Source organism: Pristiophorus japonicus, chromosome 1 (genome assembly GCF_044704955.1).
Source record: "Pristiophorus japonicus isolate sPriJap1 chromosome 1, sPriJap1.hap1, whole genome shotgun sequence".
NCBI classification, from domain to species: domain Eukaryota; kingdom Metazoa; phylum Chordata; class Chondrichthyes; family Pristiophoridae; genus Pristiophorus; species Pristiophorus japonicus.
The window spans coordinates 467,219,097-467,291,185 of NC_091977.1; the positions used below are offsets into that span (position 1 = coordinate 467,219,097).

At 47.5% G+C, this 72,089-nt stretch overlaps 1 non-coding gene across 1 annotated transcript; it reads right to left on the reverse strand.

The window, feature by feature from the left end:
- Nucleotides 1-42,331: 42,331 nt before the first annotated feature.
- On the reverse strand, nt 42,332-42,513 carry LOC139278614 (U2 spliceosomal RNA). Its single transcript, XR_011596325.1, has one exon. It is a non-coding gene; the product is annotated as a U2 spliceosomal RNA (small nuclear RNA).
- Nucleotides 42,514-72,089: the final 29,576 nt, after the last annotated feature.

Genomic DNA, 72,089 nt, shown 5'->3' on the forward strand with positions numbered 1-72,089 from the left:
CTATATGCATATTAAAGTCACCCATGATAACTGCTGCACCTTTCTTGCATGCACCCCTAATTTCCTGTTTGATGCCCTCCCCAACATCACTACTACTGTTTGGAGGTCTGTACACAACTCCCACTAGCGTTTTCTGCCCCTTGGCATTCCGCAGCTACACCCATACCGATTCCACATCATCCAAGCTAATGCCTTTCCTTACAATTGCATTAATTTCCTCTTTAACCAACAATGCCACCCCTCCTCCTTTTCCTTTCTGTCTATCCTTCCTAAATGTTGAATACCCTTGGATGTTGAGTTCCCAGCCTTGGTCACCCTGGAGCCATGTTTCCGTGATAGCAACCACATCGTATCCATTAACTGCTATCTGCACAGTTAATTCTTCCACCTTATTCTGAATACTCCTCGCATTGAGGCACAGAGCCTTCAGGCTTGCCTTTTTAACACTTAGACCTTTAGAATTTTGCTGCAAAGTGGCCCTTTTTGTTTTTTGCCTTGGGTTTCTCTGCCCTCCCCTTTTACTCATCTCCTTTCTGTCTTTTGCTTCTGTCTCCATTTTGTTTCCCTCTGTCTCCCTGCATTGGTTCCCATCCCCCTGCCATATTAGTTTAACTCCTCCCCAACAGCATTAGCAAACACTCTTCCTCGGACATTGATTCCGGTCCTGCCTCGGTGCAGACCGTCTGGTTTGTACTGGTCCCACCTCCCCCAGAACCGGTTCCAATGCCCCAGGAATTTGAATCCCTCCCTGCTGCACCACTGCTCAAGCCATGTATTCAACTGAACTATCCTGCGATTCCTACTCTGACTAGCACGTGGCACTGGTAGCAATCCCGAGATTACTACTTTTGAGGTCCCACTTTTTAATTTAGCTCCTAGCTCCTTAAATTCGTCTCGTAGGACTTCATCCCGTTTTTACCTATATCGTTGGTACCAATGTGCAGCACGACAACTGGCTGTTCACCCTCCCTTTTCAGAATGTCCTGCACCCGCTCCGAGACATCCTTGACCCTTGCACCAGGGAGGCAACATACCATCCTGGAGTCTCGGTTGCAGCCGCAGAAACGCCTATCTATTCCCCTTACAATTGAATCCCCTATCACTAAAGCTCTCCCACTCTGTTTCCTGCCCTCGGGTGCAGCAGAGCCAGCCATGGTGCCATGAACTTGGCTGCTGCTGCCCTCCCCTGATGAGTCAACCCCCTCAACAGTACTCAAAGCAGTGTATCTGTTTTGCAGGGGGATGACCGCAGGGGATCCCTGCACTACCTTTCTTGCACTGCTCTTCCTGTTGGTCTTCCATTCCCTATCTGGCTGTGTACCCTTTACCTGCGGTAAGACCAACTCACTAAACGTGCTATTCATGTCATTCTCAGCATCGTAGATGCTCCAGAGTGAATCCACCTTCAGCTCCAATTCCATAACGCGGTCCGTCAGGAGCTTGAGGCGGATACACTTCCCCCACGCGTCCCTGATTTCCCAAATAGTACAGGAGGAGCAAACACATGTCCAAGCTCTCCTGCCATGACTTAACCCTTAGATTAAATTGGCAACAACAGTGCTAAAAGTTACTCACTGATATAGAAGAGAAAAAAGAAAAACTACTTACCAATCACCAGCCAATCACTTACCCCTTGGCTGTGATGTCACCTTTCCATTTCTTTCTACTTCTTTTTTGCCTTCTCCCTGTAGTTGCACAAGCACACCTCTGACCCCGCACTCTCTCCCCCTCGACCACATACTCCTGACTCAGCGACGCACCTCCCGACCTCGCGGCCTTTATAGGCCTCTCGCCGAAGTCACGGACTCCCGACTCAGCGACGCACCTCCCGACCTTTATAGGCCTCTCGCCGAACTCACGGACTCCCGACTCAGCAACGCACCTCCCGACTTCGCGGTGTTTATCGGCCTCTCGCCAAACTCACGGACTCCTGACTCAGCAACGCACCTCCCGACCTCGCAGTGTTTATAGGCCTCTCGCCAAACTCATGGACTCCTGACTCAGCAACACACTTCCCGACCTCGCGGTGTTTATAGGCCTCTCGCCGAACTCACGGACTCCCGACTCAGTGACGCACCTCCCGACCTTGCGGCCTTTATAGGCCTCTCGCCAAACTAATGGACTCCCAACTCCTGTGTTGTGAACAAATCTTCTATATTCGGCAATGTATTGGGGACATTACCCTCTAGAACCTGGTTTACGGTTACTTTATAATCACCACACAATCTTACCTGACCATCAGACTTAGGTACAACAACAATGGGTGCAGCCCAATTACAACGATTTATCTTACAAATAATGTTCTCAGTCTCTAGTCTTTTGAGTTCTTGCTCAACTTTCTCCTTGAGTGCATATGGTACGGAACGTGGCTTGTAGTAAACCGATCTAGCGTCCTTCTGTACCCTGACACCCGCCTTGAAGCCGTGGATCGGATTGCCCATTTTGCAGAACACCTTCGGATACTTCTTGATAACCTCATCCGTTGATGAAAATCTCGCTTCCACACAGAAACTTCACTCCAATCCAGCTTCAGTGAGCTTAACCAATTTCTTCCTAGTAAGGCAGACTTATCTCCTTTCACTACTATTCGAGGCAAGTTCTGAAATTGATCTTTATATTTCACCGGTACGGTGATACGACCTACCACAAGAATTTTCTCTCCCGAATAGCCTCGCAGCTCTATCTTGGATTTCTCCAGTTGGAAATCATGCAATTTGTCGAGGTACAGTGATTCCGGTACTACACTCACAGATGCACCCATGTTGATTTCCATTGGTATCTTGAATACCGCAACATCTATGTGGATTTTGAAACTTTCCAAATTGCTGTCCGTTAACCTCGTGCTCCTGATGACGTGTAATTCTAACATCTCCTCGTCCTGTTGTTGTTCTTCCATGCTATGTACTCTTGGGATTTCTACTCATAGCTTTGAACGCTGGACTCATAGCTTTGAAAGCTGGTTTACCTTTCAGTCGGCATGCCTTCGCAAGATGCCCAGTCTTTCTTCAGAAGAAACACTCTGCCATCACGTCTGGACAACTTTGAGCAATGTGTTGTCCCAGGCACCTATAGCACGACTTCGACGCTCTGTTAGAATTTCCAATTTCTGAGACTTTGGGCCCCCACCATCTTTTATTTGAACCTGCAGGTGTTTACCTCGGTTGACTGACGACCGTAATTATTATTTAATTCTCGGGAATATTGTTCGGCCATGCCCATCGAACTTGCTGTCTGACAAGCAATCTCAAAAGTCAAGTCATCTGTCATCAATAACTTCCTTCTGATCGCATCATTTTTCACCCCACAAACAAAACGATCCCGTAATGCTCAGTTTTGAAAGTTTCCAAAATTACAGTGCATCGATTGCTTTTTTAATGCTACAATGTAATCATTGGTACTTTCATCAGACTTTTGATTCCGAATCCCAAAACTATAGCTTTCAACAATTTCTAACTGTTTGGGGTTATAGTGCTGCTCCAGCTTCGTTAAAATCTCTTTAAGTGTTTTGTCCTTTGGCTCGTCAGGCACAAGCAGATTTATAAGGGTTTCGTACAATGCTGGACGTGCCTCCGATAAGAAGATTGCTTTCTTACGTTCCAACATACCCAGTTCTGGACTGCATTGTCTGGAACTTCGATTATGTTATTTGCAGTGAAATACATTTCTAGCCGATCCACATATGCTTTAAAACGTTCCCGGTCGTGACTATATTCATCCAAATGTTCCAATACACATGCCATTTTAATCTCTAGCTCTTCACACCATGTGCTGTATTTTACCTCAGATTTTGTAGCTTTTTTCCAACGACAGAAACTTCCCAAGTCTATCTGTCGGCTGGCTGAATCCTTCCCCAACAAAATTTAAGGTTTAAATCATCCGAAAAATCCCATCTCATCGCCAAATATGATATATTCACAGAACACAGCACACACAGCTCCTAACATGGCAGGCAGCTCTCTCGGAAGCCTCGGAATCTGTCTGGTTAATTATTAACTCTGCAGTGCAGTACACAATACGTCCACATCCACAGTGTGGAGCTACAAACATTACAAGCTTACAGACATTACACTCACTCATCATGCTATCGAGCATCGCCTTACTGCTCGGTACAATCCTCAAAGCAACGGAGGTGTTGAGTGTTTTAACCGCATCATCAAGGAGAGTTTGAAAGCCAACCTTGCAGCAGGCCAAACATTCGACGAAGCGGTTTAAACCATTCTCCGCACATACCGTTCACAAAGCACTCGCTAACGGGAAGACACCCGCTGAGCTCATGGTTTACGGAATCTTCGCTGGCTACTGGACATTCTCAAACCCCCAGCCAAACCTAGTGTGAAGATAACCACACTCCCATCCCAGATTTTGGAACACCAACAAAAAGCGAAGTCATACACTGAAACAAAACGACACGCTCAAAAGCCCCAACTGAAGAAGGGAGATTGGGTCAGAGTTAAGCGCCCAATCTGTTGTCATAAGCTCGCATCTTCACTTTCGCCGACAAAACAGATCGGGCGAAAGTTCAGCCCTCACACCTACGAGCTCAGTGATGGAACTCGATGGAACGTTCATAGACTGATCCTAACTCACAGTCCAACAGACCAGCAGGATGGAACAAAGGCACCGTTCTGTTTCACTTGATCAAACGCCGGTCTCAGGTATCAGAACACGGCCTGGCTATCTCAAGGACTTTGTCTGTTCATAGACTGTGTTTTCTAAAGGGGGGAAATATGTTGTGTTCACACTATATTTGTTTGTTACACCTCACGAGGCAGGCTTTAGGATCCAGTGGGAGCTATTCACAGTTGCTGTAAATATTCTGGTTCGTGCTGGTTTTGCAACTCCATTTTGGGAGTGGAAGCAAGTCTTCCTCGATTCCGAGGGACTGCCTATGATTATGATGACTTATCCAGTGTTTTGAGGTGCCTGCTATAAATAGTCAATTGTGTCTGAGCCATATAGGAGGGCGGGTATCACTACTGCTCTGGAGACCATGAGCTTGGTGCCGGGTTTGAGGTCCTGGTCTTCAAACACTCTCTTCCTCAGGTGACTGAAGGCTGCACTGGCACACTGAATGCGGTGTTGGACCTCGTCGTCGATGTTTGCCCTTGTTGACAGTAGACTCCCGAGGTATGAAAAATGATCCACTTTGTCCAAGGCCTCGTCGTGGATTTTGATAACTGGGTGGGGAGTGTTGTGTGGCGGGGGCAGGTTGATAGAGGATCTTTATCCTACGGATATTTAGTGTAAGGCCCATGCTCTCGTACGCTTCAGTGAAGGTGTTGATGATGGCAGTGCTGGTCAGCGCACCTTTTATACTCCCAGATTCTCCCACTCTTGGTGCTGGTCGGTGCTCCTTTTGTACTTCCGGATTCTCCCGCTTCGCTCTGTAGTTTCCTTCAGATCATGACGTCAGTCGTTATGCAACGTCCCCGCTAGCAGTCGCTAAATTAGGTAGTAACGCTGCATTTAACATCTGCCCCAAGTCACCACTGAAAAACCCTTTGGTCCCACTCGGCCTATATCAATTTAATAGGATACCATTTGGAGTGTCTTCCGCCCCTGTCATATTCCAAGGGGTGATGAACCAGATTTTGCAAGGTATTGAAGGGGTAGTATGTTATTTGGATGACATACTAATTTCAGCACCAAATAGGCAAATTCATAATAACATATTGAACAAAATCCTCAAATGGCTAGAGAAGCACAGAGTACGAGTAAGTGTGAGTTATGTAAAAACTCAGTGGAGTACTCAGTGGAGTTTTTCCTTGGTCGGATATAAACCATCTTTGTCTACACAGAGTAGACAGAGGGTAGTGAATCTTCAGAATGTTCTACCCTAGTGGGCTATGGATGCTCAGTCATTGATTATATTCAAAATTGATAGATTTTTGGATATTAAGGGAATCAAGGGATATGGGGATAGTGCACGAAAGTGGAGTTGAGGTAGAAGATCAACCATAATCTTATTGAATGGCAGAGCAGACTCAAAGGGTGAATGGCCTACTCCTGTTCCTATTTCTTCGGTTCTTATGAAGTTGACCTGCTTGGTGGGGATGCCAGGAACAGCCCAGAGTCAAAATTGTAGCTATCGTTCAGTCTGTTTGTAAGAAGGCGAAATAATCCTACCATTGAAAAATCCTCAGTGGTCTTGGATGCATGCCAAGCCTGGCATTTCCAGAGAAGAGCTGGGGAGTTCTCCCAGGTGTCCTAGTCAATACCTATCCTTCAACCAACACTACTAAAACAGATTATTTGGTCATTATCTCATTGCTGTTTGCAGGACTTTGATGTGCATAAATTGGTTGCCGTGTTTCCTGATTACACCAGTAACTGCACTTCAAAAGTACTTCATTGTTTGTAAAACGCTTTGGGATGCCCTGAGGCCATGAATGGCGATATATAAGTGAAAGTCTTTCTTTCTTAAATTCCACCTTTCTGCCTCATTCGCACTGGAGTGACAGCAGGAGTGCGCTAGATGGCCATAAATTTTTATCCCAGGGGTCTTCAACATCTATCTGAATGAGCAGATGATGCCTTGGTTTCGCATCTCATCCAAAGGAAAATGAGATCATTTCACAGCCCCAAAATTGTTCTTCTGAAGTCTTTCTCTACTGTAATGATTATTTTTGACCTTGGGCTTAATTGTAATTTCAAATTCAACAGTATAATAAAGTGATGATGACTGGAACCAAGTTTCATATTACCATTGTGAATTAATTGTTTTCGGTCACTGTTTTCGGTCCCCGCCACAAACCCCATTCCCTAGCCACTGACTCCATCCCTTTTCCCAACTTCTGTCTAAGGCTGAACCAGACTGTTTGCAACCTTGGTGTCAATATTTGACCCTGAAATAAGCTTCAACCACATATCCGCAGACTATTTCCACATCCATAACATCGCCTGCCTCTGCCCTTGCCTCAGCTCATCTGCTGCTAAAGCCCTCATCCATGCCTTTGTTACCTCTAGACTTGACTATTCCAATGCACTCCTGGCTGGCCTCCTACATTCTCCCCTCCATAAACTAGAGGTGATACAAAACATGGCTGCCTGTGCCCTAACTCGCACCAAGTCCCGTTCACCCATCACCCCTGTGCTCGCTGACCTACATTGGCTTCCGGTTAAGCAATGCCTCGATTTCAAAATTCTCATCCTTATTTTCAAATTTCTCCATGGCCTCCTCCAGTCCCACAATCCCCCCGGGATGTCTGCGCTTCTCTAATTCTGCACTCTCGAGCATCCCTGATTATAATCGCTCAACCATTGATGGCCATGCCTTCTGTCGTAGGTAAAATGATGGAATCAATTATTAAGGATGTCATATCAGCGCATTTGGAAAGAGGTGACATGATAGGTCCAAGTCAGCATGGATTTGTGAAAGGGAAATCATGCTTGACAAATCTTCTGGAATTTTTTGAGGATGTTTCCAGTAGAGTGGACAAGGGAGAACCAGTTGATGTGGTATATTTGGACTTTCAGAAGGCTTTCGACAAGGTCCCACACAAGAGATTAATGTGCAAAGTTAAAGCACATGGGATTGGGGGTAGTGTGCTAATGTGGATTGAGAACTGGTTGTCAGACAGGAAGCAAAGAGTAGGAGTAAATGGGGACTTTTCAGAATGGCAGACAGTGACTAGTGGGGTTCCGCAAGGTTCTGTGCTGGGTCCCCAGCTGTTTACATTGTACATTAATGATTTAGATGAGGGGATTAAATGTAGTATCTCCAAATTTGCAGATGACACGTAGTTGGGTGGCAGTGTGAGCTGCGAGGAGGATGCTATGAGGCTGCAGAGTGACTTGGATAGGTTAGGTGAGTGGGCAAATGCATGGCAGATGAAGTATAATGTGGATAAATGTGAGGTTATCCACTTTGGTGGTAAAAACAGAGAGACAGACTATTATCTGAATGGTGACAGATTAGGAAAAGGGGAGGTGCAATGAGACCTGGGTGTCATGGTACATCAGTCATTGAAGGTTGGCATGCAGGTACAGCAGGCGGTTAAGAAAGCAAATGGCATGTTGGCCTTCATAGCGAGGGGATTTGTGTACAGGGGCAGGGAGGTGTTACTACAGTTGTACAGGGCCTTGGTGAGGCCACACCTGGAGTATTGTGTACAGTTTTGTTCTCCTAACTTGAGGAAGGACATTCTTGCTATTGAGGGAGTGCAGTGAAGGTTCACCAGACTGATTCCCGCGATGGTGGGACTGATATATCAAGAAAGACTGGATCAACTGGGCTTGTATTCACTGGAGTTCAGAAGAATGAGAGGGGATCTCATAGAAACGTTTAAAATTCTGATGGGTTTAGACAGGTTAGATGCAGGAAGAATGTTCCCAATGTTGGGGAAGTCTAGAACCAGGGGTCACAGTCTAAGGATAAAGGGTAAGCCATTTAGGACCGAGATGAGGAGAAACTTCTTCACCCAGAGAGTGGTGAACCTGTGGAATTCTCTACCACAGAAAGTTGTTGAGGCCAATTCACTAAATATATTCAAAAAGGAGTTAGATATAGTCCTTACTACTAGGGGGATCAAGGGATATGGTGAGAAAGCAGAAATAGGATACTGAAGTTGCATGTTCAGCCATGAACTAATTGAATGGCGGTGCAGGCTCAAAGGGCGGAATGGCCTACTCCTGCACCTATTTTCTATGTTTCTATGTTTCTATGTTGCCTAGGCCCCAAGCTCTGGAAATCCCTGCCAAACTTCTCTGCCTCTTTTCCACGCTTTCTTCCTTCAAGATGCTCCTTAAAACCTACCTCTTTGACCAAGCTTTTGGTCACCAGCGCTAATTTCTACTTATGCGGCTCGGTGTCAAATATTTATCTCATAATACTCCTCTAAACGCCCTGAGACGTTTCACTATGTTAAAGGTGTTACATAAATAATTGTTATTGTTGTTAGAATGTAATATTATGGGATGGATGTTCAGAATAAATGAACATTTGGATATTCTCATCTGGTAAATTGTCTCACAAAAATTGAAGAATAGAGCAATAACATGATTAACGCAATATCATTCGATCAATGATCATTTCGAGCACTGAAAATGTATTGCTTTTATCTTTAATAGTAATGTTCAAGGATTTTAAACTCTGAATCTTCGACTGTCATCCAAGTTGGCAAAGGGTCCAACTTGCATATTTAAGCAACCTCACACCTATTTCTCGCAGGTGGGCCGCTCGCCCATTTACAGGCCTGCCTTAAAATTATATCAGATGGAGCTTGGACATCAATGGAGTGGCTGAGGTGCCCCACCACCCACCACCCACTGCCCCAATTTTCAGGTGAAAAACAGCGGCTGGCAGCTGAAAATAGATCTTCACATCTTTTTCCTCATAATATGCTATCTCTCTCTCAATAGGAGCTCTGCCGAGGATTTTTGAAAGCAGGCTGCTGCAGGCTGATCCAGGATCTAAGTTCTCCTCATGCTTTTTTACAATAACATAGTGAAAACCTCAGAAATACATCCTAGTTTGGAAGAATGGTACTACAACCATATATTATACTTTCTACGCTCAGATTCAGATTGTCCAATAAGTTAATGAATTTTAGGGTCATAATTTGCTATGAATGCATTTACAGTAGGAATGTTGACTCCTGTACCACGGTGCCATGTTTAGTTTGCTCATCCACCCTGCAGACTCTGTCCTGATGCAAACAGGCAGCAAGAATCTCATAACTGTTGTATAAGGGCAATGGTCGAAGTTCCTCCAGCACTGTACCTGGGGTCCCCTTACCAGTCTGAGTTGCAGTCACACCCTCCTGTGACTGCCTCCTGAATCAAAGTGTCCAGGTATCTCTCCCCCTCCCTGACGCCCCGTAAAGTCTGCAGCTCAGACTCCAGCTCAACAACTCTGAGCTGAAGTTCCTTGAGATATAGATACTTACTGCGGATATGCCTATCCAGGATTGTTATGTTGTCCATAAACTTCCAAATGCATACCTATATAACCGTGTTTTATTTATTTAATGTTTATGAATATAATTAACTTAGCTTGGAGTTTAACAAAATCTAATTTAAGCAATAGGTCAATTAAATAAAATATTTACTTGTAACCCAAAGTACTACAAGTATTGGAGGCGAAGAGCATCAAATTCCCACTCTCTTCAAATTCCCAAATTTAACAATGTTTAGAATCACTTCATTCAGGACCACTCTGTGTAGTCCACGTAAAGAGAAATTAAGACTGATGACTAAAAGCTTGGTCAAAGAGGTAGGTTTCAAGGAGGAGCTTAAACGAGGAAAGAGAGGTAGAGAAGTGGAGAGATTTTGGGATGGAATTCCAGAGCTAAGCACCTTGGCAGCTGAAGACATGGTTGAGCGATTAAATTCAAGGAGCCAGAATTAGAGCAGTGCAGAAATCTTGAAGTGTTGTGGGGCAGGTGGAGATTACAGACATAGGGAGGGGCGAGGCCATAGAGAGATTTGAAAACAAGGATAAAAATTTTAAAATCAAGATGTTGATTAACTGGGAGCCAATGTAGGCCAGTGAGCACAGGGACTTGCTCCGAGTTAGGATACGGGCAGCCGAGTTTTGGCTAAACTCAAGTTAACAGATGGTAAAACGTGGGAGGCTAGCCAGGAGTGAGTTGGAATAGTCAAGTCCAGAGGTAACATGGAAGAGGGTTTCAGCAACAAATAAGAAAAAAAGGAAGCTTACAACAAGATGATACCGAGAACTCAACACTGCAGAAACTCGAGAGGAGTATAAGAAGTGCATGGATGCAATTAAAAAAGATATCAGGAAAGCAAAGAGAGAGCATGAAAGAATGTTGGCAACTAAAATCAGGAAATACCCAAATATGTTTTATAAATACAAGAGGATGACTAGAGAAAGAATGGGGCCTATTAGAGACCATAAAGGAAATTTGTGTGTGGAGGCGGAAGATGTGGATAGGATTCTTATTGAATACTTTGCATCCGCTTTAAAAAAAAAGAGAGGGCCGATGCAGACATTGCAATGAGGGAGGAGGAGTGTGAAATATTAGACGAGATAAACATAATGAGAGAGGAAGTATTAGCAGCTTTGAAAGTGGATAAATACCCAGGCCTGGATGAAATGTATCCCAGGCTGTTAAGAGAAGCAAAAGAGGAAATAGCAGAGGCTCTGACCATCATTTTCCAATCTTCTCTGGCTACAGGTGTGGTGCCAAAGGACTGGAGGACTGCAAATGTTGTACCTTTGTTTCAAAAGAGAGAAAGGGATAAACCGAGTAATTATAGGCCAGTCAGCTTAACCGCAGTGGTGGGAAAATTATTGGAAAAAATCCTGAGGGCATAAATCTTCATTTGGAAAGACATGGATTAATCAAGGACAGTCAGTATGGATTTATTAAGGGAAGGTCATGTCTGACTAAATTGATGGAATTTTTCGAGGAGGTAACCAGGAGGGTCGATGAGGGCAGTGCGTATGATGTATTGTATATGGATTTTAGCAAAGCTTTTGATACCAGTGCCACGTGATAGTCAGAGTAGGAATCGCAGGATAGCGCAGATGAATACGTGGCTTGAGCAGTGGTGCAGCAGGGAGGGATTCAAATTCCTGGGGCATTGGAACCGATTCTGGGGGAGGTGGGACCAGTACAAACCGGACGGTCTGCACCTGGGCAGGACCGGAACCAATGTCCTAGGGGGAGTGTTTGCTAGTGCTGTTGGGGAGGATTTAAACTAATATGGCAGGGGGATGGGAACCAATGCAGGGAGACAGAGGGAAACAAAAAGGAGGCAAAAGCAAAAGACAGAAAGGAGATGAGGAAAAGTGGAGGGCAGAGAAACCAAAGGCAAAGAACAAAAAGGGCCACTGTACAGCAAAATTCTAAAAGGACAAAGGGTGTTAAAAAAACAAGCCTGAAGGCTTTGTGTCTTAATGCAAGGAGTATCCGCAATAAGGTGGATGAATTAACTGTGCAAATAGATGTTAACAAATATGATGTGATTGGGATTACGGAGACGTGGCTCCAGGATGATCAGGGCTGGGAACTCAACATCCAGAGGTATTCAACATTCAGGAAAGATAGAATAAAAGGAAAAGGAGGTGGGGTAGCATTGCTGGTTAAGGAGCAAATTAAGGCAATAGTTCGGAAGGACATTAGCTTGGATGATGTGGAATCTATATGGGTAGAGCTGCAGAATACCAAAGGGCAAAAAACGTTAGTGGGAGTTGTGTACAGACCTCCAAACAGTAGTAGTGATGTTGGGGAGGGCATCAAACATGAAATTAGGGGTGCGTGCAATAAAGGTGCAGCAGTTATAATGGGTGACTTTAATATGCACATAGATTGGGTTAACCAAACTGGAAGCAATACGGTGGAGGAGGATTTCCTGGAGTGCATAAGGGATGGTTTTTTAGACCAATATGTCGAGGAACCAACTAGTGGGGAGGCCATCTTAGACTGGGTGTTGTGTAATGAGAGAGGATTAATTAGCAATCTCGTTGTGCGAGGCCCCTTGGGGAAGAGTGACCATAATATGGTGGAATTCTGCATTAGGATGGAGAATGAAACAGTTAATTCAGAGACCATGGTCCAGAACTTAAAGAAGGGTAACTTTGAAGGTATGAGGCGTGAATTGGCTAGGATAGATTGGTGAATGATACTAAAGGGGTTGACTGTGGATGGGCAATGGCAGACATTTAGAGGCCGCATGGATGAACTACAACAATTGTAGATTCCTGTCTGGCGTAAAAATAAAAAAGGGAAGGTGGCTCAACCGTGGCTATCAAGGGAAATCAGGGATAGCATTAAAGCCAAGGAAGTGGCATACAAATTGGCCAGAAATAGCAGCGAACCCGGGGACTGGGAGAAATTTAGAACTCAGCAGAGGAGGACAAAGGGTTTGATTAGGGAAGGGAAAATGGAGTATGAGAAGAAGCTTGCAGGGAACATTAAGACGGATTGCAAAAGTTTCTATAGATATGTGAAGAGAAAAAGGTTAGTAAAGACAAACGTAGGTCCCCTGCAGTCAGAATCAGGGGAAGTCATAACGGGGAACAAAGAAATGGCGGACCAATTGAACAAGTACTTTGGTTCGGTATTCACTGAGGAGGACACAAACAACCTTCCGGATATAAAAGGGGTCGGAGGGTCTAGTAAGGAGGAGGAACTGAGGAATTGATGGACTTGAAGGCCGATAAATCCCCAGGGCCTGATGGACTGCATCCCAGAGTACTTAAGGAGGTGGCCTTGGAAATAGTGGATGCATTGACAGTCATTTTCCAACATTCCATTGACTCTGGATCAGTTCCTATGGAGTGGAGGGTAGCCAATGTAACCCCACTTTTTAAAAAAGGAGGGAGAGAGAAAACAGGGAATTATAGACCGGTCAGCCTGACATCGGTAGTGGGTAAAATGATGGAATCAATTATTAAGGATGTCATAGCAGTGCATTTGGAAAGAGGTAATATGATAGGTCCAAGTCAGCATGGATTTGTGAAAGGGAAATCATGCTTGACAAATCTTCTGGAATTTTTTGAGGATGTTTCCAGTAGAGTGGACAAGGGAGAACCAGTTGATGTGGTATATTTGGACTTTCAGAAGGCTTTCGACAAGGTCCCACACAAGAGATTAATGTGCAAAGTTAAAGCACATGGGATTGGGGGTAGTGTGCTAATGTGGATTGAGAACTGGTTGTCAGACAGGAAGCAAAGAGTAGGAGTAAATGGGGACTTTTCAGAATGGCAGGCAGTGACTAGTGGGGTACCGCAAGGTTCTGTGCTGGGGCTCCAGCTGTTTACACTGTACATTAATGATTTAGACGAGGGGATTAAATGTAGTATCTCCAAATTTGCGGATGACACTAAGTTGGGTGGCAGTGTGAGCTGCGAGGAGGATGCTATGAGGCTGCAGAGCGACTTGGATAGGTTAGGTGAGTGGGCAAATGCATGGCAGATGAAGTATAATGTGGATAAATGTGAGGTTATCCACTTTGGTCGTAAAAACAGAGAGACAGACTATTATCTGAACGGTGACAGATTAGGAAAAGGGGAGCTGCAAAGAGACCTGGGTGTCATGGTACATCAGTCATTGAAGGTTGGCATGCAGGTACAGCAGGCGGTTAAGAAAGCAAATGGCATGTTGGCCTTCATAGCGAGGGGATTTGAGTACAGGGGCAGGGAGGTGTTGCTACAATTGTACAGGGCCTTGGTGAGGCCACACCTGGAGTATTGTGTACAGTTTTGGTCTCCTAACCTGAGGAAGGACATTCTTGCTATTGAGGGAGTGCAGCGAAGGTTCACCAGACTGATTCCCGGGATGGCGGGACTGACCTATCAAGAAAGACTGGATCAACTGGGCTTGTATTCACTGGAGTTCAGAAGAATGAGAGGGGACCTCATAGAAACGTTTAAAATTCTGACGGGGTTAGACAGGTTAGATGCAGGAAGAATGTTCCCAATGTTGGGGAAGTCCAGAACCAGGGGACACAGTCTAAGGATAAGGGGGAAGCCATTTAGGACCGAGATGAGGAGGAATTTCTTCACCCAGAGAGTGGTGAACCTGTGGAATTCTCTACCACAGAAAGTTGTTGAGGCCAATTCACTAAATATATTCAAAAAGGAGTTAGATGAAGTCCTTACTACTAGGGGAATCAAGGGGTATGGTGAGAAAGCAGGAATGGGGTACTGAAGTTGCATGTTCAGCCATGAACTCATTGAATGGCGGTGCAGGCTAGAAGGGCCGAATGGCCTACTCCTGCACCTATTTTCTATGTTTCTATGTTTCTATAAGGTCCCACATGGCAGACTGGTCATGAAAGTAAATGTCCATGGGATCCAGGGCAAGGTAGCAAGTTGGATCCAAAATTGGCTCAGAGGCAGGAAGCAAAGAGTAATGGCTGATGGGCGTTTTTGTGACTGGAAGGCTGTAACCAGTGGAATTCTGCAGGGCTCAGGCTGTGTCCCTTGTTTTTTGTGGTACATATCAACGACTTGGACTTAAATGTTGGGGGTATGATTAAGAAGTTTGCAGATGACACTAAAATAGGCTGTGTGGTTGATAATGAAGATGAAAGCTGCGGATTGCAGGAAGAAATCAATCTACAGGTCTGGTGGGCAGAACAGTGGCAAATGGAATTCAATCCGGATAAGTGTGAGGTAATCCATTTGGGTAATTCTATCAAGACAAGGCAATACACATTAAATGGTATGACACTGAAAAGTGTAGCGGAACAATAGGACCTTGGAGTGCAGGTCCACAGATCGCTGAAGGTAGCAGGCCAGGTAGATAAGGCGATTAAGAAGGCATATGGAATACTTGTCTTTATTATTCAAGGCATAGAATACAAGAGCAAGGACGTTATGCCTAAACTGTGTAAAACACTGGTTAGGCCGCAGCTGGAGTACTGTGTGCAATTCTGGTCACCACATGAACAGAACCCCAATAAAGGATGCAAAAAGCAGGAGGCAACAGAGCAGAATAGCACTGGGGTAAGTGTAAACCAAAAGGTGACAGGAAGGGACAATATGTATGAATATAAAAAGGCTGCAGGAGGGGTCAAAACTAAAAATCATGGTTTAAAAACTAGTATTAAAACACTTTACCTAAACACACGCAGCATTCGAAACAAAGTAAATGAGCTGACGGCACAAATCATTACAAATGGGTATGATTTGGTGGCCATTACAGAAACGTGGTTGCAGTGTGGCCAAGACTGGGAATTAAACATACAGGGGTATCTGACAATTCGGAAAGATAGACAAGAAGGGAAAGGAGGTGGGGTAGCTCTGTTAATAAAGGATGATATCAGGACAGTTGTGAGAGATGATATTGGCTCTAATGAACAAAATGTTGAATCATTGTGGGTGGAGATTAGAGATAGTAAGGGGAAAAAGTCACTGGTGGGCGTAGTTTATAGGCCACCAAATAATAACTTCACGGTGAGGCAGACAATAATCAAGAGAATAATGGAGGCATGTGAAAAAGGAACGGCAGTAATCATGGGGGATTTTAACCTACATATCGATTGGTCAAATCAAATCGCACGGGGTAGCCTTGAGGAGGAATTCATAGAATGCATACGGGATTGTTTCTTAGAACAGTATGTTACAGAACCTACAAGGGAGCAAGCTATCTTAGATCTGGTCCTGTGTAATGAGACAGGAATAATAAACGATCTCCTAGTAAAAGATCCTCTCGGAATGAGTAATCGCAGTATGGTTGAATTTGTAATACAGATTGAGGGTGTGGAAGTAGTGTCTCAAACGAGCGTATTATGCTTAAACAAAGGAGACTACAGTGGGATGAGGACAGAGTTGGCTAAAGTAGACTGGGAACACAGACTAAATGGTGGCACAATTGAGGAACAGTGGAGGACTTTTAAGGAGCTCTTTCATAGTGCTCAACAAAAATATATTCCAGTGAAAAAGAAGGGCGGTAAGAGAAGGGATAACCAGCCGTGGATAACCAAGGAAATAAAGGAGAGTATCAAATTAAAAACCAATGCGTATAAGGTGGCCAAGGTTAGTGGAATTCTAGATCATTGGGAAAATTTTAAACGACAGCAAAGAATGACTAAAAAATCAATAAAGAAAGGAAAGATAGAGTACGAAAGTAAACTTGCGCAAAACATAAAAACAGATAGTAAAAGCTTTTACCGATATATAAAACGGAAAAGTGTGACTAAAGTAAATGTTGGTCCCTTAGAAGATGAGAAGGGGGATTTAATAATGGGAAATGTGGAAATGGCTGAGACCTTAAACAATTATTTTGCTTCGGTCTTCACAGTGGAAGACACAAAAACCATGCCAAAAATTGCTGGTCACGGGAATGTGGGAAGGGAGGACCTTGAGATAATCACTATCACTAGGGGGGTAGTGCTGGACAGGCTAATGGGACTCAAGGTGGACAAGTGCCCTGGTCCTGATGAAATGCATCCCAGGGTACTAAAAGAGATGGCGGAAGTTATAGCAGATGCATTCGTTATAATCTACCAAAATTCACTGGACTCTGGGGAGGTACCAGCGGATTGGAAAGCAGCTAATGTAATGCCTCTGTTTAAAAAAGGGGGCAGACAAAAGGCAGGTAATTATAGGCCGGTTAGTTTAACATCTGTAGTGGGGAAAATGCTTGAAGCTATCATTAAGGAAGAAATAGCGGGACATCTCGATAGGAATAGTGCAATCAAGCAGACGCAACATGGATTCATGAAGGGGAAATCATGTTTAACTTACTGGAATTATTTGAGGATATAACGAACATGGTGGGTAGAGGTGTACCGATGGATGTGGTGCATTTAGATTTCCAAAAGGCATTCGATAAGGTGCCACACAAAAGGTTACTGCAGAAGATAAAGGTACGTGGGGTCAGAGGAAATGTATTAGCATGGATAGAGAATTGGCTGGCGAACAGAAAGCAGAGAGTCGGGATAAATGGGTCCTTTTCAGGTTGGAAATTGGTGGTTAGTGGTTTGCCACAGGTGCTGGGACCACAACTGTTTACAATATACTTAGATGATCTGGAAGAGGAGACAGAGTTTCGTGTAACAAAATTTGCAGATGACACAAAGATTAGTGAGAAAGCAGGTTGTGTAGAGGACACAGAGAGGTTGCAAAGAGATTTAGATAGGTTAAGCGAATGGGCTAAGGTTTGGCAGATGGAATACAATGTCGGAAAATGTGTGATCATCCACCTTGGTAAAAAAAACAGGAAAAGGGAATATTATTTGAATGGGGAGAAATTGCATCATGCTGCGGTGCAGAGGGACCTGGGGGTCCTTGTGCATGAATCTGCAAAAAATTAGTTTGCAGGTGCAGCAGGTAATCAGGAAGGCGAATGGAATGTTGGCCTTCATTGCGAGAGGGATGGAGTACAAAAGCAGGGAGGTCCTGCTGCAACTGTATAGGGTATTGTTGAGGCCGCACCTGGGGTACTGCGTGCAATTTTGGTCACCTTACTTAAGGAAGGATATACTAGCTTTGGAGGGAGTACAGAGACGATTCACTAGGCTGATTCCAGAGATGAGGGGATTACCTTATGATGATAGATTGAGTAAACTGGGTCTTTACTCGTTGGAGTTCAGAAGGATGAGGGGTGATCTTACAGAAACATTTAAAATAATGAAAGGGATAGACAAGATAGAGGCAGAGAGGTTGTTTGCACTGGTCGGGGGGCCTAGAACTAGGGTGCACAGCCTCAAAATACAGGGGAGCCAATTTAAAACCGAGTTGAGAAGGAATTTCTTCTCCCAGAGGGTTGTGAATCTGTGGAATTCTCTGCCCAGGGAAGCAGTTGAGGCTAGCTCATTGAATGTATTCAAATCACAGATAGATAGATTTTTAACCAATAAGGGAATTAAGGGTTATGGGGAGCGGGCGGGTAAGCGGAGCTGAGTCCACGGCCAGATCAGCCATGACCTTGTTGAGTAGCGGAGCAGGCTCGAGGGGCAAGATGGCCTACTCCTGTTCCTAATTCTTATTACAGGAAATATGTGATTGCACTGGAAAGGGTGCAGAGGAGATTTACAAGAATGTTGCCTGGACTGGAGAATTTTGGTTATGAGGAAAGATTGGAGATGCTGGGTCTGTTTTCTTTGGAACAGTGGAGGCGAAGGGGAGACCTGATTGAGGTGATTGATTAACACCCAGGATAGCCGGGTCTGTAGGGAGTCTACCATGGCGTGCGTGGTGCTAGGTTTAGTGATTTGGGTGCTGGCCCAGATGTCTGGCAAACCCAGGATGGCCGCAATGGCCTTGATACCTTCGCTAGTGGCAGGAGGCCTAGTGGTCCCCGTGGATATTGGGCCGTAGTATGGGGGCTCCGGACCACCGACTGCGTGTAGCCACCCTGTTTTGCTTTGCAACGTTGGGATGGGTCTATCGCCTTTTTGGCAGATAGGTTGCCACATCCCGTCGAGCAGTTCACCTTTGGCAGGCGGTAACATGGGATCCTGGCTGGTCCAGGTCCTAAGCTGGGGGGCTGTTACAGTTGACCCCTAGCTCTCTAGCACTTCCATGATTGCGAGTGGGTCTGCAGGTTGCGCCGTTTCCACCCCGGGAGTGGGCAACGGTAGCCAACTGTGAGCCTGAGTGCCGCTTTCTGTGCTTGGCCCGTGGCGGATCATGTTACAGTGCACAGACAATGTTGGACATTCTCGAAACAACGCATCGATAGTGGTGCCTCTGCTCTCCCAAGCTCGTGGGCTGAGCGGCTTGTCTGACTTGAGCACATATTGGGACACTCTTTGGTACGTCTCTTTCGTCACGTGAACACAGGCTGCTGCCCTGTTTAACTTATTTGATACATGTTCAATCGTTTGAGGCTCGCCCGCTACTTTTGCTTGCTGCACAACTCTCCTGACCCCGTGCGGTAACATCTCACTTGCTACGAATGCTTTGTTAGATACATATACAATTGGTTGGGGTTCGCCCGCTACTTTGGCTTGCTGTACAACACACCCGACCCCGTGTGATAACACATCACTTGTTACAAGTACTTTGTCAGATACATTAAAAAATGGTTGGTGTTCGCCCGCTACTTTGGCTTGTTGTAAGGTACACCCAACCCCATACGATGGTACATCATTGGCCGCGAAAGACCACTCACACGGGTTACATGGTGCACACAATTTATTTGAGAGTAGTGGGTTCCTGGCCTTCACCGCGGCTGCCCCTTTACCTTTGCCCCAAACCCAGTCGTCTTCCTTGCTGGGCAACACATTCCTCCGTTCTGTTGCGGCGACTTTACGTGGTCTGGACACTCTCTCGTCCCGTGATCTGGACGCACCTTTGTCCCATGGCCTGGACGCACCTTCGTCCCATGGCCTGGACGCTCTCTCGTCCCGTCGTCTGGATGCTCTCTCATCCCATGGCCTGGATGCTCTCTCGTCCCGTGGCCTGGACGCACCTTCGTCCCATGGCCTGGACGCTCTCTCGTCCCGTCGTCTGGACGCTCTCTCATCCCATGGCCTGGATGCTCTCTCGTCTCGTGGTCTGGACGCACCTTCATCCCGTGGTTGGGATGCTTTCTTGTCCCATGGTCTGGGCGCCCTCTCGCCCTGTCCGTGATGCCGACTGCCGTGATCTTCCTCCCCAGGTATTTTGCCTCTGGTGTTGGGAAGACGCATTCGGATCATTTCGGCCGGAGTCCCACTCCGCATGGTCGACCTGCAGCCTCTTCCATCGTCGGCTTCGGGTGGTGGGTACCGCGCCTGTACCTCTGCTCGGTTGAAGTTTACCTCCTCATGGTTGTGATGAGCGGTCTGTACCTCGGGGATCTGCAAATGGATCTGCACTTCGATGCCTGGTTCAGCTGGAAGAGGGGGTTTGCTCGGCCTTTGGGAAAGGGAGGCCTTGTTTGCCGGAGAGAACACGCAGAGGTCTTCCCAGTTCCATCGTATCTTCCCCATCCACCTCCTGCCAAGCGTTGGCCCATCACCTGAAACAATCCACAGTGGTAATTCGTGCACTGGAATACTCTTATGTCCTCACTACCAATAACTGGTATCAGTTCCTTGGTGTAGGTGCGCAGCTTTGCCTGAATCGGGATCAGCTCGGGTCACTTGGCTTCGTCGCTCCACAGCCTCTCGAGACCCTTCTGGCTCATGACTGATTGACTTGCCCCCGTATCTAGTTCCATGGAGACTGGAGTGCCGTTAAGTTCAACTTTTCACATGATCGGAGGGCTTTTGGTGGTGAAGGTCTGTATCCCATATACTTCCTCTTCATCCTCAGGTTCAATTGCCTCTTCTGCTCGTTCATCGTGATCCTCGCTGGATCGGTCATCCTCTCCTGACTCTGCCACGTGGTGAGTCAGAAATCATTTGCACATTCACTGGAGGTGCCCCATTGTTCCACAGCCCTTGCACACATAGGGCTTGAATCGACATTGATAAACTCTATGGCTGTCCCCGCAGCGCCAACATGGTGCTAAATAATATGCATTCACGCCCCACAGTGGACTCTGAGTCACTCTAGGACTAGGTCTGGCCTCTGCAACCGTGTGGGCCCTGCCCTGTGCCGTTCTGCCTGCTGCAAACATTATTTTGTGCATGGTGCTCACCGGTGAGCTTCGATTCTGTGAAAATATCTGTTTCCTACATTTGGGTAAGGTCTACATGCATACATAATGGAGATATGAGGGGAAATATCTTTAGCCAGAGGATGGTGAGGGTCTGGAACTCATTGCCTGAAAAGGTGGTAGAGGCAGAAACCCTCACCACATTTAAAAGATACTTGAATGTACACTTAAAGTGGTGTAACCTACAGGGCTACAGACCAAGATCTGAAAAATGGGATTAGGCTAGATAGCTCTTGGTTGGCCGGGCCATGATGGGCCGAAATGGCCTCCTTCTGTGCTGTAAATTTCTCTGATTCTCTGATTCTATGAGCTGAGGTGTGACAGAGTTGGTTGATGTTACAGAGGGGAAAATATCGGTCTTAGTTATGGTGCGGATATATGATCGGAAGCTCATGTCAGAGTCAAATATAACACCAAAGTTGCGAACAGTCTGGTTCAGCCTCAGACTGATGCTAGGGAAAGGAATGGAGTTGGTGAGTAGGGAACAGAGTTTGTGGTAGAACTGAAGACATTGGCTTCGGTATTCCCTGTTGTGTACATAAATAAACAGACTGACTGCAACAGGAGTAATATTGTCCTTTATAGTACCTCATGGATGGCCTGTTTATATACTGTGTGCTCCCAAGGAATGCTGGGATCCCTTGGGACTTCAACAGGTGGTCAGGTGTCATGCAGGTTATAAAGGGTTAAATACATTACAAAGGGACTGAGTGTAATGTAGCCAAATATGCTGATGATACAAAGATGGGTGGGAAAGCAAGTTGTGAGGAGGACGCTTGGGGCTAGATTTTTGACAAGTTTGCAACCGATTTTTCGCCTGGGTGAATCGCAAAAACGACTTTTTTTGCCGCTAAACGAATCACACAACATTTTGCACCGGGCGGAAATTTCAGCAGTGCTTTTGCAGCAGTGCTAAAACTTAGCACCCGCCCGATGTTTTCACCGTTTGGATGAAGTCAATCGGCGTGCAACACTGCGCTATCACCCTGGGTGGAAAATTCGGCGATATCGCCCGTTTTACTGTCCGCCCGGAAACCCGCCAGCAAAAACCAGTTGAACTCAGGTCAGACCCAAGGCGCACCCAATGCTGAAAACGGAGCAGAAGTTCAGTGCATAAAAGGATTTGGAGAAGAAGGTTGCGTTTTATATAGTGAAGTTTTATGTGAGTTTTTGTTCATTTTAAAGGATATTTAAGGACATTTTAAAAAATGGGGGCTGTACTATGTCAGCCATAATTCATAGCTGCTGTATTTATACAGCGTCGAGCTGCAAGAAGTCTTATTTTTGAGCCTTTTGAGCATAATCGAAGATATCACAGATGTATAAGTTTACAGCGAACAGCATTCATACCTGCAGCTCTCTGAGGCACAGTGCATTAGAAAGCGGCGCTTCCGAAAAGAGGTGATCATAGAGATATGCCAGCTCATAAAGGCAGATCTACAGCCTACCAGTGGCAACAGGACTGCACTGCCCATTGAGGTGAAGGTGACTGCAGCACTTGCTTTCTATGCCTCCGGCTCCTTTCAGGCATCAGCAGAGGACATATGTTCCATCTCGCAGTACGCTACACATTGCAGCAGGTGACTACTGTATTGTACGCACGCAGGATGGACGTCATAAACTTCCCAATGACCAAGGAGGCACAGAATGAGAGGGCTGTAGGTTTTGGATGAATTGCTGACTTCCCCAAGGTTCAGGCTGCCATTGACTGTACACACATTGCCCTGCGAGCACCTTTACTCAATCCAGAGGTTTACAGAAACCGAAAGGGATTCCACTCCATGAGCGTACAGATCTTCTGTGACCATACTCAGCGCATCATGGCAGTTAATGCACAATATCCAGGGAGCATCCATGATGCTTTCATCTTGCATGAGAGCTGTGTCTAATGCCTGTTTAAGGGTCAACCACAAGGCCAGAGCTGGACGCTGGGGTACAAAGGTTGCGGCCTCGCCACCTGGCTCAAGACTCCCCCTCTGGAACCCTGAGACAGAAGCCGAGCATTGCTAAAATGAGACCCATATAGCCACATGCAACAGCGTCGAACAGACAATTGGATTGCGAAAGCAGCGCTTCCGATGCCTGGACCGCTCTGGAGGCTGACTGCAATACTCCCCTTAGCAGGTCTCTGAGTTCATTGTGGTGTGCTGCATGCTGCACAATTTAGCCATCATGAGGGGACAGGATTTGCAATGGGGATTGCAGAACCACCTCATGAGAGAGAGGAGGAGGAGGAAGAGAAGGACGAGGAGGAGGACACTACACAGGAATGGTTAAAGTGAACAAAATAATTTAATAAACATTGTAAATTTGTTAAACATAATTTTGAAACTTAAATAAAATTTGAACTTGAACAAAATTTGTAAACTTTTCAAACATTTCTAAAATAACAAAAACAAAACAACAATAAAATCACAACAAATCAACAAAACAACAACCCCTGAACTGAACATCCTTTATCTCCGGCTCTTTCCCCCCGTCACCCTAACCCCCCCCTCGCGTCATGATCTTACCCAAGTTGGCCAGAGTCCTGCTGTATTGGGGGGAGAGAGACAATGGAGATGCCATGTGTGGATCCACTGGAGAAGCTCTGGGTATGGAAAGCCCGGCTTCTGAGCGGCAAGCCTCTTGCTCGGCCTCGCCACTCACAGCTGATGTGGGTCTGGGTCTGACACTGGGGACTGCAGTGTCACAGGTGGAGGCCATCAATTGCGTGTGGGCATTGACAGCCTCGCAGGTTTCGCGGCTCGCACGGACAATCTGTGACCTGACCTCCATCACTTTCGCGGATAGTGTCTCGGATAGGGAATCCTACTCAATACCTCTAGGAGCTGTCGGGTGAGCCAGATGCTCTCCCTGGATAGTCACACCATGTCCAGTTGTGCGTCCACCTGTCGGTCAGCAGACTGGCTTTTCTGACTTACCCTCCGGAGAGACAGCATACAGGATTCAACCCCAGGAGTGCGTTGCTGCACGCTACTAGTATTCGGGGCCTTGGATAGCTCAAAGCCCTGGAATTTTCCTTCTTCGGACCAGTGGTATAAGAGTTTTGAGTGCATAGGCTCCCACAACCCCCCTGGAATAATGTTGTTCCATCCACTCTTCTGCTTCAAGTTCCTCATCCTCGTCCTCCTCCTCCCCTCCCCCCCACATAATGGCCTGAGGTGGAGGCTTCCATTGAAGGATTTGGCGCATGGAAATAGAAAACAACAGATGAGTGATTAGCAGCAGAGGAGAGAGCAGGGTGACATGAGTAAGTTCACATAGCACAGGCTCATTTGAATTACCGCTGCTACTCCATTATATGTCGTCCAGAGACACTGCATGATATTGCCCCAACCCTAGTCCACAGACACTACATAACATTGCCCCTACCCAGCCCAGGGAGTGTGCAGGACTTACCCTCACTATCGATCACGGGAGAGGGTTCAGCACCCCCATGGGCAATTGCCCTCCCTGAGACACCGATCAGACAAGCCACTCTCTCCTCGATGTCTGTCAGAGGCATGGTTCTGGGTGGCCCGCCGCTTGTCCGCCGCTGCTCTTGGCGGTTATGGGACATCTTTCCCTGCAAAGATGACAATAGGAATGGTTACTAGAGGGCCCATCTGCTCTTGTGGCACACACTTATACCATACTGTGTGCATTTAATACAGTCCTCTGTTTAATGGCCCTGGAAGTTGCACGTGGTTCATGAGGAAGACATCGAAGTGCAGAAACATCTTTTAAGATATTAGAAAGCAATCTTAATAATGTGTAAAGATAATTCATGGCAAATAAGGTGCAACACTAAGCCTACTACACCAACAGCATGGGAACAAATAGTGTGTCAGATTTATAATTTAAGTCATGAAGGAGTGCAACAATAAAAATATTACTTACTTTAATGATCCTGCAATGGTCATTAAACCTCTTGCGGCATTGTGTGTGGCTCCTTCGGATGGCATCAATATAGGAGACCTCCTCAGCTATGCTGGTCCAAATTCTATGTAAAACCACTGGGAGGGGTCTACTTGCACACTCCTGTTTAATTCAGTCTATCTCCTTTCAACAGCAGTGACAAGGGACTCGATTGACTCACTGCTGAACTTTCTAGCTCTCTACCTGCTCCTATCTCCTTCCATTGTGAATGAAATCTGATTTAGCCCTGGGTGTGCTGCGCATGTGTGGGTGCCCCCTGACAGCTACCCAGAAGTACGGGAAGAAGAAAAAAAATGAAAAAAAAAAAATTGCGCACGTGCAGAAGATCCGATTTCTTCTTTTGGTCGCAAATTTCGGCACTGGCGCACAAATTCTGTTGTGCAATGCCGGATTTATTGCTATCGCTAACGATCTTCACCATTTGCCAAATTTTGCGAGCTCTGGCAGTAACGGTAACCCAGTGGTGAAAATACATTTAGCCAAAAAAATCTGCAAAGGGATATAGATAGGTTAAGTGTGTGGCCAAAAATTTAGCAGATGGAGTATGTTGTGGAAAAATGTGAGGTTATCCACTTTGGTAGGAAAAATAAAAAAGCAAATTATTATTTAAATGGGGAGAAATTACAAATTGCTACAGTACAGAGGGATCTGGGGTTCTTGTATGTGAAACACAAAAGTTAGCATGCAGGTACAGCAAGTAATTAGGAAGGCAAATGGAACGTTGTCCTTTATTGCAAGGGGGATGGAGTATAAAAGTAGGGAATCCTGCTACAACTGTTGGTGAGACCACACGTGGAGTACTGCGTAAAGTTTTGGTCTCCTTATTTAAGGAGGGCTATACTTGCATTGGAGGCAGTTCAGAGAAGGTTCACGAGGTTGATTCCTGAGATGAAGGGGTTGTCTTCTGAAGAAAGGTTGAGCTGGTTGGGCCTACATGCATTGGAATTTAGAAGAATGAGAGGTGATCTTATTGAAACATATGATAGTGAGGGGGCTTGACAGGATAGATGCAGAGAGGATGTCTCCCCTCGTGGGGGAATCTAGAACTAGCGGGCATAGTTTCAGAATGAGGGGTCGCCCATTTAAAACGGAGATGAGGAGGAATTTCTTCTTTCAGAGGGTGGTGAATCTTTAAAATTCTCTACCCCAGAGAGCTGTGGAGGATGGGTCATTGAATATATCTAAGATGGAGAGAGGCAGATTTTTGAACAAGAAGGGAGTCAAGGGTTACGGGGAGCGGGCAAGGAAGTGGAGCTGAGGCCATGATCTTATTAAATGGCGGAGCAGACTTGTGGAAGGGAAATGGCCTACTCCTGCTCTTATTTCTTATGTTCTTATGAGGCAGTAGCATTTTTTGCCACTGCAAAACCAGCACCGAATTTCCCAGCGGGCGGTCAGCATTTCGGCACCCTTTATCGTTCCTCCGGGGCATGAACAAAGGCGCAATACAACCTAAAATCCAACCCCTTTAAGTTATTCTGAGGGGTGGGTTGCTACTTAAGATATGTTAATTTACGATTAGAGCGATATTGACATGTGTTTTACACTTTAATTTTGGGTCTGTGGGTTTCCCGGGCTTCCTGGAACTCGCCAGTGAAAGCAAGGCGAGAACATAGCAGCAATTGAGGGGGCTGGAGCCATGTCGGAATTATGCCAATAAGTACTCAGTGCTCACAGCTGCTTTCTTACCTGCTGGTGGGACAGCGTTTGTTCACAGTACTTGTGCTGAGAGGTTACTTTACACAATTTGGAGGTTTCTTCAATACTTTGTGTTATGTATTTAACCCTTTGCAACCTGTATCACACCACCACTAGAGGGCCTACCTGTTGGAGTCCCAAGGGATCCCAGCATCCCTTGCCACACGGTATATAAGCAGGCCACCCACGAGGTACCTGCACTCTGGAGTCTAATTAAAGGAGCTAAAGTCACACTTACTCATTGTTCACAGTACTCAGTTTCATCCTTTATTATGAGTGTATCAATTGGCGACGAGGTAACGAACAACCGCGCGAAAATGCAAAGAACAATTGGTATCCTGGAAAAGTTCTCAAAACGGGACAATTGGGAGGCCTTTGTGGAGAGACTCGACCAATACTTTGTGGCCAACGAGCTGGAAGGGGACGAGAACACTGCCAAACGAAGGGCGATCCTCCTTACTGCCTGTGGGGTAACAACCTATGGCCTCATGAAGAATGTTCTAGCTCCGGTAAAACCAACAATTAAATCCTATGAAGAATTGTGCACCCTGGTCCGAGAGCACCTAAATCCTAAGGAAAGCGTTTTGATGACACGGTATCGGTTCTACACGTGTCAACGGTAAGAGGGCCAGGAAGTGGCGAGCTATGTCGCCGAACTAAGGCGGCTCGCAGGACATTGCGAATTTGAGGGATTCCGAGAACAAATGCTGAGAGACATTTTTGTACTGGGCATTGGCCATGAGGTAATCCTTCGCAAACTGTCGACTGTTGAAACTCCGAATCTAAGCAAAGCCATAACGATAGCCCAGGCATTTATGTCCACCAGGGACAACACCAAAAAAATTCACAGAACAAAGAGGTTTTGGCCAGTACTGTGCACAAAGTAACGTCATTTTCGAGCAGGAATATACGTGGCAGAATGTACACACCGGCTGCTGCTGCACGACCTCAGATGACCCAGAGACCACCATCAATCGTTAATGCGAGGCAGTTAATACCCTGTTGGCGATGTGGAGGTGATCATCGGGCCCATCAATACTGCTTCAAGCACTATGCGTGCAACGACTGCAGAACAATGGGACATATCCAGCGAATGTGCAGGCGAGCTGCAAATCCTGCAAAACCTGCAAACCACCACGTTGCAGAGCAAAATCGACCCACTGTGGATCAGGCTAAATTGGAGACTCGCATCAAGGAGACAAAAGTATACATGGTACACACCTTCACCACGAAATGTCCACCAATAATGTTGAAAGTTGAACTGAACGGAATTCCAGTATCCATGGAACTGGACACGGGTGCGAGTCAGTCCATAATAAGCAAAAAGGCCTTCGACAGGCTGTGGTGCAACAAGGCACACAGACCCAAGCTCAGCCCCATTCACACCAAACTAAGAAATTACATCAAGGAACTGATCCCTGTAATTGGCAGTGAGGAAGTCAATGTCTCCTGTGATGGAGCAGTGCACGAACTCCCGCCGTGGATCGTGCCAGGGGATGGCCCCATACCGTTGGCAGAAGCTGGTTGGGGAAAATCCTCTGGAACTGCGACGACATCCGACCACTTTCGTCCGTCGACGATGCCTCATGTGCCCAGATTCTGAGCAGATTTCCATCATTGTTCAAGCCAGGCATTGGAAACTTCTCGGGGGCGAAAGTGCAGATCCATTTGGTTCCCGGTAAGCGACCCATCCACCACAAGGCTTGGGCGGTACCACATATGATGCGTGATAAAGTGGAAATTGAGCTAGACAGGCTGCAGCGAGAAGGCATCATCGCCCCGGTGGAATTCAACGAGTGGGCCAGTCGGATTGCCCCGGTACTTAAAGGTGACGGCACGGTCAGAATTTGTGGGGACTGTAAAGTAACGACTAACCGTTTTTCGCTACAGGGCCAGTACCCGCTACCCAAGGCAGACGACCTATTTGCGACCCTGGCTGGAGGGAAGATGTTCACCAAGTTGGACCTGACCTCGGCCTACATGACGCAGGAGCTGGAGGAGTCTTCGAACAGTCTCACCTGCATCAACACGCACAAAGGTCTGTTCATCTATTACAGATGCCCGTTCGGGATTCGGTCGACCACGGCAATCTTCAAACGGAACATGGAGAGCCTGCTAAAATCAGTTCCTCGCATCGTGGTTTTCCAGGACAAAATACTGATTACAGGTCGGGACACCATCGAACAGTTGAAGAATTTGGAAGAGGTTCTTAGTCGGTTCGATCGCATGGGGCTCAGGTTGAAAAGCGCGAAGTGTGTTTTCCTGGCACAGGACGTGGAGTTCTTGGGAAGAAGAATCACAGCAGATGGCATCAGACCCACCGACACCAAGACGGAGGCCATCAAGAACGCGCCGCGACCACAGACCGTGACAGAGCTGCGGTTGTTCCTGGGACTCCTTAACTACTTCGGTAATTTCCAACCCGAGTTAAGCACCCTGCTAGAACCCCTACATGTGCTTCTGCGCAAGGGAGACGACTGGGTATGGGGGAATTCACAAGAGGCAGCCTTTGAGAAAGCCAGAAATCTGTTGTGTTCAAACAAATTGCTTGTCCTGTATAACCCTTGTAAACGATTAGTGCTAGCTTGCGATGCGTCGTCATATGGGATCGGGTGTGTGTTACAACAGGCTAACGAATCGGAGATTTTGCAACCGGTCGCTTATGCATCCAGGAGTCTGTCCAAAGCCAAAAGGGCCTACAGCATGATTAAAAAAGAGGCTCTGGCGTGTGTTTACAGGGTAAAAAAAATGCACCAGTACTTGTTTGGCCTCAAGTTTGAGCTTGAAACTGACCACAAGCCGCTCATATCGTTGTTCGCTGAGAGCAAAGGGATTAACACCAATGCTTCTGCCCACATCCATGCTGTCGGCATACAACTATGTAATCCGCCACAGACCAGGCATAGAGAACTGCGCTGATGCTCTCAATTGGCTACCATTGCCCACCACCGGGGTGCAAATGGCACAGCCTGCGGACTTGCTCATGGTAATGGATGCATTCAAAAACGAAAATCACCCGTTATGGCTCGCCAGATCAGGACCTGGACCAGCCAGGATCCTTTACTGTCCTTGGTAAAAAACTGTGTCCTCCACAGGAGCTGGTCCAGCGTCCCAGCGGAGATGCAGGAGGCGATTAAGTAATTCAACAGGCGCAAAGACGAAATGTCCTTGCAGGCAAACTGTCTGTTGTAGGGTAATCACGTGGTCTTGCCCAAGAAAGGCAGAGAAACATTCATTTGTGAGCTACACAGCACCCATCCAGGCATTGAAATGATGAAAGCCATAGCCAGATCCCATGTGTGGTGGCCCGGCATCGACTCAGATTTAGAGTCATGCGTGCGCCAGTGCAACACTTGCTTTCAGCTGAGCAATGCACCCAGAGAGGCACTGCTAAGTTTGTGGTCGTGGCCCTCCAAACCGTGGTCGAGGATCCACGTGGACTATGCGGGCCCATTTCTAGGTAAAATGTTCTTGGTTGTTGTGGATGCTTATTCAAAATGGATTGAATGTGCAATAATGTCTGTAAGCACGTCCAGGGCCACCATCAAAAGCCTACTAGCCATGTTTGCCACGCACGGCCTTCCTGATGTCCTAGTCAATGACAATGGGCCGTGTTTCACCAGTACTGAATTCAAGGAATTCATGACCCGCAATGGGATCAAGCATGTCACATCTGCCCCGTTCAAGCCCGCATCCAACGGCCAGGCAGAACAAGCAGTTCAGACCATCAAGCAAAGCTTGAAACGTGTGTCGGAAGGCTCCCTGCAGATCCGGCTGTCCCAAGTGCTGCTCAGCTACCGCACCAGACCCCACTCACTCACTGGGGATCCCCCAGCCGAGCTGCTCATGAAAAGGGCGCTCAAAACGAGGCTCTCTCTAGTCCACCCTGATCTCCATGATCACATGGAGGGCAGGCAGCATCAACAAAGCATGTAACATGAGCGTGCAAATTTGTCACGCGATATTGAGGTCAATGACCATGTGTTTTACTCAATTATGGACATGGTCCCAAATGGCTCGCTGGCATGGTCATAGCCAAAGAGGGGAGTAGGATGTTTCAGGTCAAATTGGCCAATGGACTAACTTGCAGAAAACATTTGGACCAAATCAAGTTGCGGTTCACCAACAGCTACAAACAACCCGACAAAGACACTACCAACTTTGACCCTCCCAACACACGCACAAGTGGCAACCTACATCATGGTTGACCACGAAGCCGAACTCACCATCCCGAGCAGCCCAGCAAGGCCAGCTGCCCAGCAGCTCAATGAAGAACTAACCAACTCACCCACACCCGCATTTGTATCAAGATGATCAACAAGGGAGCGAAAAGCCCCAGATCGTCTCACCCTGTAAATAAGTGCACTATTAACTTTACGAGGGAGTGATGTTATGTTTTTAACCCCTTGCAACCTGTATCACACCATCACCAGAGGGCCTACCTGTTGGAGTCCCAAGGGATCCCAGCATCCCTTGGGAGCACGGTATATAAGCAGGCCCCCCACGAGATACCTGCACTATGGGGTCTTATTAAAGGAGTTAAGGTAATACTTACTCAATGTTCACAGTACTCAGTTTCATCCTTTATTATGAGCGTATCACTTTGGAGGTGTCATTTTCAATTTGGACGTGTCATCCACTCTTTGGAAATTTTGAGGTCTGATTTTTACTTTGGAGCTCTGATCTATCAGATCAGCATAGGTGCCACTTATGCTGCCTTATATTGGACCTCAGATGAGGATGAAAATATCAGCACCAGTAGCAGCAGCAGCACCAAGAACAGGATACTGCTCACAGGCCTACTGCTACAGTTCCACAGAAGAGAGGCGATCAGCAGAGAGGTGCAGCTCACAGGAGGTGATTCACTGCACACAGTGTCTACAGTCAGAGGATAAGCTTCCTCACATGTCTGAACACCAGTGTCGCAGGAGCCTCAGAATGTCATGTTAGGTGGTTGCAGACATTTGCAGGCTGCTGGAACAAGACCTGATGCCAACTGGACCTGGTGGCCACACTTTACCAGTGGGTGTCAAAGTCACCACCGTCCTCAAATCTTTTGCCTTTGGATCCTTCCAGGGCTCTGCCGGAGATATTTGTTGGATCTCACAGTCAGCAGCACCAAAATGCATAAGTCAGGTGACTGATGGCTTGTTTGCCAGGGCTGCCAATTATGTCAATTTTTCCTGCGATTACGCAAGTCAGAATGAATGGCCACTCAGGTTTGCGACTCTTGTTGGCTTCCCACAGGTGCAGGGCATCATCGACTGAACATATATGGCAATTATGGCACACAGGAGTGTTCGTCAACTGCAAGGGCTTTAACTCCATCAGTGTGCAGCTGGTGTGAAACCACAAAAAGATATTTATGTGGGAGTGCGCAAGATTCCCAGGCAACTGCCATGGTGCTTTCATCCTGCAGCAGCCCACTCTCCCAAACGTCTTTGCACCTGAAGCAGAGTTACCAGCTGGCTGCTCAGAGACAAAGGATACCCACTTAAAATGTGGCTAATGACACATCTCAGAAATCTGAGGAGTGAGGCCCAGGAGCATGCCAGATGAACATGCTTCAGGTGCCTGGACAGATCTGGAGGTGCCATTCATTATGCATCAGCAAGGGTCTCCAGAATGGTCGTGGTGTGCTGCGCTCTGCATAACATTGCCCAGCAGCAAGATTTAGACCAGCAGAACGAACAAGGTGCAAAGTGCAGAGTTTCTTTGTAGGATTTTGAGGAGGAGGACAACGAAGACAAGGAGGCAGAAGGTGACGCAGGCAATGCACCACCAGCAGCGCACATTGCTCATTCATTCATTGCACATTCTCTGCTGCTGCACAAGAAGTATCCAATTCAATGTCAGCCCCCCCGCCCGGGGTCACAGCATCTGCATCCAGCTCAACAGAGCTTGGACAGTCCTGCGCCCTCTGGCGCAAACTCTCCACTGCTGTCCCTGACTCCGCCATCTGGTCTTGCTCACTTGTGAAGTGCAAGTCACCATGTGAGAACCCAATTATCTCTGTAACCACTGCCATTACTGCAAGTATCTGATCCAGTGTAGGGTCTGCATAAGTCCTGTGATGGTGCAGCCTCAGAGGGAGTGAGCTCCTCTGAGGATTTGTCTTCGTGGGCGACCACGACCACCTCCTGATGGATGTGTGAAGGCACTGTGGAAAATAAAAGGCATTAATGAGTACTGACAAGGTAAGAATGCTTTAAGTTATCATTATGTACATGATCATATTTCAGTCGTTGTTGACATCAAGTCAACATGACTGACTGTTGTATGCCATCTGATTACCTGATACTTAATTCTGCCACATGGTAGCTGGCAGACCCCCATCTCGGCATCTCCGACGGCTAGGCATGCTGAGACTCTGCTGCTCTCCAGTGCCTCCTCCTCTCCAGGTATTAATTGAGAGATCTGTGGAGGGCCACCTCCGGTTCTCTGCCTCTCCCTGGTATTCTGTGCTCTCTTCTGCAAAGAGCGAAAGAAAAGACCTCTGAGTGAAAGTAATGGCATGTGTTCACCCGATGAATAGAGATATTTGTTGAGGGTGATTTTGAGGAATAAGAATGACATTGCATAATGATGATGGATCATAACATCTTTGAAATTTACAGCACGGAAGAAGATCATTTTGGCCCATTGTGTCCGTGCCGGCCAACAAAGAACTATCCAGTTTAATCACACTTTCCGGCTCTTGGTCCATAGTCCTGTAGGTTACAGCACTTCAAGTGCACATTCAAGTACTTTTTAACATAAGAACATAAGAAATAGGAGCAGGACTAGGCCATTTTGCCCCTCAAGCCTGCTCCACCATTCAAAGAGATCATGGCTGATCTGATCTTGGCGTCAACTCCACTTTCCTGCCCACTCCCCATAACTCTTTACTTCCCTCTCATTCAAAAATCTGTCTATCTCCACCTTAAATATATTCAATGTCCCAGTCTCCACAGCTTTCTGGGGTAGAGAATTCCAAAGATTCACAACCCTCTGAGAGAAGGAATTCCTCCTCATCTCCGTTTTAAATGGGCGACCCCTTATTCTGAAACTATGCCCCACAAGAGAAAACATGCTTCCTGTATTTACCCTTTCCAGCACCCTCAGTATCTTATATGTTTCAATAAGATCACCTCTCATTCTTCTCAACTCCAATGAGTATAGACCCAACCTACTCAACCTTTCTTCATAAGACAAACCCTTCATCTCAAGAATCAACCTTCTCTGAACTGCCTCCACAGCAAGTATATCCCTCCTTAAATACGGAGACCAAAACTGTATGCATTACTCCAGGTGTGGTCTCACCAATACCCTGTACAGTTGTAACAGGACTTTCTTACTTTTATATTCCATTCCTCTTGCAATAAAGGCCAACATTTAATTTGCCTTCCTAATTACTTGCTGTACCTGCATACTAATATTTTGTGTTTCATGTGCAAGGACCACCAGATCCCCCTGTACCACAGCATTTTGTAGTCTCTCTCCATTTAAATAATAATTTGCTCTTTTATTAGTCCTAATAAAGTGGATTACCTCACATTTTCCCACATTACTCCATTTGCCCAATTTTTGGCCACTTACTTAACGTGTCTATATCCCTTTGCAGATTCTTTGTGTCCTCTTCACAACATGCTTTCCCACTTATCTTTGTATCATCAGCAAATTTGGCTACATTACACTCAGTCCCTTCATCCAAGTCATTAATATAGATTGTAAATAGCTGAAGTCCCAGCACTGATCCTCTGACACCCCGTTAGTTACAGTTTGCCAACCTGAAAATGACCCATTTATCCGGGCTCTCTGTTTTCTGCTAGTTAGTCAATCTTTTATCCATGCTAATATATTACCCACAACCCCCTGAGCTCTTATCTTGTGCAGTAACCTTTTATGTATTCTGGAAATCCAAATACACGACATCTATTGATTCCCCCTTATCCACCCTGCTCGTAACATCCTCAAAAAACTCCAGCAAATTTGTCAAAAATGATTTCCCTTTCATAACCATGCTGACTCTGCTTGATTGTATTATGATTTTCTAAATTTCCTGCTACTACTTCCTTAATAATGGACTCCAATATTTTCCCAATGACAGATGTTAAGCTAACTGGTCTATAGTTTCCTGCTTTCTGCCTCCCTCCTTTCTTGAATAGGGGCGTTACATTTGCAGCTTTCCAATCTGTTGGGACCTCCCCAGAATCTAGGGAATTTTGGTAGATTACAACCAATGCATCCACTATCTCTGCAGCCACTTCTTTTAAAACCCGAGGATGCAAGCCATCAGGTCCAGGGGACTTGTCCACCTTTAGTCTCATTAGTTTGCCGAGTACTTTTTCTCCAATGATAGTGATTGTTTTAAGTTTCCCCCTCCCTATAGCCCCTTGATTATCTATTATTATTGGGGTGCTTTTAGTGTCCTCCAATGTGAAGACTGGTACAGTATATTTGTTCAAAGTCTCTGACATTTCCCTGTTTCCCATTATTAATTTCCCAGTTTCTTCCTCTAAGGGACCTAAATACGGTGAGGGATTCTGCCTCTACCACTCTTTCAGGCAGTGAGTTCCAGACCCCCATCACCCTCTGGGTGAAGAAATTTCCCCTCAAATCGCCTCTAAACCTTCTAGCAATTACTTTAAATCTGTGCCCCCTGGTTGTTGACCTCTCTGCTAAGGGAAATAGGTACGTCTTATCCACTCTATCTAGTACCTCAATAGGGTCTCCCCTCAGCCTCCTCTGTTCTAAAGAAAACAAATACAGTCTATCCAATCTTTCCTCATAGCTAATATTTTCCTGTTCAGGCAACATCCTCGTAAATCTCCTCTGTATCCTCTCTGGTGCAATCACATCTTTCCTGTAATGTGGTGACCAGAACTGCACGCAGTACTCTAGCTGTGGCCTAACTAGTGTTTTTATAGTTGAAGCATGGCCTCCCAGCTCTAGTATTCTATGCCTCGGCGAATAAAGGCAAGTATTCCGTATGCCTTCTCAACCACCTTATCTACCTGGTCTGCTACCTTCAAGGATCTGTGGACATGCACTCTAAGGGCCCTCTGTTCCTCTACACTTCTCAGTGTCCTACCATTTAATGTGTATTCCCTTGCCTTGTTAGACCTCCTCAAATTCATTACCTCACACTTTTCCAAATTGAATTCCATTTGCCACTGTTTTGCCCACCTGACCAGTTCATTGATATCTTCCTGCAGTCTACAGCTTTCTTCTTCATTATCAACCACACAGCCGATATTAGTATCATCTGCAAACTTCTCAATCATAGCTCATAACATTCAAGTCTAATTAATTGATATAGACCACAAAAAGCAAGGGACCTTGTGTCAATGGTGAATGGATAGATGGGGTTGTGAGGAAATGGATACACAGAGAGGGATGGGTGCACCTGCAAGATAAATTGGTGTGAGGAGTGATGTGCTGAAGTAGGTTTGGGAACACAAAGTGAGGGGGTTAAGGTGATACACACATTAGGATGAAGGGCAATGTGCCATTGCTCTCACCTTTCCTGCCCTGCTAAGGTAATTGAATCACTTCCTGCATTAGATCCGCCACAATCTCCATTCCCTAGCCACTAACTCCATTCCTCCCCCTAACATTTGCCTAAGGCTGAAACACACTGTTCACAATCTTGGTGTCATATTTGACCCTGAAATGAGCTTCCGACCACGGCATAACTAAGACCGCCTACTTCCACCTCTGTAACATCGCCCGTCTCCACCCTTGCCTCAGCTCATCCACTGCTGAAGCCCTCATCCATGCCTTTGATATCTCTAGACTTGACTATTCCAATGTACTCTTGGCTGGCCTCCCACATTCAACCCTACATAAACTTGAGGTCATCCAAAACTCAGATGCCCGTGTCCTAACACACCAAGTCCTGTTCACCAATCACCCCTGTGCTCCCTGACCTACATTAGCTCCCATTTAAGCAATGTCTCAATTTCAAAATTCTCATCCTTGTTTTCAAATCCCTCCATGGCCTCACCCCTCCCTATCTCTGTAATCTCCTCCAACCCCACAACCCCCCGAGATATCTGCACTCCTCTAATTCTGCCTTCTTGAACATTCCTGATTATAATCACTCAACCATTGGTAGATATTGCCTAGTTCCTTAGCTCTGGAATTCCCTGCCTAAACCTCTCTACCTCTCTTTCCTCCTTTAAGACACTCATTACAACCTATCTCTTTCAACAAGCTAAAGGCGCTATATAAATACAAGTTGATGTTGTTGTTGTATGACCTAGGGTTAAAATCGCATTGGGATCTGAATGATGTCATTAGACCCCGACTTTCAATGAGGCCCCGTCTGGTTGTAACATGCTGTGCCCCTATGCTGCTGTAAACCCAGCAGTTAAAATGGTGGCAGATGCAAACGTGTTGGGAACGCAGCAGGGGTTGCTCATCTGCTATTTAACCCTCCGCTCATACCTCTACAATTAAAATTTGGCCTTACATCTTTCCGCTTAAGTCTTCTTTTGCTTCACCCCAGCCAGCTCTGCATTCATTCTTGAACCAGAATTAAACTCTTTATATTAACCAAAGCATCAGTACAGAACCATGCCTTCCAATGCACTGTGCCATGCAACAGCAGCACATGAATATGTACTCAGGATTTCCACTCTTAGGTGGGCTCTCTCTGTCCCTGGCTTATAGCCTCATCCACCTCACCCCAAATATCGTGATATGTTTAAAATGCTATCCAGCTTAGTACCACTACTTTTGGTTACAAGTCACTGTGCTGAAAATAATAGTTCTAATTTTGATTCTAAATATTAACTAAAATAATTTAATTCCCAGTATCCTGCTCTCCCACTCTCTGATTGTATTGTGTGCAGGGGCAGCAGTGCATGGCAGCAGACAATGCACATTAAAATCAGATTTCCCGCTCTCTAGAAGTCATCCCATAAATCACCATGGCTCCCCAGAGAGCAGAAAATTTGATTTTAATGCACACTGAATGTTCCATGCTCTATCAGCACTGTGCAGTAACGCAATCGGGGAGCAGGAGGCCAGGGCCAGGATTAAATTATTTTAATTAATCTGTAGAATGGAGAAGAGAGCAGCAGACCATGAGCTTGTGAGATAGAGAGTAGCGCAGCAGGAGTTGGAAAAGTAGGGCCTATGGTACTATTGTCATGTTGACCATTTTATAACCTGGTCATAGATTTTCTTTGTTGGGCCAATTTGCCTTATATATGGGTCACCTTATGTAAATAAAAAAAGCATTCAGTTATACTATCATGACAGATATGTTGGGACGAGTGTTTTTCTTTGTCCCACTATTATTGAAAATTAATGGGTTGGATTTTCGGCTCAGTTGCACCAACAGAGGGGCGGTGAATGGTGTTTCTAGAGGTAACGCCGGGTGTCCAGCTTTTACCGCCTTGCCTGGCTGGCAAATTCGGTTCATAGTTTGGGGCGGTGCAAAAACCTACCGCCCCGCCCTCTAGTTTTGCTGCGTTCATGATGTCAATGGTCGTGCAATGCTCCGCTATCACCCCGAATGCAAAATTCGGCCCTAACGCCTCATTTAATGCATGCCCCAGGAAACGCCTGAAAAACCAGGCATTCCCAGGGTGTAGCAGGTGGCATTGGCAGCGTATTTAAATGGAGGGATGAGGCTCCTACATCACAAGTCACATTCACTGCAACGGTTGCACACATCACGCTGCGTGAGGCTCCGACTTGCAAACGGCTCTTCTATCTGCCATTACAGTGCCCTTACAACTTCAGTGAGAGAATTTAATGGGGGCATTACTAGTTCGACAGCATATCATGCTCTATGCTATTGCCAGGTGGCATCCAGCTAGAAGAAGGGCTCTTGGCCATATCGGCCCACAGATGAAACATAGAAACATAGACATAGAAAATAGGTGCAGGAGTAGATTATTTGGCCCTTCAAGCCTGCACCGCCATTCAATGAGTTCATGGCTGAACATGCAACTTCTGTACCCCATTCCTGCTTTCTCGCGATATTCATTAATCCTCCTATTAGTAAGGACTACATCTAACTTCTTTTTGAATATATTTAGTGAATTGGCCTCAACAACTTTCTGTGGCAGAGAATTCCACAGGTTCACCACTCTCTGGGTGAAGAAGTTTCTCCTCATCTCGGTCCTAAATGGCTTACCCCTTATCCTTAGACTCTGACCCCTGGTTCTGGATTTCTCCAACATTGGGAACATTCTTCCTGCATCTAACCTGTCTAAACCCATCAGAATTTTAAACGTTTCTATGAGATCCCCTCTCATTCTTCTGAACTCCAGTGAATACAAGCCCAGTTGATCCAGTCTTTCTTGATATGTCAGTCCCACCATCGCGGGAATCAGTGTGGTGAACCTTCGCTGCACTTCCTCAATGGCAAGAATGTCCTTCCTCAAGTTAGGAGACCAAAACTGTACACAATACTCCAGGTGTGGCCTCACCAAGGCCCTGTACAACTGTAGTAACACCTCCCTGCCCCGTACTCAAATCCCCTCGCTATGAAGGCCAACATGCCATTTGATTTCTTAACCGCCTGCTGTACCTGCATGCCAACCTTCAATGACTGATGTACCATGACACCCAGGTCTCGTTGCACCTCCCCTTTTCCTAATCTGTCACCATTCAGATAATAGTCTGTTTCTCTATTTTTACCAACAAAGTGGATAACCTCACATTTATCCACATTATACTTCATCTGCCATGCATTTGCCCAGTCACCTAACCTATCCAAGTCACTCTGCAGCCTCATAGCATCCTCCTCGCAGCTCACACTGCCACCCAACTACGTGTCATCTGCAAATTTGGAGATACTACATTTAATCCCCTCGTCTAAATCATTAATGTACAATGTAACCAGCTGGGGCCCCAGCACAGAACCTTGCGGTACCCCACTAGTCACTGCCTGCCATTCTGAAAAGTACCCATTTACTCCTACTCTTTGCTTCCTGTCTGCCAACCAGTTCTCAATCCACGTCAGCACATTACCCCCAATCCCATGTGCTTTAACTTTGCACATTAATCTCTTGTGTGGGAACTTGTCGAAAGCCTTCTGAAAATCCAAATACACCACATCAACTGGTTCTCTTTTGTCTACACTCCTGGAAACATCCTCAAAAAATTCCAGAAGATTTGTCAAGCATGATTTCCCTTTCACAAATCCATGCTGACTTGGACCTATCATGTCACCTCTTTCCAAATGCGCTGCTATGACATCCTTAATAATTGATTCCATCATTTTACCCACTACCGATGTCAGGCTGACCGGTCTATAATTTCCTGTTTTCACTCTCCCTCCTTTTTTAAAAAGTGGGGTGACATTGGCTACCCTCCACTCCATAGGAACTGATCCAGAGTCTGTGGAATGTTGGAAAATGACTGACAATGCATCTGCAATTTCCAAGGCCACCTCCTTAAGTACTCTGGGATGCAGTCCACCAGGCCCTGGGGATTTATCAGCCTTCAATCCCATCAATTACCCCAACACAATTTCCCAACTAATAAGGATTTCCCTCAGTTCCTCCTTCTTACTAGACCCTCTGACCCCTTTTATATCCGGAAGATTGTTTGTGTCCTCCTTAGTGAATATCGAACCAAAGTACTTGTTCAATTGGTCTGCCATTTCTTTGTTCCCTGTTATGACTTCCCCTGATTCTGACTGCAGGGGATCTATGTTTGTCTTTACTGACCTTTTTCTCTTTACATATCTATCGAAGCTTTTGCAGTCCGTCTTAATGTTCCCTGCAAGCTTCCTCTTGTACTCTATTTTCCCTGCCCTAATCAAACCCTTTGTCCTCCTCTGCTGAGTTCTAAATTTCTCCCAATCCCTGGGTTCGCTGCTATTTCTGGCCAATTTGTATGCCACTTCCTTGGCTTTAATACTATCCCTGATTTCCCTTGATAGCCACGGTTGAGCTTTTTTTATTTTTACGCCAGACAGGTATGTACAATTGTTGTAGTTCATCCATGCGGTCTCTAAATGTCTGCCATTGCTCATCCACTGTCAACCCCTCAAGTATCATTCGCCAATCTATCCTAGCCAATTCACGCCTCATACCTTCAAAGTTACCCTTCTTTAAGTTCTGGACCATGGTCTCTGAATTAACTGTTTCATTCTCCATCCTAATGTAGAATTCCACCATATTATGATCACTCTTCCCCAATGGGCCTCGCACAACGAGATTGCTAATTAATCCTCTCTCATTACAGAACACCCAGTCTAAGATGGCCTCCATTCTAGTTGGTTCCTCGACATATTGGTCTAGAAAACCATCCCTTATGCACTCCAGGAAATCCTCCTCCACCGTAGTGCTTCCAGTTTGTTTAGCCCAATCTATATGCATATTAAAGTCACCCATGATAACAGCTGCACCTTTATTGCATGCACCCCTAATTTCCTATTTGGTGCCCTCCCCAACATCACTACTACTGTTTGGAGGACTACACACAACTCCCACTAACGTTTTTTGCCCTTTGGTGTTCTGCAGCTCTACCCATATAGATTCCACATCATCCTTCCTAACTATTGCATTAATCTCCTCTTTAACCAGGAGAGGCCGAAGTTGTCTGGGGAGGAGGGCCTACACCCCCGCCCCCCCACGGGTTTACAGGCACCAACGCTTATACCTCCAGCTCTCTGAGGACAGTGTGTGTGAGAAGGCTGCGCTTCCGAAAGGAAGTGCTGACAGAGAAATGCCATCTCCTACAGGCAGACCTATGCCTGGACCGCTCTGGAGGCAGCCTTCAATACTCCCTTCAACAGGTATCCGAATTCATTGCAGTGTACTGCTATCATGGCCATCATGAGAGGCCAGGCATTGCCAGTGGGGATTGCATTCCCACCTCAGGAGGAGGAGGACGATGAAGAAGAGCCTGGCGAGGTCCCCATTGGATAGCCATACCATCCACGGGGGAGGCAGAGGAGATGCTGCTGGACCAAGAGTCGCACGTCGCCAGCTCATAATGGATCGGTTCTCTTAAATGGAGGAAACTGAGGGATGGAGCTAATACTGGACAAGCTATGTGCCCCCATAAAGGCATATCTTCGGTGAACGTTGGACTTATACACAAGACAATGGCAAAGGATGAATCATAAATTTTATTACAACAAAGTAACAGAAACTCCCCCCACCAAAATAAAACCATACAATATACAATGTTATCTTGCAGGGCACTGAACAACAATGAAGTGCCTTAAATCAAAACTTTTATTAATGCTTTGATTTTTGGCTGGAGCGCAAAATCTTCCTTGTGCAATGCCTGATTTTGCGCCCCCGATCATGGAACCACATTTTTGCTGAATTTTGCAGATAGGGGCACAAATATTTTCCAGGCAGTATCAGGACCGTCCCACCGACATTACCGCCCCGAAATCACAAAAGCCGAAAATCGAGCCCAAAAGGTTTACCAGTTTCTCCAGAATAGTTGAATCTTATTTGTGCCTTCCTGTCATCCTCCAATTTAATTAATGCAACAAAATCTTATGTTGACAGTCCCTATCACTAAACATCATGGGGTTGAATTGTCACGCAGTGAGTTGCACCAATGAAAAGGTTTGCACCCACTGGTGTCTTGAGAAGCTGTTTCTTTTAATTTGTTCATGAGATGTGGGCGTTGTTGGCAATGCCAGCATTTTTTTTTGTTCATTCTTGTCAGATCAACTCCAGCGCCAAAGATCACTTTGCGCTAATACACTTGATCTTAGCCAAAAGGCCGAGAGGGGAAGCTGCACCGTTCCTGGAAACACTGCAATACCAGGTCGATGCATGGAGTGGATGGAGCAAGCCCCTGTTCCATCTCCCTGTTCCAAAAAACAATTTAATATTTGGTCCCCAGATCGGGGATATTAAACTGATAAGAACAGATACTACACTTGATCGTAGCCAAAAGGCCGAGAAGCAATGCCAGCATTTTTTTTTAAATTTCAAAATATACTTTATTCATAAAAAAAATCTGTACAGTACATTCAATGGCATTTGAGTACATTTAGCTGCGGTCAGCAATCCCATACAATACATCTGGGTGCTGACGGCAGTTCCGTTCGTTACATTTCTTGTTTTTCAGTTCAAGTGCAATTCGGTACAATAAACGGGATACATTGTGGTACATTCACACAAATTACGTATCATGTGTTACAATACAGTGCACAGAATGGGTGACGGTACATTTACATTTTTCTTTTCAAACATGCATTTCGCAACACACCTTGCATTGTACATGGCACGACATTGGTGTTTACAGATTTGGTGCTCTATGTACACAAAAAGTAAATTACAAATACAGCCCGAGGGGGCTTTTGTACTGATTCCTGCCCCCGGGTTTTCCGTGGCGGAAGGGCTTTAAACTGTGGCCCTTCCCCACCGTGCCTTTGCGGCGACTGCACCAATTTTCAGTGCGTCCCTCAGCACGTATTCCTGGATCTTGGATTGCGCCAGTCTGCAACATGCAGACGTGGTCATCTCCTTGTTCTGGAAAACTAGCAAGTTTCGGCAAGACCAAAGAGTGTCTTTGACCGAGTTGATGGCCCTCCAGCAGCAGGTGATGTCTGTCTCGGTGTGTGTCCCTGGGAACAGCCCGTAGAGCACAGAGTCCTGTGTTACGGAGCTGCTCGGGATGAACCTCGACAGCAACCACTGCATCTCTTTCCAAACCTGCGTTGCAAAGGCGCAATCCTGAAGGAGATGGGTGACAGTCTCGTCCGCCCCGCAGCCGGCCCGGGGGCACCGTGCCATGCTGCTGAGGCATCGGCTGTGCATGAACACTCTGACAGGTAGGGCCCCCCTCACCGCCAACCAAGCTACGTCTTGGTGCTTGTGTGAAAGCTCTGGCGATGAGACGTTCTTCCAAATAAGTTCGACAGCCCACTCAGGGAGCCACCCGACAGGGTCCACCATCCCCTTCTTTCGTAGGGCGTCCAGGACCTTACGTGCTGACCACTGTTTGATGGCCTTGTGGTCAAAGGGGTTTCTTTTGAGAAACTTTTCCATGAAGGACAGGTGGACAGGCATGGTCCAACTGGTGGGGGCGTTTCGCGGCAGCGTGGCCAGACCCATCCTTCTCAACAATGGGGACAGGTAGAACCTCAGCACGTAGTGACACTTGGTGTTTGCGTACTGGGGGGCTGTGCATAGCTTGATGCAGCCACACACAAAAGTGGCCATCAGGATGAGGGCCACGTTCGGAACGTCCTTTCCTCCACTGTCCAGAGATTTGTACATCGTGTCTCTGCGGACACGGTCCATTTTGGACCTCCAGACAAAGTGGGTGACTGCCGCGGTGCAGGAGCGTGAGATGGGCCAGACCTGCGCCATGTACAACAACACCAAGAGCACCTCACTCCTGATGACCAGGTTCTTGCCTGTGATGGAAAGGGAGCGCTGCTCCCACAATGCCAGTTTCTGTTTGACCTTGGCGATACGCTCGTCCCAGTTTTTGGCGCACGCCCCGTCCGCTCCGAACCATATTCCCAACACCTTCAGGAAATCTGGCTTGACGGTGAAGGGAATGGAGGCTCGGTCGGTCCAGTGGCCAAAGAGCATGGCCTTGCTCTTGGTGCAATTGACCTTTGCTCCTGAGGCCAGTTCAAACTGGTCGCAGATTGCGAGCAATCTGCGGACCGACTGCGGATCTGAGCAAAAGACGGCGACGTCGTCCATGTACAGGGAGGTCTTGACCTGAGCGCTTTCGCTGCCTGGGATCGTCACCCCTCTAATGCCTGCATCTTTCCTGATGGACTCGGCAAAGGGCTCGATACAACACACAATGCCAGTATTTTTTTAAAATATTTTATTCGTTGCCGATCTTTCCAATTCTTTGTCAGATCAACTTGTCAGATCATAAACGCCAAAGGTCACCTTGGGCCCATTCAAGGATCACTCTGCGCCGATGTTTTTGCTCTTAGCCAAAAGGCCTAGAGCCAAAGCACCGTTCCTGGAAGTACTGCAATACCAGGTTCATGCCATAGACACCTCCCACCTCCCACCTCCCACCTCCCACCTCCCACCTCCCACCTCCCACCTCCCACCTCCCACCTCCCACCTCCCACCTCCCACCTCCCACCTCCCACCTCCCACCTCATCCCTAATTGCCCTTGAGAAGGTAGTGGTGAGTCACTTTCTTGAATCGCTGTAGTCAGTGATGTGAAGGTACTCCCACAGTACTGTTAGGGAGGGAGTTCCAGGATTTTGACCCAGTGACGATGAAGGAACGGCGATGTATTTCCAAGTCAGTGTGGTATGTGCCTTGGAGTAGAACTTGGAGGTGGAGGTTACACAAGAATTTTCTGGGTAAGTTTATTTGCATACTCATGGAATAGTCATTGGTGTTCAATCTAAGTGCAGCCTATGAAAAGGCAGTTCTGCCTGCACAATTCAACAGCAGACTACTGGAAAATAACAAGTTGCATTTATACAAGGTAAGGAAGGAACTGTGCTTGGCTCACTCACTTGATAACTTCACTGAAAATTTCCGCAATGTGTTTTTATCATACTTTTCAAGAATATGTATACAGTATGTTGAGATGAACTTATTTCTGGTCTTTCAAATAATCAGGATTGAGGCAAACCAATATAGTGTGTACATTGTGTTTAATTGGAGTTTAAGACAGAATATAACACACCAGTTATACAGCAAAATCATACGACTGTGACAAGTAACGAGTACCAGCCCTGATCGGACAGATGGCTGGCCAGTGCAAATAGCTTTCTTTTTTGTCTCACGTGTCGCTCTCTCTTTTCGTGAATTACCCAAGTGTGTTAGACCAGAATCAGCATGGTATCCACCCTCGGGAGTGCTTCCCTCCACTGCTTGTGATAGGGGCTTTTCAGGTCTTTCTTTTATACCCTTTTTAGGGGTGGACCTGGGGTAGAATATTGGCAAGACCATTTAATCTATAGAGGTGCACCTTAAAACAAGGTGCCCAATGATATGTGGAGTTCTTTGCTTAAGCCATGGGAAAAGGCCAACCCTCCTGTTATCTCCCACCTTTCAGAGGCTTTCTGTACATAACCAATCACGGCCTTACAGCAGGCTGGGGACTGTCTTCCCCTTATCTCATCTGGCCCTGGCCTTCCAAATCTAGGGTCTCTTATCTCATACTAATTTTCCAGGAAAATTAAACTTAAGCAGTTGCAGCAAAACATAACTTATACATTAACCCCTTTCTTGCCTCAAGCTCTAATACAATCATCTAAGGATATTCACGTCACAGTTTCGTTCGCATAACCATATACATTTTAGGTACTATCATTTCTAACAAGTAGGACCATGTGCACCAAACGGCTAGTCAATACACAGGGCATGGCACAAAACCAGGGAAGAAGTATTTTTTTGACTTTGACCTCAAAGCCCTTCTGGAGGAAATTAAAATAAGAAGGCACAGATACCTGGGTGTCCATGCTAGCAAGTCATGGAATGACACTCATGCCACCTGCAGGAGGGTAGCACTAGCACTGAGTACCAATTACCTCACCCCCTGGACTGCAGGACAGTGTCATAAAAGGTACAACCACCTCACCAGGACAGGCAAGGTATCATACTCTTCATTTTATTCTTTGACCATCCTGGACACCAGCATACTCTTCACCCTCTTAAAGCAACACTTGTACAACTAATCCTTCACAAAGCACTCTGGTTAAGGGGGCTCCAAATTGGCATCTATCACTATGACTAACCAACAACATTAAATGCAATTACTTACAACCGCAACCCTAAAACCTCTTCCTCCACTTCCAGACTGCTATTCCAACATTGTTTATGTTCTCCCATGTTCCTTGGCACACTCCTAAATGCTAATATAAGAACATAAGAACATAAGAAATAGGAACAGGAGTAGGCCATATGGCCCCTCGAGCCTGCTCCGCCATTCAATAAGATCATGGCTGATCTGATCATGGACTTCCCCGCCCACTCCCCATAACCCCTTATCCCCTTATCATTTAAGAAACTGTCTATTTCTGTCTTAAATTTATTCAATGTCCCAGCTTCCACAGTTCTCTGAGGCAGTGAATTCCACAGATTTATAACTCATCTTTTTCCTCATCTCTGTTTTAAATGGGTGGCCCCTTATTCTAAGATCATGCCCTCTAGTTCTAGTCTCCCCCATTAGTGGAAACATCCTCTCTGTATCCACCTTGTCAAGCCCCCTCATAATCTTATACAATTCGAGAAGCTCACCTCTCATTCTGCTGAATTCCAATGAGTAGAGGCCCAAAGTACTCAACCTTTCCTCACAAGTCAACCCCCTCATCCCCAGAATCAACCTAGTGAACCTTCTCTGAACTGCCTCCAAAGCAATTATATCCTTTCATAAATATGGAAACCAAAACTGCACGCAGTAGTCCAGCTGTGGCCTCACCAATACCTTATATAGCTGTAGCAAGACTTTCCTGCTTTTATATTCTATCCCCTTTGCAATAAAGGCCAAGATAGCATTGGCCTTCCTGATTACTTGCAGTACCTGCATAATATCCTTTTGTGTTTCATGCACAAGTACCCCCAGGTCCCGCTGTACTGCAGCACTTTGCAATCTTTCTCCATTCAAATAATAACTTGCTCTTTGATTTTTTTTCTTCCAAAGTGCATGACCTCACACTTTCCAACATTATACTCCAACTGCCATGTTTTTGCCCACTCACTTAGCCTGTCTATGTCCTTTTGCAGATTGTCTGTGTCCTCCTCACACATTGCTTTTCCTCCCATCTTTGTATTGTCAGCAAACTCGGCTATGATACACTAAGTCCCTTCTTCCAAGTCATTAACATAGATTGTAAATAGTTGGGGTCCCAGCACTGATTCCTGCGGCACCCTACTAGTTACTGGTTGCTAACCAGAGAATGAACCATTTATCCCGACTCTCTGTTCTTTGTTAGTTAGCCAATCCTTTATCCATGCTAATCTTCCCCTCATACTGAATCTTCTGACTTGAGAAAATCATGTGCAATGCTTACCAAAGCAGGGGGCACTTGTTTATTGTCTTCAACAAAATAGTTGTAGAACTGTTGAGCTCGTCATAAACCAGCTGGTGGCCGCTATGCTGTGGTACCGGTTGGCCACTTTGACCCCTACCCCTGAGTTTGTTGCCAAGATACATGTAAAGTCCTGTCCCCTCAGTACAGATTCACATGAGGCATATAGTGAAGTCAAGGTCACTCTGCACCTGCACCTTTATTTCACAGCTCTGGAATGCCGCACTTGCCTGAGACCTGTCCTTATATATCTGTCTCTTGCAAGTGCACCCCTGGTGGTAAGGTATGCTGGTGGTTACATGTCATATCTTATTACAGTCATGTATAGCATGTTAGGATACAGTTATATATAATAATGTAAGATACATGACATCACCCTCCCCCAAGGTCTTATTGTCTTTATAGGTTCAGTCTCTCAGGTGGTCTACGCTCTCATGTGGAACGTCTGAGTTGTGGTTCAGTTGTTTGCCTTGGTGTCTGTTTTTCTTTGGGTGTGGCTGCTGGTATCTCGCCTGGGCTATCTGTTTCGATTGGTGTGATTGTTGTTGACTCGTCTGGGCTGTCTGTTGGGATTGCCCTTTCCTCAGGTTGTTCCCTCTGTCTGTCCACCAGGTGTGGTGCGAGTTCCACATTGTAGTCTGCCTCTGGTTCTGCAGTGTTGTTGGTGTATCTGCTTTTGACTTGGTCTACATGCCTCCGGCAGGTTTGGCCATTGTCCATTTGTACTACCAGTAGCCTGTTTCTTCCTTGCCCGTTACTGTCCCTGCAAGCCATTTGGGACCTCTGCCATAGTTTAATACAAACACTTTGTCCCCTATCTCATTCCATCACCCCCTCGAATTTCTGTCATGGTACTCAGTCAGTTTACGGTGCTTTGCCTCAACGATTTCGTGCATGTCTGGGAGGATTAATGAGAGCCTTGTTTTTAAAGTCCTTTTCATCAACAGTTTCGCGGGGGGAATCCCAGTCAATGAGTGTGGATGAGATCTGTATGCCAGCAGCAGTCGCGACAGGCGACCCTGCAGCGTGGGGCCTTGGATTTTAAGCATGCCTTGTTTAATGATTTGCACTGCTCTCTCCACTTGGCCGTTGGAGGCCGGCTTGAACGGTGCCGTCTTGACATGATTTATGCCATGGTCAATTATAAAATCTTGGAATTCTGCGCTGGAGAAGCACGGACCATTGTCACTGACCAATATGTCAGGGATTCCGTGCATTGCAAATCTTGGTTGCGAGGCTCTCCACAGTGGTGGAGGTTGTGCTCGAGTTTAAAATGGTGCATTCGATCCACTTTGAAAATGCATCTACAACTACGAGGAACATTTTGCACATGAATGGGCCCGCATAGTCTACGTGCACCTGCGACCACGGTTTGGTAGGCCAGGACCAGGGGCTCAGGGGAGCCTCCCTGGGGGCATTGCTGAGTTGGGCACAAATGATGCACCGTCGGACGCAGAGCTCCAAGTCCGCGTCAATACCAGGCCACCAGACGTGGGATCTGGCTATGGCCTTCATGAGAATGATCCCCGGGTGCTCGCGGTGGAGCTCCCGGACAAATGCCTCTCTGCCTCGCAGAGGCATGACTACTCGGCTGCCCCACATCAGGCAGTCGCCTTGTAGTGATAGGTCATGCATGTGCCTGTGAAAAGGTTTGAATTTCTCGGGGCAGACATCGCGAGCCTCTGCCCAGTCACCGGTTAGGACATATCTTTTTACTAAGGATAACATGGGGTCGCTGGCCATCCAGGCTCTGATTTGGCGAGCCGTCATGGGCGAACCTGTGGACTCAAAGGCATTGATTGCCATGACTATCTCACAGTCCTGTTCATCAGACCCTTCCATGGTTGCCAGGGGTAGCCTGCTGAGCACGTCGGCACAGTTGTCTGTGCCTGGTCTGTGCCTCATGGTATAGTCGTAGGACGCCAGCATGAGTGCCCACCGTTGAATTCATGCCGAGGCGTTGCCGTTTATTGTCTTGCTCTCGGATAGGAGGGACATGAGGGGCTTGTGGTCGGTTTCTAACGCGAACTTGGCCCCGAAAATGTATTGGTGCATCTTTTTGACACCGTACACGCACGCGAGCGCCTCCTTCTCTACCATTCCGTACCCGCGCTCCGCCTGCGAAAGTGACCTGGATGCATAAGCTATGGGTTGTAATTTGCCCGCACTATTGACATGTTGTAAAACGCACCCGACCCCATACGCTGACGCATCGCATGTGAGAACTAGCTTTTTACCTGGATCAAAGAAAGTCAAAACACTGTTGGAACACAGAAGGTTGCGTGCCTTATAGAAGGCGCGTTCCTGGGCGTCCCCCCAAAACCAATCGCACCCCTTCCAGCAGCGTGCTTAAGTTCTGCATAAAGTTCCCAAAGTAATTAAGTAGCCCGAGAAAGGCGCGCAGTTCTGAGACATTCCGGGGCCTGGGTGCCAGGCTAATTGCTTCTGTTTTGGACTCTGTTGGGCGGATTCCATCAGCGGCAATCCTTCTGCCCAAAAATTCAACCTCGGGTGTGAGAAACAGGCACTTGGATTTCTTAACTCGTAGGCCTACCCGATCCAACCCCTTTAGTACTTCCTCCAAATTACAGAGATGGGAGTCGGTGTCCCTGCCCGTGACAAGTATGTCGTCTTGAAATACAACCATCCCCGGGATGGACTTGAGCAGACTCTCCATGTTGCGCTGGAATATGGCAGCTGCCGACCTGATGCCAAATGGGCATCGATTGTACATGAAAAGGCCTCGATGTGTGTTGATGGTGGTGAGTGGCTTGGATTCCTCAGTCAATTCTTGCGTCATATACGGAGATGTGAGGTCTAGTTTTGAGAAAAGTTTACCTCCAGCCAATGTGGCAAATAAGTCCTCCGCTCTGGGCAGCGGGTACTGGTCCTGTCGGGAGACTCTGTTTATGGTAGATTTGTAGTCCCCACAGATTCGTACGGATCCATCATGCTTCATGACTGGGACGATGGGACTTGCCCAGTCGCTAAATTCTACAGGTGATATAATGCCTTCCCGCAGAAGCCTGTCTAGTTCGTGTTCAATTTTTTCCCTCATCACATAGGGTACAGCTCTGGCCTTGTGATGGATCGGTCTAGCATCCTGTGTGATGTAGATTTTGACTTTGGCCTCTTTGAAAGTGCCCACACCTGGCTGAAAGAGATGTTCAAATCGCTTTATAACTGTTGAGCAGGAGATCCGTTCTTCTAACGACATGGCATGGACATCATCCCATTTCCAGTTTAGTTTTGCCAGCCAGCTTCTCCCCATCAGTGCTGGGGCATCTCCGGGGACAATCCACAGGGGAAGTCGGTTCACTGTCCCTTTGTGTGTGACGGAGAGCATGGCGCTGCCGAGGACTGGTACGATTTCTTTGGTATAGGTCCTTAGTTTGGTGTCGACCCTTGTGAGTTTTGGTCTGTCTCTTTTATGCGGCCACAGTTGTTCAAATTGTTGAGCGCCCATGAGAGATTGACTCGCTCCCGTTTCTAGTTCCATGTTGACTGGTATCCCGTTGAGTAGGACCCTCATCATTATAGGAGGCGTCCTGTTGTAGGAGCAGCGGCCATCGATCGTGTTGACCCGCTGTACATCGGTGTCCCGGGTACTGTCCCCACCGTCTTCTGGTCCATTTTCCGACCCATCCGATTCGTATACCAGCCGAGCTGCCGTTTATTTGCACATGCGGGCCAAATGCCCTGTATATTCACAGTTCCTGCAAACAGCCTGCTGAAATCGACGTCCCCTTGACGAGTGCCCACCCCCACACCTCCAGCACAGACCACTTCCATTGTTTCCAAAGAATGAACTATGTCTGGCTGATCTCTCTTGAGCTTCTCTCAGTTTGTATTTGATTGCTCGCATTGTGGGTTGATGAGGTGTGAACGGCCGTTCCTGTGGCCCTTGATGGCTTCTGGCGCCACTGCCTGATGTTGAGGGTCTGCTCTCTCGCTTTTGTCTGTGTGTGGGGGTAGCAGCTTGTTTCATGCTGTGAACTCCTTGTTCCGATATTTCATTAGTTGTCGTACCTGCATTGTAAATCAACCTTGTTTCTTCTTCCCCTGCCAAGAATGTCTGTGCAACCAGTGCTGCTACCTCTAAGGTCAGGTTCTTGGTCTCTATGAGCTTTTGGAATATGCCTGCGTGGCCTATTCCTTCAATGAAAAAGTCTCTCAGCATTTCTCTCCTCAGTTCATTGGAGAACTCACATAAACTAGCCAACCTCCGAAGTTCCGCCACGAAGTCGGGTATACTCTGGCCCACACAGCGTCTGTAGTTGTAGAACCTGTATCTGGCCATGTGTAGGCTGCTCGCTGGCTTCAGGTGGTCTCTTACCAGTGTGCTCAATTCTTCAAACGACTTGCTTGCTGGTTTCTCGGGTGCCAGCAGATCCTTCATTAAAGCGTATGTTTTCGAGACACAGCTGGTCAAGAGATGGGCTCTTCTCTTGTCTGCTTTGTCATCTCCTAACCAGTCTTTGGTCACAAAGCTTTGCTGGAGCCTTTCTATAAAGTCCTCCCAATTGTCTCTCGCATTGTACTTTTCATCTGATCCGTTGTTCGCCATTCTGTGGATTCTGTAATCCCGTAACTCGTCGCCACTGTAAAGCCCTGTCCCCTCAGTACAGATTCACACGAGGCATGTAGTGAAGTCAAGGTCACTCTGGACCTACACCTTTATTTCACAGCTCTGGAATGCCGCACTTGCCTGAGACCTGTCCTTATATACCTGTCTCTTGCGAATGCACCCCTGGTGGTAAGGTATGCTGGTGGTTATAGGTCATATCTTATTACAGTCATGTATAGCATGATAGGATACAGTTATATATAATAATGTAAGATACATGACAATACAGAAGAAACTGGTCAACTTCTTCTGGAACAACAGGAAGCACTGGGTCTCTGCTGCGGTTCTGAGTCTCCCGCTTGGGTGGGCGGTCAGTCGTTGGTGTGCGTTAGCACCCAGGCTGCGACTTTCCGTCTTCACACCCTGCAGAGATACCTGTACATTGAGCCCCCTCCTAGATGATGTGCGCTGGTGACATATTTCTTCCGCCAGCAGTACTGCCTCAATTATGACATGCATCTCCTGTTTGTGAGCCTGGGGGGCGTCAGGACCGCCATGCGGGGGCTGCCTGTCTTTTACCAGGAACTCATCAGGGTCTAGAACAGAGTCGCCACCAAGCGCAGTTCTCCCATATCTGGAGTGGCGGCTGTCCTTCGGGAGCCGCTGCTCAGGAATCCGTACCTCCACAACCACAGTCTTAGGTGGCAGGCGGACGAGAGGGCTGTGTCTAGCAAGGTGACCAGGGTCAGGGACCTGCTCGATGGCGGAGGAGCGGTCTGGATGGCGTCAGACGAGCTGGCACGATGCATATCCTGGGCCGACATCCGGCGCGCGGCCGATGCCATCGAGTTGCTAAAAGCAGCACTGGGCCCTGACTCCGTTAGGTGTGTCAAGGAGGCTCAAGCACGTGGGGCAATCCCATTCGAACTGACCCCCTTCCGGATGGAATTCCTCATCGGTGCCAAGCCCCGAAACCTCCCTTGAGAGCCGGCGCCTCACAACTTGAGCCTCCTCTGGGAAATCCCCTCCGTGCCTTTCAGTTCTGCGTGGAGGGGATTCCTGTATGGGCTGCTTTTGCACACTCTTCGTGTTGCCATCCTCATCTGCCATCCAGACACACCATCTTGTCATCTGGAGGAGGCGGGGGTCCCCAATGGAGTGCACTCTATGCGGGAGTCCTCCCTTTATTTATTGGGGACTTGGCCTGGAGTGTGTTGCAGGGAGCAGTCCCGTGCAATAGTTTTTAAGTCGGTTCACGGGCTCCAATGCTGCCTGTAAATTCTGCGGCCTAGAGGAGTCCGTGTTCCATGTGTATGTTGAGTGTGCGAAGTTGCAGCCCCTTTTCCAATATCTGAAGGGGTTTCTCCTCAAATTCTGGTTGCACTTCAGTCCCACACTCCTGATCTTTGGGCAACCTGTGTGGAGGGGCGCGGGCCGGTCGGAAGGCCTCCTTGTAGGACTGCTCCTGGGCATGGCCAAGGGGGCCATCAGCTGGTTCAGGCAGCGGGCGGTCGAGGGGGTCGTTCAGCGCGACTGCCTGCCTCTCTTTCATGGTTACATCCGAACCAGGGTGTCCCTGGAGATGGAGCACGCGGTGTCCACCGATACGCTCGCGGCCTTCTGCAAGAGATGGGCACCGGAGGGACTGGAATGCATCATTACCCCCGGCAACCAAATTTTAATTTGATTTTATTGTCTAAAGTTTAATTTGTTTAATTTGCCAGTTTTAGTGCCCCCCCCCCGCCCCCACTTTTAGCCAGGGGGCACTTGTATAATTTGTGTGTTGGTGCCCTCAAAAAAAAGCAAACAATTAAAGTGGCACTGGAAAAGATATTTATTTTGGAGTGTGAGCCCCCTTGTAGTGGACATTTTTTAAAGTGCAGAACTAAAATAGTTGAAATGTTTTCGACCCCCCCCCACTTGCAGGGGTCATTTGTTTAAAGTGCACAACTGAAATAGTTGAACTGGTGGTGTGCGGTGTGATGGTTGAACCTTTGCTGGTGCTGCTGCAGCTGCATTGGGGGTTGGACTGGGCTCGGGACCCTGTGGGAGGAGGAGGAGGCCTGCTGCCTGGAGAGGGGAGAGGAGGGAGAGCTGACAATACTCCTGTTACTGCTGCAGAGTTTGAGAGAGGGGGAAGGAGCATTCGACTGCTCACCAGCTGTGTGGAGGGAGGGTGAGCCGTCGTCGGCATCAACAGGTGGGTGTGTTTTGGTGCGCTCCCCAAGAGAAGACTTTGCTTAATCGGTGGGGGGAGGAAACAAGATTAATAGGAACATCGTGGGGGTGTGTGTGCGTGCAAGTGTGTGGGGTTCTTGCGAACAACTAGGCCGCACACACCACTGGAACCACCCCTCCCCAATTGCCTGGCCCGGGTTGGCTGGAGCTACCTGGGTGCTTTTTTTTCCTTTTCCAATTAACTATTTAACATCGTTTGGAGGACTGTGCCTGGGTGGTTCCAGCAATCCCAGGTGAAGACATCTTCTCCCCCCGCCAGAAGAATATAAAGTCTTTGATCCGGGGAGTGCACCCCCTGCAAGCACCCACCTAACGCTGTGAGGAGTGCCTGATACCACAGCCTCCCTCACCCCAACACGACCATCGAGGAGTGTGTGAGGGCAATGGCTGGGGTAGTCGGCCCCTCAGCCATTGTCGCCGCCTCCAAGATGTCCGGCAAGGCTGTGTTCTTCCTAGGGTTGGAGCGGGCAGTGTCCCCGGCCCTCAGTGAGGGGCTCACAGTGGGTGGGACCTTCCTGCCGGTGGACCCTCAAGGCCACCGCGCAGAGGGTTGTTATCTCGAACGTCCCGCCCTTCGTTCCCAGCAGGCTCCTCCTCCCCCACCTACGTCAACTGGGGGTGGTAACGTCGGAGATAAACCCCATACCGCTCGGCCTCAGGGGGGCCAGCCTCTGTCATGTGTTCTCCTTCCGCCACCAGCTCTTCCTTCAGCTGGCGCGGGAGGAGGTAAGGAGGGAACATTTAGTGTGGTCCACAAGGGGACAGCCTACTGTGTCTTCTGGGTGTCAGACGGCGTGCGATGCGACACTTGTAGGGAGGTAGGGCACGTTCGCAAGACCCGCCCTGCCTACAAGGCCAATAAAACAGCCAAAGCGGCTAAGGCTGGCACCACCGCCACTCCTCCCTCTAGTACCATCCGTGTGCCGGGAGCCGTAGGTACGTGGGCATTGTCAGAGGCCTTTGTCTTTGCGGCCTCCAGTGGGGGGGAGAGAGTGCGTCTGATCGGAATGAAGTCATGGTGCAAAACCAAACACCTTCAGGCGAGTCCCCTCAGTGGGCCAGACAGCCCCATCACTGCGCTCAGCCAACCACTGTCACCGGCGAGCGCGGGGTATCCCGAGTCCGTGCTCGAGCCCTTGACCGCTATTGCGGAGAGTTTACCACCCGCGGTTGGGCTCGGGAGTGGGAAAGACAAATCAAAGGGGTGAGCAGAGCTGGAGGCCTCGGCAGACATGGAGGTCTCCTTGCCTCCGCGCCCCCCCACCCCCCCAGACAAAAAAGGAGGCACCACTCCAAGGAAGCAGAGGATGAACAAAATATCTCCATGGAGGAGTTGGTGCCTGTCGCGTGTCCCGCGTCCCCCACCAGCGCTCCAAAATCGTGCCGAAGGCGAGTGGGGTCTGTCCCTGGGGATGATGAGACAGCCGAGCTGCCCAGCCTCTGCCTCTCGGGGATGGGGAAAAAGACCTGCCTGTTGCAGGGAGCGCGGGGCCACCACAAGAATGTGTCGCTGCCAGGTCGAGTGGCCTGGGGACTGAGGTGGGCGAGGCCGAAAAGGCCGAATCTAAGCCTGCCCAGCCAAATATTGACATCCCCAGGATCTGCTCGACCTGGCAGGAAAAGAAAAAGAAAAATGGCATGAATATCCTAAACATCCACCCGCTAGGCCAGGGGGTGATGGCAGGGAGGGTGAGGAACCCCAATCTTCATCCCTCACATTGGAGCTGCGGGATTTGGAGGAACTGGAGCTGTTTTTCGGCCCGGTTTCTCCGTGTTCCCCAGTGCCTGGGGCGGAGGGGGACCCCCGTCTGCTGCCGCTTTCCGAACCGGCATGCAAGGGGGAGCCCAGGGAGGACTCCTCTGCCGACGATCCTGGGGGTGAGATCGGGACAGAGGTAGAGCCGGATGGTGTGGCCAGGCTGCTCACCGTACCCCTTGTGGTCAACGGACCGGCTGCTGGTGGTGACTTCCCGAAGGGGAACGGGGACTCGGTGGAGGGCGCGGGAGAAGATCTGGAGTCCATCACCAGTGAGGTAGTGGATCTCCTCATGCCCGCCGCTGAGACCCCCTCATTCTTGCAAAGGAACTCTGGGACTTTCTGGCCCAATGCCAGGGTCGCCGCAATCGAGCCCATCTGGTCCTGGACAAATGGTCTGAGCTGGCGCTGCTCATCAGGTCTGTCCGTGCCGCCATCAAAACCATGGCTGCAGTTCGGGGCCTTATCAAAACCAGAAAGCCTTGAACTGCGCCAGCTCAGAACGTTCCTTGCTGGGTGGCTTAAGGAGCAGAGGTCATCAAACGACTTTGCTCCCCTCCCAACAGAAGATTAAGTTAGAGGTTGCACTATGCTTTTGCCATGAAGGTAATCATAGCCTGCCTCAACGGCGGCAGAGAGGCACGCCGTAGATTTAACAATTTTTCGTTCCTATGGGAGGGAAATATGCGGTATGCTTCCTGCAAGAAACCCACACCGTTCAGGGAGACGAGGCCACGTGGCTCCTGGAATGGCAAGGAGAGGTCCGCATGAGCCATCTCACTGTCACTTCTTGTGGGGTGACCATAAGAACATAAGAACATAAGAATTAGGAACAGGAGTAGGCCATCTAGCCCCTCGAGCCTGCTCCGCCATTCAACAAGATCATGGCTGATCTGGCCGTGGACTCAGCTCCACTTACCCGCCCGCTCCCCGTAACCCTTAATTCTCTTATTGGTTAAAAATCTATCTATCTGTGATTTGAATACATTCAATGAGCTAGCCTCAACAGCTTCCTTGGGCAGAGAATTCCACAGATTCACAACCCTCTGGGGGAAGAAATTCCTTCTCAACTCGGTTTTAAATTGGCTCCCCCGTATTTTGAGGTTGTGCCTCCTAGTTCGAGTCTCCCCGACCAGTGGAAACAACCTCTCTGCCTTTATCTTGTCTATCCCTTTCATTATTTTAAATGTTTCTATAAGATTCCCCCTCATCCTTCTGAACTCCAACGTGTAAAGACCCAGTCCACTCAATCTAGCATCATAAGGTAACCCCCTCATCTCCGGAATCAGCCTCGTGAATCGTCTCTGTACCCCCTCCAAAGCTAGTATATCCTTCCTTAAGTAAGGTGACAAATACTGCATACAGTACTCCAGGTGAGGCCTCACCAATAACCTATACAGTTGCAGAAGGACCTCCCTGCTTTTGTACTCCATCCCTCTCGCAATGAAGGCCAACATTCCATTTGCCTTCCTGATTACCTGCTGCACCTGCAAACTAACTTTTTGGGATTCATGCACAAGGACCCCCAGGTCCCTCTGCACCGCAGCATGTTGTAATTTCTCCCCATTCAAATAATATTCCCTTTTACTGTTTTTTTTCCCAAGGTGGATGACCTCACACTTTCCGACATTGTATTCCATCTGCCAAACATTAGCCCATTCCCTTAACCTATCTAAATCTCTTTGCAGCCTTTCTGTGTCCTCTACACAACCTGCTTTCCCACTAATCTTTGTGTCATTTGCCAATTTTGTTACACTACATTCTGTCCCCTCTTCCAGGTCATCTATGTATATTGTAAACATTTGTGGTCCCAGCACCGATCCCTGTGGCACACCACTAACCACTAATTTCCAACCCGAAAAGGACCCATTTATCCCGACTCTCTGCTTTCTGTTCGCCAGCCAATTCTCTATCCATGCTAATACATTTCCTCTGACTCCGCGTACCCTTATCTTCTGCAGTAACCTTTTGTATGGCACCTTATCGAATGCCTTTTGAAAATCTAAATACACCACACCCATCGGTACACCTCTATCCACCATGCTCGTTATATCCTCAAAGAATTCCAGTAAATTAGTTAAACATGATTTCCCCTTCATGAATCCATGCTGCGTCTGTTTGGTTGCACTATTCCTATCGAGATGTCCCGCTATTTCTTCCTTAATGACAGTTTCAAGCATTTTCCCCACTACAGATGTTAAACTAACCAGCCTATAGTTACCTGCCTTTTGTCTGCCCCTTTTTTTAAACAGAGGCGTTAAATTAGCTGTTTTCCAATCCACTGGTACCTCCCCAGAATCCAGAGACTTTTGGTTGATTATAACGAATGCATCTGCTATAACTTCCGCCATCTCTTTTAATATCCTGGGATGCATTTCATCAGGACCAGGGGACTTGTCTACCTTGAGTCCCATTAGCCTGTCCAGCACTACCCCCTTAGTCATAGTGATTGTCTCAAGGTCCTCCCCTCCCACATTCCTGTGACCAGCAATTTTTGGCATGGTTTTTGTGTCTTCCACTGTGAAGACCGAAGCAAAATAATTGTTTACGGTCTCAGCCATTTCCACATTTCCCATTTTTAAATCCCCCTTCTCATCTTCTAAGGGACAAACATTTACTTTAGTCACTCTTTTCCGTTTTATATATCTGTAAAAGCTTTTACTATCCGTTTTTATGTTTTGCGCAAGTTTACCTTCATAATCTATCTTTCCTTTCTTTATTGCTTTCTGAGTCATTCTTTGCTGTCGTTTAAAATTTTTCCAATCTTCTATTTTCCCACTAACCTTGGCCACCTTATATGCATTGGTTTTTAACTTGATACTCTCCTTTATTTCCTTGGTTATCCACGACTGGTTATCCCTTCTCTTACCACCCTTCTTTTTCACTGGAATATATTTTTGTTGAGCACTATGAAAGAGCTCCTTAAAAGTCCTCCACTGTTCCTCAATTGTGCCACCGTTTAGTCTGTGTTTCCAGTCTACCTTAGCCAACTCTGCCCTCATCCCACTGTAGTCCCCTTTGTTTAAACATAGTACACTCGTTTGAGACACTACTTCCTCATCCTCAATCTGTATTACAAATTCAACCATACTGTGATCACTCATTCCGAGAGGATCTTTTACTAGGAGATCGTTTATTATTCCTGTTTCATTACACAGGAACAGATCTAAAATAGCTTGCTCCCTTGTAGGTTCTGTAACATACTGTTCTAAGAAACAATCCCGTATGCATTCTATGAATTCCTCCTCCAGGCTACCCCGTGCGATTTGATTTGACCAATCGATATGTAGGTTAAAATCCCCCATGATTACTGCCGTTCCTTTTTCACATGCCTCCATTATTCCCTTGATTATTGCCCTCCCCACCGTGAAGTTATTATTTGGGGGCCTATAAACTACACCCACCAGTGACTTTTTCCCCTTACTATCTCTAATCTCCACCCACAATGATTCAACATTTTGTTCAAGGGGTGGCTACCTTGCTGACCCCACATTTCATCCAGAGATCTTGGGGGTCAAGGAGCCTGTGCCAGGCCGCATGCTTCATGTCACAGTTCGCCTGGGGGAATGTGCCGCTCCATCTCGTGAACGTGTACGCCCTCCAGCCCGGCCCGCAGCAAGTGCGCTTCTTCGAAGAAGTGTCCACTCTTCTTGACTCCGTCGACATCAGCGACTGCATTGTCCTCGGGGGGGATTTTAACTGCACCCTCGAGGTGAGGGACCATCCCGGTGCCCCGCAGAACATGACGGTGATGGAGAAGTTGAGGGACCTGGTCGGGTCCTTTGACTTGGTGGACGTCTGGCGAAATCTCCATCCCGACTCCAGCGCCTTTACTTGGCTGAGGCATGGAGTGGGATGGTCCAGAATCGACTTCCTTTACGTGTCTCGGCGTACATCTCCTGCGTTCTGGCGGCTTCCATGCGGCCGGTGCCGTGCTCGGACCACCACCTGGTGTGGGCGGAGCTCGCTTCACTCTGCGCGCAGGCAGGGTTCACGTACCTGCACTTTAACAACCTGCTGCTGGAGGACGAGTGGTTCCAGGATTCGTTCCGTCGCTTCTGGGCCGACTGGAGAAGGAAGCAGAGGGGCTTCCTCTCCTTGAGGTTATGGTGGGACGAGGGCAAGGCTCACGTCCGCGTCTTCTGTCAAGATTATGTGAGGGGGTCGACCAAGAGTTCCCTCTCTTGCTGCAGGGCAGTCATCGACCTACTGCCTAAGAAGGGCAATCTCCGCCTACTTAAGAACTGGCGCCTGGTCTTCCTCCTCAGCACAAATGACAAAATCTTTGCCAGGGTGATGTCTGCTCGCCTTGGCGCCGTGCTGGACCACATGATCCACCCCAACCAGTCCGACATGGTCCCAAGCCGGACAATCCATGACAACATCCATCTCGTCCGGGACCTGGTCCACCATTCCCAGGAGGCTGGTTTGTCGGTCGCCTTCCTTTCCCTAGACCAGGAGAAGGCGTTCGACAGGGTGGATCACGAGTATCTGTTCGGAACTCTGCGCGCTTTCGGGTTCGGGATGCATTTCGTCACCTGGATCCTACTTTTGTACGCCGCCGCAGAGTGTCTGATTAAGGTTAACGGGTCTTCGACGGCGCCCTTTCACTTTGGGAGAGGGGTGCGCCAGGGATGCCCCATGTCCGGCCAGTTATATGCCACCTGCGTGGAGCCTTTCCTGCGCCTCTTGCAGAAGAGGTTGACAGGACTGGCTCTGCAAGGGAGAGCTTACGCCGATGATGTGCTCCTCATGGTCGAGGATCCCATTGCCCTGCGGGGCATGTGTGAGTGTCAGGAGATTTACTCGGCTGCATCCTCCGCCAGGATCAACTGGGAGAAATGTTCCGGACTCCTGGTGGGTCAGTGGCGGGTGGACTCACCTGCCAGAGGAGCTCATGCCTTTTGCCTGGAGCACAACCCATCTCCTCTATCTGGGGCTCTATCTTAGCCCTGATGAGGAAGCCTGACCGGCAAACTGGCAGAAGCTGGAGGCAAAGGTCGCCGCTCGCCAAGGGCGCTCGACAGGACTGCTCCGAGTGTTGTCCTACAGGGGTTGAGAGCGAGTCATAAACCAGCTGGTGGCCGCTATGCTGTGATACCGGCTGGCTGGTTACTTTGATCCCTCCCACTGCGTTTGTCGCCAAGATACAGAAGAAGCTGGTGGACTTCTTCTGGAACAACAGGAAGCACTGGGTCTCTGCTGCAGTTTTGAGTCTCCCACTTAGGGAAGGCGATCAGGCATTGGTGTGCGCCAGCACCCAGCTTGCGACTTTCCGTCTTCAGACCCTGCAGAGATACCTCTATATTGAGCCCCCTCCTAGGTGGCGTGCGCTGGCGACGTATTTCTTCCGCCAGCAGTACAGCCTCAATTATGAGTCGCAGCTCCTGTTTGTGAGCCTGGGAGGCGTCAGGACCGTCATGCGGGGGCTGCCTGTCTTTTACCAGGAACTCATCAGGGTCTGGAACGGAGTCGCCACCAAGTGCAGCTCTCCCCCGTCTGGAGTGGCGGCTGACCTGCAGGAGCCGCTGCTCAGGAATCCGCACCTCCACAACCATGGTTTTAGGTGGCAGGCGGACAAGAGGGCTGTGGCTGGCAAGGTGACCAGGGTCAGAGATCTGCTCGATGGCGGAGAAGCGGGCTGGATGGTGCCAGACGTGCTGGCATGGTGCCTAAACTGGGCCGACGTCCGGCGCGCGGCCAATGCCATCGAGTCACTAAAAATAGCGCTAGGCCCTGACTCCGTTAGGTGTGTCGAGGAGGCTCAAGCACCTGGGGAGATCCCGTCCGAACTGATCCCCGTCCGGACGAAATGCCTCATCGGCGCCAAGCCCAAGAAACCTCCCTCGGGAGCCGGCGCCTCACAACTTGAGCCTCCTTGGGGAAATCCCCTCCTTCCCCTTCAGTTCTGCACGGAGGGGTTTCCTGTACGGGCTGCACTTGCAAACCTCCACCTTGCCATCCTTGTCTGCCATGCAGACATGCCATGGCGCACCATCTTGCCATCCAGAGGAGGCGGGGGTCCCCAATGGAGTGCACTCTATGCGGGAGTCCTCCCTCTATTTATTGGGGACTTGGCCTGGAGAGTGTTGCACGGAGCAGTCCCGTGCAATACGTTTTTAAGTTGGTTCATGGGCTCCCAGGCCGCCTGCAATTTCTGCGGTCTGGAAGAGTCCATGTTCCATGTTTTTATGGAATGTGCGAGGTTGCAGCCCCTATTCCATTATTTGAAGGGGCTGCTCCTCAAATTCTGGTTGTACTTCAGTCCCACACTCCTGATCTTTGGGCACCCTTTGCGGAGAGGAGCGGGCAGGTCGGAAGGCCTCCTCGTAGGACTGCTCCTGGGCATGGCCAAGGGGGCCATCAGCCGGTCCAGGCAGCGGGCGGTCAAGGGGGTCGTTCAGACTGACCGCCTGCCTCTCTTCCACGGTTACATCCGAGCCAGAGTGTCCCAGGAGATAAAGCATGCGGGTCCACCGGTACGCTCGCGGCCTTCCGCGAGAGGTGGGCACCAGAGGGACTGGAATGCATCATCACTCCCGGCAACCAAATTTTTATTTGATTTTAAATGTCCAAAGTTTAATTTGTTTAATTTGCCGGTTTTAGTGTGCACCCCCCGCGCCCCCCCCCCCCCCCACAACCACCACTTTCAGACAGGGGGCACTTGTATAATTTGTGTTTTTGTGCCCTCATAAAAAAAAACAAAATAAACCCAAAAAACAAGGGGGCACTGGAAAAAATGTATTTTGGAGTGTGACCCCCCCCTTGCAGGGGAGCATTTGTTTAAAGTGCATAACTAAAATAGTTGAACTGGTAATGTGTAGTGTGATTGTTAAACCTTTACTAATCAACCAAAAAGTTCTTAATAGCAATGAGTTGCTATGAATTCTTAAGCAAAGAACCCGTGAAGCAAATACATTACACAGGCCAAATATAATTAGTTAAGAGGGGAAGTGAAGAGGAAAATAAGACTTGGAATGAGAGAATATGAAAATAGAATGGCAGTTAACATAAAAGGGAACCCAAAAATCTTCTACCGGCATGTAAATAGTAATAAGAGGTGGGGTGCGGCATATTAGGGACAAAGAAGGTGATATATGCTTAGAGGCACAGGGCAAGGCTACAATACTTAATGAGCACGTTTACTAACCACGTTTTACTAAGGAAGAGGATGCTGACAAAATATCAATAGAAGCAGAGATGGTAGAGATAATGGATGGGATGAAAATTGATAGGCAGGATGTACTGGAAAGGCTGGATATGCTTCGATCAAATAAGTTGCTTGGCTTGCATCCCAGGTTGCTAAGGGATGTGGGGGTGGAGATAGCAGAATGGCTTGCCATAATCTTCCAATCTTCTCTAGATGCGGGGGGTGGTGGGGGGGAGGCCGTGCCAGAGGATTGGAAAGTGGCAAATGTGACACCATTGTTCAATAAAGGGTGTAAGGACAATCCTAGTAACTACAGGACGGTCAGTTTAATATCAGTGGTGGGTAAGGTTTTAGAAACAATAATCCGGGAAAAATTAACAGGCACTTGGAGAGGTTTAAGTTAATTAAGGAGAACCAGCACGGATTTGTAAAAGGCAGATCATGTTTGACTAATCTAATTGAATTTTTTGATGAAGTAACAGGGAAGTTTGATGAAGGGAATGCAGTGGATGTTGTCTATATTGATTTTAAGAAAGCATTTGTCAAAGTATCACATAAAAGGCCGGTTAACAAAATTGAGGCTCATGGACTGGGAGGGTCAGTGTCAGCTTGGATAAGAAATTGGCTTCAGAACAGAAAACAGTGAGTCATGGTAAATGGTTGTTTTTCAGACTGGAGGATGGTAGACAGTGGTGTTTCCCAACGGTCAGTGCGAGGATCACTGCTTTTTTTGATGTATGTAATTTAAGGACTTGGATATTGGAGTACAGAGTAAAATTTCAAAATTTGGCAATGATACCAAACTTGGAGCTGTGGCAAACAGTGAGGATGATACCAATCGACTGAAACAGGACATAGATAGGCTAGCAGAATGGGCAGACATTTGGCAGATGGAATTTAAAACAGAGAAATGTGAGATAATGCATTTTGGCAGAAGGGATAGGTGGAATAAACAGCTCCACCTAGTGGACTACTGGTCCACCTATGGACTACTGTGGTAATGCAGCCATTGCTGTTTACAAGAATAAAAAGGAATGGAGCCATCTTGTAGTCTGACTGCACTTGTGATGTCGGAGAGAATATACCACATTTGGCGATGAAGGATAGGATAATTGGATTCCCTAGCTAAAATTTTTGTTGGTGGATGATTCCAGCCAAAGAACAGAGAGACTAGAGAGTTCCTTTATGTTGCAGAACAGCTAAAAATCGAAGGTAAATTACAAGCACACATGGCTGAACTACCAGAGTCCAGATGGCCATGCCTATGGGAATAATAGCATGCCTGAGTGAATTCCAACGTGACCGAGAGACATTCGGAATGTATGTGGAGCGGCTAGACATATTTTTCACCGCGAATAGTAGCATCGAAGAGCCCGATGATGAAGATAGTAATCAGGTGGTTTTAGAAAGCAAATGGGCTATTTTCCTGGCTAGTGCAGGCCCTGAGGTATATGAAATCCTGAAAAATGTGCTTGTTCCCATCAAGCCAAAGGACACATCACTTACGGAGATTCTAAGCAAGTTAGAACAGCACTACAGTCCTGAGCCCCTGGAAATTGCTGAAAGTTTTCATTTTGGAATACAAAATCAATTACCTGACAAGAGTATCAGTGAGTACATTGTAGCATTAAAAAAGCTATCCATTCACTGTCATTTCGGAAACTTTCAGGACCGAGCAATGCGTGACCACTTTGTTTGTGGGATGAAGAACGAAGCGATCAGAAAAAAGTTGTTGACAACCCCTAACTTGACTTTTGATTTAGCGTATCAGACAGCTATGTCAACGGATATGGCCGATGAGTATTACCATGAATTTTGAGCCATTTCCAGTCATCAGATAACCGAGGTGAATTGCCTGCAGGTTAAAAGAAAAGGGCAGTTGGGTTCCAAGGCCTCAGTAACTGGCTAAGTAACAATACATTGAAGTCATGCTATCAGTGTCTGGGACAACACATTGCTCAAAGTTGTCCATATGTGAAGACAGAGTGTTTCTTCTGCAGGAAAACTGGGCATCTTGCAAAGGCATGCTGGCTGAAGAGTAAACCAACTTTCAAGGCTATAAGTAGAAATCCCCAGAGACTACATAGCATGGAACAAAAGCAATTGGATGACAAGATACACGTCATCAGGAGCTCGAGGGTATCTAACCATGATTCAAAAAGTGTCATCATCTAAGTAGATGTCGCAGGAACCAGGATACCCATGGAAATTGGCACTGGCGAATCCGTGAGCGTAGTACCAGAATCGCTATGTCTCGACAAATTGCGTGATTTCTCATTGGAGAAATCCAAGGTAGAGCTGCAAGGCTACTCAGGAGAGCAAATTCCTGTGGTAGGTCATATCACCGTACCAGTGAACTCCAAGGATTAAGTTCACTCTCTTAGTGGTGGAAGGAGACAAGCCTGCCTTTCTCGGTAGAAATTGGTTGGGATCACTAAAGCTGGATTGGAGATTTTTTGTGTTAAAATAAGATTTGCTTTGAAGGATGATGTCATCAAGAAGTAGCCAAAAGTGTTCTGCGAAACGGGCAGTCCGATCCAAGGCTTCAAGGTGAGTGTCAGGGTACAGAAGGTCGCTAGACCAGTTTACTGCAAGCCACGTCCCGTACCATATGCACTCAAGGAGAGAGTTGAGCAAGAACTCAAAAGACTAGAGACTGAGAACATTATCTCTAAGATAGATCTATTGTTGTTGTACCTAAGTCAAATGGTGCAGCAGAGCGCACAGTACAAATTGTAAAACGTGCCTTCATCAAACAAATGTTGGATCCAAATCCAAAGAAACGACAGTTGTCATTGGACCACAAATTGGCTAATTTTCTAATTACTTATCGTAATACTTCTCATACAACTACTGGTAAAACCAGCAGAGTTGTTTCTCAAACGACAGCCATGAACCAGGTTCTCGTTGTTAAAGCCAGTCCGTAGAAGAGAAACAATTAAGACAAAGAGAATCACGATGAAGGTAGAGTAAGAGAGAGAAGTATGAAATTAAACCAGAAGGTGAGACTGAAGAACCATCACCGTAAATGGTTAAAGTGGTTAAGATATATGGTCCTCGCACATATTTGGTCAAGATGTTTGATCATGGACAGGTTAGGTTTGTTCACCTTGATCATATTTTACCTACAGATGTGGCAGGAGTTGAAAGTTGCAATGATTCGATTATTTTTGACTCATCAAATAGTCTTATTACAAGTACAGTACCAGTAGCATATCCTACATCAAATGTACTAGAAACAAGTCCAAGTCAGAATTTAAGTCTGAGTCCGAGTCAGGCAGACAAACAGTCTGAAGTTGTAGAGAGCTAAAATGTAGATCAAGGGCATCCCTTGAAGGAAAATTTTCCTCAGGCTCAGCTTAGAATGAGTCTAAGTTCGATACCATGTTTGGAAAGTTCTGTTCGAGAGCAAAGGTATCCTCGTCGAAACAGAAAACCAGAGGTTAAGTTTGATTTGTAAATATGGCAAAATAAGTCCATATCTTGTGTTATGTATAACCATGCAAGTTATGTATGATGATTATTTTGTTATAATTACTTCTTCATTAAGGAGAGGAGAAGAATAATATACAGCTCCACCTAGTGGACTACTGCTCCACCTAATGGACTACTGTGGTAATGCAGCCATTGCTGTTTATAATAATAAAAAGGAATGGTGTCATCTTGTAGTCTGAGTGTGTTTGTGATGTTGTTGAGAATATACCACAATAAGGAGAGACAATATAGAGTTAATTGCACACTTCTAAAGAGTGTGCAGGGACAGAGGGACCTGGAGGGTTCATGTGCATAGATCTTTGAAGGTAGCAGGACATATTGAAAGAGTAGTTAGCAAAGCATATGGAATCTTGGGCTTCATAAGTAGCGGTATTGAGTAAAAGCAGGGAAGTTATGCTGGTGCTTTATAAAACTTTGGTTAGGCCATAACTAGAGTATTGCATCCAGTTCTGGTCACCACACTTTAGGAAGGATGTGAAGATCCTTGTGAGGGTGCAGAGGAAATTTGCCAGAATGGTTCTAGGGATAAGGGACTTTAGCTACAAGATTAGGTTGGAGAAGCTGGGGTTGTTCTCCTCGAAGCAAAGGAGGTTGAGAGGATATTTGATAGAGGTGCACAAGATTATGACGGGTTTGGATAAGGTAGACAGAGAAAGGCTGTTCCCATTAGCTGCTGGTACAAAGACTAGGGGACAGATTTAAGGTTTTGGGTAAGAGATACAGGGAGGGATGTGAGGAAGAACTTTTTTTATGCAGCAAATGATAATGACCTGGAACTCGCTGCTGACGAGGATGGTAGAAGCGGAGACGATCAATGATTTCAAAAGGCATTTGGATAGGCACTTGAGGTAAATAAACTTGCAAGGCTACGGGGATCGAGCAGGGGAATAGGACTGACTGGATTGCTCTACAGAGAGCTGGCATGGACTCGATGGGCCAAATAGCTTCCTTCTGTGCCATAATGACTCGGCTAGATGTTCCACTGATGATCGCTGGGCTATCGCCCATCTATCGCCCAAATAGGCAGGCTATCGGCCATTTCACCTTAAAAGTGGAAAGTTGGACCGGAACATCGCCCAAAGATTGCCGGCCCAACTTTCGGTACACAAGATTTTGACATCGCAGAGGTGATCGGCCACCGCAACTTTCGCCACATCACCCACACATCGCGGACTGACGCTCGCCGAGAAGATCGCTGGAGAAAAGCTGCTCCCACCTGGCACTACTCAGCACTACAGACCCCATTTTGAATGTCGGAGGAACTGAGAGGCTGCTTCAAGAAGGGGCTTATGAGGAGAATTAATTTGTGAGTTATTTTATTGACTCTTTGGCAATCATCTGATCACATTTTTATTTGTTGAGGACATATTTAGGGCATTTATAGCGATAGTGATGGGGTCTGTAGCTTCTCTACCAGTATTGGTCACTAATCACATGCTGCAGACTGAAGATGGGAGAAAGTATATTGAAGAAGGCAGAAAGCTGCAGAGGAGGAGACCTTACACCCGACGCAGTTACAGGGAAAAGCGATCATACCTGAACTTGTCCGATAAAACGTGCCTTAGTGCTGAGATATGCCAGCTCATCAAGGGAGATCTGCAGCCTACCAGCACCATCAGGACTGCACTGCCCGTTGAGCTTAAGGTTACTGCGCCATTTTCCTTCTACACATCGGGCTCCTTTCAGGCCTCAGCTGGTGACATTTGCGCTATCTCTCAGCATGCCACACATTGCTCCATTCGACAGATGACTAAAGCCCTTTACGCTGCAGGATGGACTTTATAAGCTTCCCTATGACCAGGGAGGCACAGACCGAGAAGGCTCTGGGTTTCTCGAGAATAGCAAACTTTCCCAAGGTGCAGGGAGCAATAGACTGTGTGCACATCGCCCTGAGAGCACCTTCAAAGAATGCGGAGGTGCTTTGGAACTGAAAGGGATTTCACTCCCTGAATGTGCAGCTCGTTGTTGACCACAACCAAATAATCATGGTAGTAGATGCTAATTTTCCAGGCAGCATCCATGACGCGCACATCTTGTGTGACAGCACTTTCTCTGACCTGTTTAAGCGTCAGCCACAAGGTCATGGCTGGGTGCTCGGGGATAAAGAATATGGCCTTGCCAGTTGGCTCATGACCCCCCTGCATAATCCCCTGACGGAAGCTGAGAAGCGTTACAATGAAAGCCATATACTACACGCAATATCGTCGAAAAGACAATTGGAGTGCTGAAGCAGCGCTTCAGATGCCTGGACCACTCTGGAGGCAGCCTACAATACCACCCTGACCAGGTCGCTGGGTTTACTGTGGTGTACTCCATGTTGCATAACCTAGCTATAAGCTTGGGCCCAAGTTTCCCCAGGGGTTGCTCCGATTTTTTTGGAGCAACTAGATTTTTTTGGAGTAACTTAAAAATCACAATTCTCCCCATTTAAGTTGCTTCAGTGTAAGTGAGTTAGTTATGTTTTTTTTTAGTTCAGTTTTTTTTTCAAAAGGAGGCGTTACCAGCCACTTACACCTGTTTTGTCCATTTAAGCAGGTTTAGCCAGCTAAAACTTACTCCAAACTAACTTAGGCCAGCGTAAGTGGGCACTTTTGTACGTTCAGAAAAACTTTGCGATGATTAAGAAATCAGCGCAGGCAGCCAGAGATGGGAGGGGGGGGGAGGGAAGTTAGATATCGTCCACAACATTAAACGCTTCACTTTTAACCATAAAAATGCATAGAAACCATCATAATTTTTAAATAACAATAAATGAATATTAAATCAAGTAATAATAAATTAGAAGTCCGACCTTGCCGACTGGAGCACGCACTGGCAAAGCCCTTCGACCAGAGCTAGGGGTGGGAGGCTGGGAGAGACCTCTGTATGTAAGGCAATTGGTCGCTGGCTTCCTCGGCCCATGGACACCCATCACACTGCCACATCACATTAATTTCTGCCTCACCATTGCACATTGCAGCACTTGGTGTTAAAGCTTCGAGCCCGGGCAGAGAGAGTCTAGGCACGCTCCCTGTGGATGCGCAGGTCGGTCTTGAAGTCCTGAGCGATCTCCCGCACCATGTGCTGGAAGGGTAGCTTGCGGATCAGCCGCTTGGTGGATTTCTGGTAGCGACGGATCTCTCTCAGAGCCACGGTGCCGGGTCTGTAACGATGAGGCTACTTCACTCTGCCCGTGGCTGGAGCGCTCTTCCGAGGAGCTTTCCCTCTGGTCGATTTGCGCGCTGTCTGCTTGGTCCTGGCCACCTTGTGAACAGAGCACAGCATAATCTGCAACCCCACTCTCCTCGCTGCATTTAAGCCCTGTTCCTTGACAGGTCACGGCGGGGAGCCCATTCGGCCAGGGCTAGGGGTGGCGTGCTTTGGGCCCCTCCCACACAGCCTGCAGAGTGTCGCAGAGATTCGACTGCGAGGAGCTACTGCACATGCGTGCACACTCTAGCGTGCATGTGCAGAGGTCCCGGCACTGTTTTCAGCGCCGGGACCCGGCTCCGCCCCCCCACTGGATGTGCTGCGCTATGCCGAGGCCGAAGTCGTCCTGAAGAGCGGGAACAATTAGAAGGTAACTTTTTAGCACCCTTTTTATTCTAGAAAGTCGGTGCAACTCACAGAGGTGAGCCGTTTTTACAGGAGGGAGAAACTTGAGCCAAAGAAGAGGACAACAATTGCCAAATGGGACTGCCGGTCCACCTTAGGAGAGAGTGGAGGCGGAAGAGGAAGACGAGGAGAAGGAGGATGACGAGGACCTTGGGGAGGGCAATCAGCCTGGTGATGAACCCATGCCCATGTCCACCCCAGGGTTTGTCAGGAAAACTGGAGGGTATTGTCCTCTCGCTCCTGGTGTTGGCCCTCATGGCCAGGGGGTGTAGGGCTGGTCTGAGGCAGGTTGCCAATGATGGTGGCTGTGCTGCCCATTGACCACTGTCCCTGTAGTGGGTCTGCTCCCACTGGGTGTGTGTGTGTCCTTCCTGGGGTATCACACTAGTTCCAAAGGTCCAGGCTACATGGTTTGGTAGCCAGCTGCACCCACGGGAGGAATCCTCTTGCATTTGCATGGTCCCTGTAGAACTCAGTTTCCTTTAACAGTGTTCTACCTGACATCATGGCTCTGGTCATACATAGTCGAGTCTATATTATTGACTGCCTTTACATTGTTAATAACAGCATTTGCATCACTTCTTGATATCATGGTCTCACCAGACATGGTTACATTAGGCATTTCAAACTCTCTGTCATATTCATCACACATAACAAGCTTGTTCTTAACCTTACTTACACAAGCATTCATTTCATTTTTCACATTAGTTACACCAGCATCATAATTCATGGTTACATTATCACACTTGCACCCTTTTACTGCATTTTTAGCTTTAAAGTCCCTGTAATTTTTAAGTTGAAACTGTCCCTTTAAATTTTTTTGTTTACCGGTCTCCTTTAAGGGAGCCTTCAAATCCGATTGGCCACTCGGTGTCATGTGTCGCTCCTCCAATGCTGCCCCTCGTGGTCTGGTCGCGGCCATTTTGATTTTAGGTTCTTCTCCTCGTGGACGTCCAGGTCTCCCAAGGCGGCGTGTTGAAGAGCCAGAAGATGGCTCTTCAACACAGCTTTAATGAGATACCTCCATAGGGCTGGGAAAACATTTTTGTTTTGGTGCAACCGCCATCTTCTGGCTCTCCTCCAGGTAGGCTGTGGTGATCTTTCCTTCCTCAGGTTCGGCCATGGACGTCGAGAATCCTCTTCTTTCGATGATATTTGCCACTTGGAGTCCTGCCCCAGCCCGGAAGGTGGAGTTTGGGTTTTTAGTCCTGGAGGTTTCGCCGTGGTGTGGTCCTGGAGATTTTGCTGCGCAGTCGAGCTGGACAATGGGATCTCTAAATGCAGCAATGGATCTATGTTCGATGTCGATTGCTGGAGCCCAGAGGCCGTCGCCACTTCGATTGATTTGGACCGGGTTCATCCAATTCCTTCCCAGCAGCGTGGGACCATCCCCGGCAATGATCCACAGGGGGTGTTTATTCAACACGCCGCCCTGGGAGACCTGGACGTCCACGCTGCCAACGATTTGGATTTTGCCTTTGGTGTCGATGAGCAGCTATGCCTGGACAGGAGACAGTTTTGGTCGAGTGGCGGCATTCATCCAAATTTTTTCAGAGGCCGTTTAGCTCATCACAGACTGGCTTGCCCCTGTGTCGATCTCCATGGAAACTGGGACCCCGTCGATGTCTACTTCCATCGTCCATGGAGAACTTTCGGTGGAGCAGGTATAAACTCCATACTCTTCTTCCAGGGGTTGAGCAGCTTCATCTTCATC